This window comes from Callorhinus ursinus, unplaced genomic scaffold (assembly GCF_003265705.2).
Source record: "Callorhinus ursinus isolate GAN/ISIS: 27379988/994484 unplaced genomic scaffold, GSC_fseal_2.0 scaffold15, whole genome shotgun sequence".
NCBI lineage: Eukaryota > Metazoa > Chordata > Mammalia > Carnivora > Otariidae > Callorhinus > Callorhinus ursinus.
Genome location: NW_027397077.1, coordinates 9,625,779 through 9,697,867, shown reverse-complemented (window position 1 = coordinate 9,697,867; position 72,089 = coordinate 9,625,779). Strand labels below are relative to the sequence as shown.

Sequence of the window (72,089 nt, the reverse complement as noted above, 5' to 3'; positions counted from 1 at the left end):
TTTTAGATCTTCATTTCCTTATGAAGGAAGGAAGTCTTGTGTCACAGAAAACTTGTATTAAATAAATGTGTATTTGGGCGCCTGGGTGGCAAGATTGGTTAACTGCCCAACTCCTGGTTCAACTCAGGTCGTGATCTCGGGGTCCTGGGATCGAGCCCCATATCAGACTCCACACTCAGCATGGAGTCTGAGATTCTCTCCCTCTGCCCCTCCAGCTCATGCTGTCTCTCTCTCTCTCTCTCTAAAATAAATAAATAAAATCTTTTAAAAAAATGTGTATGATCCTCTCCTACTATCTTTGTCAGTTTAAATTTCAGACCCAGCTTATTAGAGACCCTAATATGGTTGAGGAAAACTTTTTCCTCCCCTATGGCAGGTAGCATATTAAAAGATCAAAGTGTTGGAAGAGTGGTGCTTTGTCATCATGGCGGAGTTCAGATGTAATTTATCAATGTTCTTATCCTGGAACTGTTGGGGTCAAGATTGTTTGGTCAATTAACTCTATGCAAAATTGAACTGCCTAATATTTATTGGAAGAAATGCTACTGAGCCCTCAAAGGTTTGTTGTTATGTTTTTGGTGTTAAGTTAAAAGTAGGGGCACCTGGGTGGCTCAGCCAATTAAGCGTCCAACTCGATTTCGGCTCAGGTCATGACCTCAGGTTTGTAGGATGGAGCCCCACATCAGACTCTGCACTCAGCAAGGAGTATGCTTGCGATTCCCTCTCTCCCTCTCCCGCTACCCCTCCCCCCACTCACACGCTCTAAATAAATAAAATCTCAAAAAAAAATAAAGTTAAAAGTAAAACACTTTAGTATACATACAACTGATGGTGATGGTTTTAAATACTAGATTCAAAAGCTGGGTAGAAGATCAAAGGAAACCATGTCTGTGTTTTTCCCTCAGCTTTTAAAACCCTCTTTTCTCCTCATCTGCATTTTTGGAGGGCAGGTGACCCTAAAGCAGAAGGCATGGCGACACCAAGAGACTGTGCCATCAGCAAATCACTTCGCTCGGCTCAGTCTATGAAAGGCGTGGGGCTGATAGATGCAGGCTTAACCCATATTTTCATAAAAGGTCAGTTCTCTTTTGTTTCACAATGTTAATACATTTACCCTCTGCCAGACTTAACAAGAATGACATAAACTCATTGGCTTTGCCTCTGAAACCTATTTTGCACTACCAAGTCTCCGATTTGAAGGACAAAATCCAAAGACTGCTGCTTTTTTATAGTCTGTGTTACCTTTTTAAAAGACCTTTCTAGGGCACCTGGGTGGCTCGGTCGTTAAGCATCTGCCTTTGGCTCAGGTCATGATCCCGGGGTCCTGGGATTGAGTCCCACATCGGGCTCCCTGCTCAGCGGGAAGTCTGCTTCTCCCTCTCCCACTCCCCCTGCTTGTGTTCCTGCTCTCGCTATCTCTGTCAAATAAATAAATAAAATCTTAAAAAAATAAAAGACCTGTCTAGCTCACATAAGGAAAGATCTATGCCATTATAACTTTAAAAATTAGTCAACTTTTTTGGCAGGGAAGAAAAAGACTCCCTGCTTATTCTGAGAAGATACACCAAAATATGACATTAAGATTACCTGTAAGTTTGGTTCAGCTGATGTATTTCTAGCAATTGCAAGCTACATGGTTCATTTCTTTGGTGTGATACGCCTTTCAACAGATCTCTTGGCTGCTTCCCTACAGATGATGTACTGCAATCCTCAGGGATTCACGGACTGAAGAGTGTGAGAATTTTATTCGAATATATGCCATTAGTATAAACTATGGGTGGGCATTTTTCCCTCCCACGTCTCAAGTTTCTAGATTACTTTAAATGCAGGCAGCTGTAGGGGCGTCTGGTGTCTCAGTCAATTAAGCGTCTGCCTTCAGCTCAGGTTGTGATCCCAGAGTCCTCGGATCGAGTCCCACATCGGGCTCCCTGTTCTGTGGGGAGCCTGCCTCTCTCTCTCTGTCTCTTATGAATAAATGAGTAAAATCTTTTAAAAAAAAAATAAAAATAAATGCAGGCATCTGTAAAAAAAAAAAAAAAAAAGGCAGAAAATGCCCGTATGGTAATGGTTCACCTGAGTAATCATATCTCCATTACCTTTACTTAACCTCAAGGCAATTTAGCTTAAAAACAAATAAAGGGAAAGTTTGAAACTCTGTATATTCTCCTGTGTTTCATTATTGAAGAATAAAAGGCCATCAATGGAAAAAAAAAAGATAGGAAAAGGGTCACTGAGAAAGAAAACAAAAACCCTTCTATATGAAAACATCCATCAATACTTAGGAAAAACATGACTTTTAGACATTTACAAACAAAAAGCTCCATATCCCCAAATCCCTTAAAACTAAGTTACATTTATATCCAAATAGTCCCACTCAGATTATTTTCCGGCATTAAATATTCAAATATGCACACTCTAAAATACTCTTAAAAAGCACAACAAAGATTTAGAAGAGTCTGAAAGGTTTTAGACACATTAACAAATAACTTTCCAGAACTAGATATAGCTCTTTTAAGAAGTAATTTTGCCAGCTTTTGGTTCTGGAAGATTTCACATAAAAATAACTATATCGTGTTTTTCACACAATTTTATCCAGAAGGACTATTAATCCTGTATAATATTTTAATACCATATCCTTTTACTTAACTTTTTTTTTCTTTTGCTTGTACTTATCAGTGACCTAAGTGAAACAAAATTACAAATATACCAAGTATACACAAGATGAGATTCTATTTGGTTCACATTTTAACATTACCTTTTTACACCAGCTGCCTCTGGGTTTTCAATAACAATTCCTTTGTTTTGAAAATCTTCATCTTTGCCAAGGACATTTTCTAGAGCTTTGGAAAGTTGTCACACTAATACGACCAGAAAATGAAATGGCACAGAGCAGCTTAGGAAGATACAACAGAGTGGGTGTTTTATTACATTTCTGTACCAGATCATTGTTTCTAGGAGGTAATCCATAAATTTTTAATCCTTCTAGTGTTCTTGAGCAATGTAAAAAGCACCGCTCCTGACCTAGTTCAACCTCTTTTATCACAGTAGTGGCAATAATTTTATTGTGCAAGAGAAATGGGTTTTTCTATTATCTTTTGAGTTAATGTTTATTGGATGGCTAAGTGTAATTTATGCTCTTTTCTTAGATAATGAATACTGAGATCTCCTTCAAGGTCCAGAACAGGTAATAGTCCTTAAATTCAAGGCTGCAGGCAACATACAGATAAGTGAATGGTTTTTCACACTGTGACAGTTAATCTCCATTAAATTATGGCATTTCAGTAATTCAGAGTGATTTTTAATGTATCCTGTTTAACGTTATTTTCTATGTTATGAGTGCAATTGAGAGGGGAAAGATAGAATTTCCTAATATGTGTGCCTTCAGAATAGATGAATTCAAGTTTACCAAGATAACATAAACTGTATCTGGACCATGTTTATTATTCCACAAATCATATAATAATTGGTTTACACAAGAAAGACTTGCAATGAATCCTGTGTCAGTTTTGCCTCAAGCTCACTTATTGGATCACATATTGGATACCCAAATCAAGACAATATGTAAGCAGAAAACAGAAAGCATTGAACCCTTTAAGTATGTAACACTGTGGTTTTACCTCAGAGTTGGAAGATGCAGTGAAGATACATATTCATTCTTAAGGGTATCTCTGTGCAAATTCAACCCGTAAGAGCTCAACAATTTATTAATATGCTCTAGCCACTGAACAATCAAATTTCAGATTGAAGGGAGCTAAAACTCATTAAATGAATTAACAGCATATGTAAAAGTGATTACGATGTTAATTTTGCCAGATAAATATTAGTAAATGAATAATGGTAATATAAGACTAGAAGCAACCCAGAACTAAAATGGGGAAGATACAGAAAAGAATCCATGAACAGAAATAGTCCCTAGGTTTTGTCACCAGTCACCAGTACTTGTTATATTTTCATGTAAATCTGAGAGTCAATGAGAAAGATCTCAGGTTACACAGTTGACACAGCAGATAGATGGCTTTACTTAAACTCCTCTTATTGGGTTGGCTTAAGAAATACAGTTGATCCTTTAGATGAATGGATAAAGAAGCTGTGATATATATATTACCCATTAAAAAAAAAGGAATAAGATCTTGCCATTTGTGACAACATGGAGGGACCTAGAGGGTATTTTGCTAAGTGAAATAAGTCAGAGAGAGACACATACTATATGATTTCATTTATATGTGAAATATAAAAGAAATAACGCAAATGAATAAACAAACAAAAAGCAGAAACAGGTCCATAAATACAGAGAACAAATTGATGGTTGTCGGGGGAGGGGTGGGAGAATGGGCAAAATGGGTGAAGGGGAGTGGGAAATACAGGACTCCAGTTATAGAATGAATAAATCACAGGAATAAAAGTCACAGCATGGAGAATATAGACAATGGTACGGTAATAGTGTTGTATGGGGACAAATGGTAGCTACACTTGTGAGCACAGGGTAGTGTATAACTTGTCAAATCACTATGTTGTAGGCTTCAACTAATGTAACATTGTGTGTCAACTATACTTCAATAAAGAAAAGAATATAATAACAAAATAAAATAAAGGTGCTTTTGTAGTAGGAACAAAGGAAATAGAGCTGATTCTTGGACAACACCTGGGTTGGGGCACTAAACCACAGCCAGGGATGCCTGGGTGGCTCAGTGGGTTAAGCCTCTGCCTTCAGCTCAGGTCATGATCCCTGGGTCCTGGGATCGAGTCCCACTTCAGGCTCCTTGCTCAGCAGGGAGCCTGCTTCTCCCTCTTCCCCTCTTTCTGCTCGTGATCTTTCTTTCTGACAAATAAATAAATAAAATCTCTAATAAATAAATAAACCCCAGCACAGTAGAAAATCCATGTATGATTTTTGACTCCCCAAAAACATAACTGCTTCTAATAGCCTACTGCTGACAAAGCTTTACCAATAATATAAACAGTTGATTAACACATATTTTGTATGTTATATGTATTATGTACTACATTCTTACAGTAAACTAGAGAAAAGAAAATGTTATTAAGAATATCATAAGGAAGAGAAAAATACATTTACAGTACTGTTACTGTATTTACCAAAAAAAAAAAAAAATTCCCACAAGGAGACCTGCACAGTTCACTCATGTTGTTCAAGAGTCAACTGTATTTGTATTTTAATATGCCCAAGGGGAAAAGAAAGGAAGAATTAAAAGAAGCCCAAGAGAATCTGTGGAAATTCTCATGGAGAAAGTGGAGTTTAAATAACCGCCTACCATTTTGGCTTCGTAGGGTTCTATCATGATGCAATTGCAAAATCAGTCGCCTAATGGTATAGGCAAAAATATTTGTGGTCTTTAGCCACTTTGTGACTCTGCAAATCTGTGCTTATAACTGATTGCAAATGCAGAGCTCTGGCTGGAGTTCTCTTAAAATCTTGACTTATTGTCAAAGCACTAAGCAGTGTAAAGCATATGTTTAATTTTAATTCTACTTTATTGCTGACTTTCTAAACAATCTAGAGTAATGTAATTAGTTGGGATAGGCTAGGCTGAGGTAACAAAAGACCCCGAAGTACATAATTTCTCAAACCCAACAGAGTCCACTCTTCCCGTAATAGTCTGAGAAGGATACCCTGGACAGCAAGCAACATTTCTCTCTGTGGTGATTCAAGGTCCCAACTCTTTCCAACTTGGGGGGGGGGGGTCTCTGTCATTCTCCACGGCCTCACAGTTGCCTGCCCCCAGACAACAGAAGGGGGGAAAGCAAGTCAAGGGGGAACATGCTCGTTAAGGCCGTGGCCTGGGGAAGGCACACATCACTTCTGCCAACATTCCATTGGCCAAAACTGGGTCAGAGAGCCATGCCTAAGCCAAAAGAGTTTGGGAAATGAAGCCTGGCTGTGTGGTGAAGGCAATAGAAAAGGATAAAAAGGTTGCTGGCAAACAGTGAACAATCTCTGTCACAAGCAAGTCAACTCATCTTGTGCCTCTGGGCACCTTTATTTACAAATAGGTGACAAATATATCCTCAGACCAATCTGGAGAGTTTGTGAGTCCTTATGCCTGTGAAGCACTTTGTGTTCCATGGACAAACACTGTGTATCAGTTGTGAATGTACCCCTGCTATGCTACTATTAATTTGAAATGTTACATTGGGTTAAGTAACTAAATGATGTAGAACTTTCTACCAAAGAACTCCATTAGATGCAATAAACAGATGAAACTAAATAGTGTGCTGATCCCATGTTCTTTTATTCTAGTTATGTTACTCCATATGGAGCAGCTTTCTTTCTTCCAGGTTGAAAGCATTAGTGTTTCTGTTCCACAATTGATGGACTAAACTAATTCACAAGTCAGAAATGCAGTTCTAGAAAGCATCTAGACCCTTTTAAAATACTTTCATAAAGTCACATTTTTAAAATACACAGGTGGGGGGGCGGAGCAAGACGGCGGAGGAGTAGGAGACCTGGATTTCGTCTGGTCTCAGGAATTCAGCTGAATAGGGATCAAACCATTCTGAACACCTACGAACTCGACAGGAGACCGAAGAAGAGAGTAGCAACAACTCTCTGAACAGAGAAGCGACCACTTTCTGGAAGGTAGGACGTGCGGAGAAGTGAATCCGAGGCGATATTCGGGAGGATAGATGGCGGGGGAGGGGGCCTCCGCCGGCCGCTTCTGGCAAGTGCTAGAGCCGCGGAGCACAAAATCGGAACTTTTAGAAGTCGGCTCCGCGGAGGGACGTCGCTCCAGTGGCTAAGCGGGGGGTGGAAACCACCCAGGACAGTGTGGTCTCAGGACCCTTGGGGTCACAGAAAGACCGGGGGTGCCTGAGTGCGCCAGAGCTCCCAGGTATCAGAGCGGGAAAGCCGGCTGCAGAGACGGAGCCGAGGCGCGGGCTCTCAGATCGGGGTGGCCATAAACTGTGATCCGCGGCCCAGTCGGGCCACTGCTCCTCCAGCAGGGACCCAACAAGCGGCAGAGCCGGGGAGACTCCCTTTCCTTCCCCGGGAGGAGCGGCGCGGGAGCGCACCGGAGGGATCTGCTGGATTTGGAGACTCCACACGGGGTCGGGTGCCAGAGATAGAAACGCTCGGTCACAGGCCGGGAGGCCACAGAGTGCGGCCGGAGACCGGGGAGACGGGAGTGACTGGCTGCTTTTCTCTGGGGGCGCACTGAGCAGCAGGGCCCCGAGTTCTCAGCTCCTCCGGGTGGAGATTGGGAGGCCACCATTTTCACCCTGGTCCTCCAAGGCTGTACCAAGAGCTTGCAGGGAACAAAAGCTCCTGAGAGCAAACCCGAGCAGCTTGCTTAGCCCGGACCGACAAGGGCGGGGCAATTCCGCCTCCAGCAAAGACATGTGGGAACCACGGCAACAGGCCCCTCCCCTAGATCAGCACGAACAGCCAGCAAGCCAAGACCAAGTTTACCGATCAAGGAGAACGGGAGAACTCCAGCGCTAGGGGAATACTGCACATAGAATTCATGGCTTTTTTTCACAATGATTCATTAGTTCATCAAAGTTAATTTTTTAACTTTTTTTTTAATTTTTCTTTTTCTCTTTTTCAACCAACATCTTATCACTCCCTTTTTTAAAAAAAACATTTTTTATTTTTCATTTTTACAGTCATATTTTATCCCTTCATAGTAGTTACCCTTATTTTTGGCATATATATATATAAGTTGTTCTCTCTTTAAAATTTTGAGATACAGTTTCTTCTAACAGATCAAAATATACCCTAAATCACTAGTGTATGGCTTTGTTCTAGTCTCCTGCCTGATCACATTTTCTCCCTTTTTTTCTTCTTTTTTTTTTTTAAATCTTCTTTCTTTTTGCAAATAACTTCTTATCTTATCAATTCCTTTTATAAAATCTTTTATAATTTTCATCTTTACAATCATCTTCCATCCCTTCATTGTATCAACTCTTATTTTGTACATATATGTCTTTCTTCCTTTAAAATCTTAGGAGGCACTTTCTTCTAACAGACCAAAATACACCCAAAATCTAGTGTGTGGCACTGATCTATGCATTAGCCTGATCATATTTGATCATATTCTGTTTTTTTATTGTTCTGTTTTTTTTTATCTTTTTCTTTTTATTCTCTCTCTCTTTTTTCTTTCTTTCCCTTTCTTTTCCACTGGTTTCAGGTCTTTTCTGATTTGTATACAGTATATTTGCTGGGGACGTTGTTAACCTGTTAGCATTTTGTTCTCTCATTCATCTATTCTCCTCTGGACAAAATGACAAGACGAAAAAATCACCTCAGCAAAAAGAACAAGAGGTAGTACCATCAGCCAGGGACCTACTCAATACGGACATTAGTACGATGTCGGACCTAGAGTTCAGAATCATGACTTTAAAGATACTAGCTGGGCTTGAAAAAAGCGTGGAAGTTATTAGAGAAACCCTTTCTGGAGAAATAAAAGAACTAAAATCTAACCAAGTCGAAATCAAAAGGGCGATTAATGAGGTGCAATCAAAAATGGGGGCACTAACTGCTAGGATAAATGAGGCAGAAGAGAGAATCAGCGATATAGAAGACCAAATGATGGAAAATAAAGAGGCTGAGAAAAAGAGAGAGAAACAACTACAGGATCACGAGGGCAGAATTCAAGAGATAAGTCATACGATAAGACAAAACAACATTAGAATAATTGGGATCCCAGAAGAAGAAGAAAGAGAGAGAGGGGCAGAAGGTATATTGGAGCAAATTATAGCAGAGAACTTCCCTAATGTGAGGAAGGAAAGCGGCATCAAAATCCAGGAGGCACAGAGACCCCCTCTCAAAATCAATAATCATAGGTAACACCCCGACATCTAATAGTAAAACTTACGAGTCTCAGAGACAAAGAGAAAACCTGAAAGCAGCTCGGGAGAAGAGATATGTAACCTACAATGGTAGAAATATTAGATTGGCAACAGACCTATCCACAGAGACCTGGCAGGCCAGAAAGGACAGGCAAGATATCTTCAGAGCACTAAACGAGAAAAATATGCAGCCAAGAATACTATATCCAGCTAGGCTGTCATTGAAAATAGAAGGAGAGATCAAAAGCTTCCAGGACAAACAAAAACTAAAGGAATTTGCAAACACGAAACCAGCCCTCCAAGAAATATTGAAAGGGGTCCTCTAAGCAAAGAGAGAGCCTAAAAGCAGCATAGATCAGAAAGGAACACAGACAAGATACAGTAACAGTCACCTCACAGGCAATACAATGGCACTAAATTCATACCTTTCAATAGTTACCCTGAATGTAAATGGGCTAAATACCCCAATCAAAAGACACAGGCTATCAGATTGGATTAAAAAACAAGACCCATCCATATGCTGTCTGCAAGAGACTCATTTTAGACCCAAACAAGACACCCCCAGATTGAAAGTGAGGGGGTGGAAAACCATTTACCATGCTAATGGACACCAAAAGAAAGCTGGGGTGGCAATCCTTATATCAGACAAATTAGATTTTAAAACAAAGACTGTAATAAGAGATGAAGAAGGACACTATATCCTACTTAAAGTGTCTATCCAACAGGAAGATCTAACAATTGCAAATATCTATTCCCCTAACATGGGAGCAGCCAATTATATAAGGCAATTAATAACAAAAGCGAAGAAACACATTGACAACAATACAATAATAGTGGGGGACTTTAACACCCCCCTGACTGAAATGGACAGATCATCTAAGCAAAAGATCAACAAGGAAATAAAGACTTTAAATGACACACTGGACCAAATGGACTTCACAGACATATTCAGAACATTCCATCCCAAAGCAACGGAATACACATTCTTCTCTAGTGCCCATGGAAATTTCTCCAGAATTGATCACATCCTAGGTCACAAATCAGGTCTCAACTGGTACCAAAAGATTGGGATCATTCCCTCCATACTTTCAGACCACAATGCTTTGAAACTAGAACTCAATCACAAGAGGAAAGTCGGAAAGAACTCAAATACATGGAGGCTAAAGAGCATCCTACTACAGAATGAATGGGTCAACCAGGAAATTAAAGAAGAATTTAAAAAATTCATGGAAACCAATGAAAATTAAAACACAACTGTTCAAAATCTTTGGGATACAGCAAAGGCAGTGCTGAGAGGAGAGTATATAGCAATACAAGCCTTTCTCAAGAAACAAGAAAGTTCTCAAATACACAACCTAACCCTACGCCTAAAGGAGCTGGAGAAAGAACAGCAAATAAAGCCTAAACCCAGCAGGAGAAGAGAAATAATAAAGATCAGAGCAGAAATCAATGAACTAGAAACCAAAAGAATAGTAGAACAGATCAACGAAACTAGGAGCTGGTTTTTTGAAAGAATTAACAAGATTGATAAACCCCTGGCCAGACTTATCCAAAAGAAAAGAGAAATGACCCAAATCAACGAAATCATGAATGAAAGAGGAGAGATCACAACCAACACCAAACAAATACAAACACTTATAAGAACATATTATGAGCAACTCTATGCCAGCAAATTAGATAACCTGGAAGAAATGGGTGCATTCCTAGAGATGTATCAACTACCAAAATTGAACCAGGAAGAAATAGAAAACCTGAACAGACCTATAACCACTAAGGAAATTGAAGCAGTCATCAAAAATCTCCCAACAAACAAAAGCCCAGGGCCAGATGGCTTCCCAGGGGAATTCTATCAGACATTCAAAGAAGAATTAATACCTATTCTCCTGAAACTGTTCCAAAAAATAGAAATGGAAGGAAAACTTCCAAACTCATCTTATGAGGCCAGCATTACCTTGATCCCAAAACCGGACAAAGACCCATCAAAAAGGAGAATTACAGACCAATATCCTTGATGAACATGGATGCAAAAATTCTCACCAAAATCCTAGCCAATAGGATCCAACAGTACATTAAAAGGATTATTCACCACGACCAAGTGGGATTTATCCCTGGGCTGCAAGGTTGGTTCAACATCTGCAAATCAATCAACGTGATACAATACATTAACAAAAGAAAGAACAAGAATCATATGATCCTCTCAATAGATGCAGAAAAAGCATTTGACAAAGTACAGCATCCTTTCTTGATCAAAACTCTTCAGAGTATAGGGATAGAGGGTACATACCTCAATATCCTAAAAGCCATCTATGAAAAACCTACAGTGAATATCATTCTCAATGGGGAAAAGCTGAGAGCTTTTCCCCTAAGGTCAGGAATGCGGCAGGGATGTCCACTCTCACCACTGCTATTCAACATAGTATTAGAAATCCTAACCACAGCAATCAGACAACAAAAAGAAATCAAAGGCATCCAAATCGGCAAAGAGGAAGTCAAACTCTCACTCTTTGCAGATGATATGATACTGTATGTGGAAAACCCAAAAGACTCCACCCCAAAACTGCTAGAACTCATACAGGAATTCAGTAAAGTAGCAGGCTATAAAATCAATGCACAGAGATCAGTGGCATTCCTATACACCAACAACAAGACAGAAGAGAGACAAATCAAGGAGTCGATCCCATTTACAATTGCACCCAAAACCATAAGATACTTAGGAATAAATTTAACCAAAGAGCCAAAGGATCTGTACTCAGAAAACGATCAAATACCCATGAAATAATTGAAGAAGACACAAAGAAATGGAAAAATGTTCCATGCTCATGGATTGGAAGAACAAACATGGTGAAGATGTCAATGCTACCTAGAGCAATCTACACATTCAATGCAATCCCCATCAAAATACCATCCACTTTATTCAAAGAAATGGAACAAATAATCCTAAAATTTGTATGGAACCAGAAGAGACCCCGAATAGCCAGAGGAATATTGAAAAAGAAAAGCAAAGCTGGCGGCATCACAATTCCGGACTTCCAACTCTATTACAAAGCTGTCATCATCAAGACAGTATGGTACTGGCACCAAAACAGACACATAGATCAATGGAACACAATTGAGAGCCCAGAAATGGACCCTCAACTTATGGTCAACTCATCTTTGACAAAGCAGGAAAGACTGTCAAATGGAAAAAAGACAGTCTCTTCAACAAATGGTGTTGGGAAAATTGGACAGCCACATGCAGAAGAATGAAACTGGACCATTTCCTTACACCACACACAAAAATAGACTCCAAATGGTTGAAAGACCTAAACGTGAGACAGGAGTCCATCAAAATCCTAAAGGAGAACAGAGGTAGCAGCCTCTTCGACCTCAGCCGCAGCAACTTCTTCCTAGAAACATCGCCAAAGGCAAGGGAAGCAAAGGCAAAAATGAACTATTGGGATTTCATCAAGATAAAAAGCTTTTGCACAGCAAAAGAAACAGTCCACAAAACCAAAAGACAACCGACAGAATGGGAGAAAATATTTGCAAATGACATATCAGATAAAGGGCTAGTATCCAAAATCTATAAGGAACTTATCAAACTCAACACCCAAAGAACAAATAATCCAATCAGGAAATGGGCAGAAGACATGAACAGACATTTTTCCAAAGAAGACATCCAGATGGCCAACAGACACATGAAAAAGTGCTCAACATTGCTCAGCATCAGGGGAAATCCAAATCAAAACCTCAATGAGATACCACCTCACACCAGTCAGAATGGGTAAAATTAACAATTCAGGAAACGACAGATGTTGGCGGGGATGCGGAGAAAGGGGAACCCTCCTACACTGTTGGTGGGAATGCAAGCTGGTGCAACCCCTCTGGAAAACAGTATGGAGGTTCCTCAAACAGTTGAAAATAGAGCTACCATCCGATCCAGCAATTGCACTACTGGGTATTTACCCCAAAGATCCAAATGTAGGGATCCGAAGGGGTACGTGCACCCCAGTGTGTATAGCAGCAATGTCCACAATAGCCAAACTGTGGAAAGAGCCAAGATGTCCATCGACAGATGAATGGATAAAGAAGAGGTGGTATATATACACAATGGAATATTATGCAGCCATCAAAAGGAATGAGATCTTACCATTTGCAACAACGTGGATGGAACTGGAGGGTGTTATGCTGAATGAAGTAAGTCAATCAGAGAAAGATATGTATCATATGACCTCACTGATATGAGGAATTCTTAATCTCAGGAAACAAACTGAGTGTTGCTGGAGTGGGGGGGGGGGTTGGGAGGGATGGAGTGGCTGGGTGATAGACATTAGGGAGGGTATGTGCTATGGTGAGCGCTGTGAATTGTGCAAGACTGTTGAATCACAGATCTGTACTTCTGAAACAAATAATGCAACATATGTTAAGAAAAAAGGAAAAGAAGGAGATAGCAGGAGGGGGAGACGAACCATGAGAGACGATGGACTCTGAAAAACAAACTGAGGGTTCTAGAGGGGAGGAGGGTAAGGGGATGGGTTAGCCTGGTGATGGGTATTAAGGAGGGCACATTCTGCATGGAGCATTGGGTGTTATGCACAAACAATGAATCATGGAACACTACATCAAAAACTAATGATGTAATATATGGTGATTAACATAATAATAAAAAAATTTTAAAATAAAATAAAGTAAAATACAGAGGTCTCCGACCTTTCTGGAGAAACTGAAGGAAAGAACTACCATCCTAAGCATCTGGTATACACCAGGTAATGGATTGTATAGTAAATCCACAACCTTTTGCCTATCAATCGTGTAAAATAAATATCGGTGGTGAAACAGCAGCATAAGGAGAACAAGTTTCACTCATGTGTAGGCAGTGTAATTTAAGAGTGTGCCAGACAGAATGGTAGCAAGATATGTGATCTACCTGGAAGCCAAAACTAGAAGATGATAATCCAACTCTGCAAATGAATCATCATGTGACCTTGGGAAAGTTAGTTCGCTTGGTTTCTCTGCTTTAAAAGGCAAACGGTAAGCAGATACTTCTAGAATACTCTCTAGAGAAAGGGAGAGGAAGGAGAAGAAAAGAGGGGAGATGGAGAGATGGAGAGAAAATGGACTTGGGAAAAGGTGCCAGACTGAAAATGTCCCCAGTGACTGTTCGGGGCTATACCAAACAGTATGTTTGCTTCAGGAAGCCTCGAGCCTAAGAATCAAAATATAGGAATACAAGAAAATCAGGCATCATTATTCGTTCAGCACTTAGGAGAAACAAATGTTTTCTTAGATGTGGAGTTGAAACAATTATCCCTTCTCTCAGGTTTATGTGATAAAGAGAATACCCTGACATTTCCATTAATCCAACAAACATGTATTAGGACTTGTCTACGTGTGATAAAGAAGACAGACACGGGTCCTGTTTCGTTGAGCTGATGATACAGACGAAACAGAAGTAAAAATAATTATCACTTGTAGATGAGCACTATGAACAACATGAAGAAATGAGCCATAAGGATATCCCAGGGATATCAGAGAGAAGAATGTTCCGGAAAGGGAGACTGACAAGTGGAAAGGCCTTGAGGCAAGACTCATTTGGCACATGTACAGGAATAGCAAGGAGGCCAGTGGGCTGGGGTGGAATCATTGAAAGGGCAATTCATAGAAAGTGGCTATAGGCAGAAAGCTAGCCAAGCCAAATACAAGGAAAAATTAGGCTTTGAAGTAAATGAGGAAGAGTTTCAATTCCAAAATATTCACATTCTCTTTAATAGATCTTGAGAGCCATACAGAGTATTACAGTCAACATTAACATGTTTTGGGCCACGCAAACATGCATTTTGAAGCAATTTTCTATTCTGAATATGAAAACTCCCTAAAATAGCTTGTTTTTCACGAGGCTAGCCCTGTTCAATCAAAAGTAATAAATAAAAAGGAAATGTCTTAGATTTTAGTAAATCTATGTAAGAAAAAAACTAATGAATAAGTCCTGGGGATGTATCATATAGCCTGATGACTATAGCTAAAAATAGTATTGCGTATTTGAAAGCAGCTGGGAGAGTGGATCTTGAAAATTCTTACCACAAGAAAAAAAATTTTTGTAACTATGTATGGTGATAGAGGTTAGCTGGACTATAGTTTGATCATTTTGCAATATATACAAATATCAAATCATTATACTGTACACCTGAAACTAAAACAATGTTATATTTCAACTATACCTTAATAAAATAATAATTTTTAAAAGAAGAAAAACCTACTTTTCTTAGTTTCAGGTGTGTCTTTGAATTTTATTCCAAGGGCTAGTATTATGTATTCAAAAAATACATAATTTTTTAAATTAGGGTATAGATTTTTAAATATTGGATTGAAAGTAGGTGGAGGGGAGTAAGACTCATTCTCAAGGATAAAGAAAGGTAGCCATGGTGTAGAGGAAAGGACTCTGGGGGAAGGAAGGAGTCTCTGGATTCTAATACCAGGTTCCCCCACCACCCAGGCTAGTATGGGACTCTGAACCAGTGATGTCTCCACCCAGCTTCAATTAAATCATCCATCAAATGAGGATGACCACACCTTCCCTACCTCACCATTAGATTGTAAAATGAAAGAGCGCCCTTGCCTTTCTTTTCTGATGAACTCCTACTCACCCCTAAAGGTTCAATAAATACTTGCTTAATGCGCAGCAAATGAATGGCACATTTCCTTATCTGCATTTATACACGCTTCTTAGGTGATACTGCAAAGAATCTAAGACATTATATTCTTTCCATTAACAAACGGTCCTGGGATGTAAAAATCATAAACAATACAAATAGGTCGGGTTTTTTTTTTTTTCCTTTTCAAAAATTCGATTCCATTGAGGTATCTTTTCTACATAAGAAAATGTTCTTTTAAGTCGAGTGGTGGTGAACAGAGTTCCCTGTAGTCTCCATGCCCTGTTTCACTCTTTAGCTAGTACCTGGCTCTTTAAAAATGTGTTAAAATGCTTAACACGTGTTTGCTAAAAGAACAAGCTATCTTTTTAATTTAAACGCTGCACCACAAACTCACGCCTTCGCGGGCTCCTGCCAAGACTGGATGGAAGGACTTATGCAAGATTCAGACAGGGCAAGTAAGGAGCAACTGTGGATGGCACAAGACAACCCTGTGCAGTTACAGGAGGGCTAGTTGGCTTTTTCCAAAACGTTCCTTCAGAAAAAACCACCCAATTGCTGACGGCGGTGATCTAGTGAGATCGGAGATCTGGGGTGACTTTCGGGGTGCTGCCTCTCTGCGCTTTCCCCCATGACGGTGGAGCCCCACACTGTTACAGCCGGCTTTTCGTTCTGCGGCCCGGCTTGCACTTGCGCAAGCCGAGGCGGCCCCGCGTCGAGCACGAGCCCGGAGAAAGCTCGCGGACAGCCTCCATCCCGCCGTCAGGACACTTCTACCCCGAGTACAGGAAGGGCCTGCGCCCCCGCCTGCCAACTCGGTCACCGACGCCAACACAGACCCTTGAACTTCAGGAACCTGACGCTCCCGGAACCCGGAGCCCGGGGGCGTGGACGCAGCGGAGCACAATAGCTGTTGTACCGTCCCGCCGCGAGGCCCAGCGGAGAGGCGGAAGTTGAAAGGGCTGACGCAGCTGGGGGAACTTTGCCTCGATGGCACCTTCCTGTCCGCGACTCCGCCCCCGCCGGAGGGGCTCGGCTCGGGAATTCAAGATGGAGTCGCTGAGTAGAGCTGGGCAGGAGATGAGCTTAGCGGCCCTGAAGCAGCACGACCCCTACATCACCAGCATCGCAGACCTCACGGGCCAGGTCGCTCTGTACACCTTCTGCCCCAAGGCCAACCAGTGGGTGAGTGCGGCCAGGCCGCTGAGGTCGTCCGCCCGGCCGCCGCCTCTTAAAGGGGCCGTGCGGACTGTCCTGGGTTGGGGGCGATTCGGGAGGCCAGGGCGGCACGGGGGAGGGCAGGGACTGGAGAAGAGACTGGCCGGTCCCTGAAGGGTGTCAGGGACACCGAGAATTGGGGAGAAGAGCGAGAGAAGTAGGCTCAGAACGTCTGGGGGGAAAGCCGATAGAGGAGAGGATTGGAGAAGGATCAGTCCCTTGGGGTCGGGTCCGGAGACCTGGGCGATCTGCCTTTTTTGCAGACGTGTTGGAGGATGAGAACGGTGGGGTCAGAAAGATACCTAGAAGATTGGGTTTGAAGCTGTTTGGGTTATTAGATAAACTACATGTACGTAATCTATAAAGTAAACACCCGTTCTCTCCCCTCAACAAGCACGTAAATAAGAGCCCCCTTCATAGAGGTCATTTGGATTTAAAGCTTGAAATCCAATTAGTTTCAATTCTTGGAAGAGAGGTGGTGGGGATAAGTTCGGCTTTTATCTCACTACACAGTATTTCCAGAGTTTTGGAAAAGATTTCAAGGCACTTAGGGAAAGGGCTTCCATGTTAATTGGGTTCCCTTGAAACCTTTGGAAAAGAGACCCTGTGACTGTGTTTCATACCAGCCGTGCTGCTGGTGATGTCACCTCTGAAGCGCCCTTCCGACTAAGTACTTTTTGGCTTTTTTTGCACGGGAGGGGGTCCGAAAAGTTACATTGGGTTTGTTCTCTGACTTGTTGGCCCCTGTTTAAGAGTAACATAATTTCCAGCTTTCTAGTAATTGACCCTCCATAATTTACTCATTCATCTTTAGGCTTTACTTTTGGCAAATAATCCGCAGATGTCTGTTGGATTAAGTTCATAAATGAGTAACGTTCACATTTCAATAAAAAATGAAATCCTTATACTAACAAAACCCTGAAAGATTATTGTAATATGTACTTTACGGTATAAAACAGATACGTATATTATATTTAATCAGTAATTTTGTGAAAATCATTTGACGTTTATAAACAATTCAGATGAAGAGACCTCTCAGAATCCTCTTGCTTTATCTTCTTTCTTTCAACTCCTGGAAGAGAAGGAGGTATGGAAAGCCACAAAGGACAAAATTTTAGATTTTTTTTTTTAGTGTAGCTGTTTTAGACATTGCCTTAGTTTGAATTGTTCTGAATAATTTTTATTTGGTCTGCATATAAATTTGTGAGATGTGAATTGCAGACAAATGGTGAAGACTTGGGAGCAGGAATTTAGGACTAACAGACTTTTATTTCTAGTTTTTCACAGACTTTGAATATTGTGGAATTTAAATTGTAGAGTCATGCTTTAAATATGAAATAGTTATAATGATCTGTGATCATATAACTATGAATAGTTATAATAATCTGAATTGAAAAACAAGCTGCCATTTTTTGTTCATTTGGATAATGGCACATAGAGCACATAGAGCATAACCAAAATCTTTTGTATCTTTATTTTACAGTGAGTTGTAACTTTGCACAGTGTTGTGTTTGAGCAAGTTTTCTTTCACTGTGACTGTTGATTACCAGTTTTTTATACTAATAATTTAACATTTGAAAGGCAAGGAAAAGCCTATGAATCTTTAGGAAGGAAAATTTTATGATGATATTTAAGGTAGAGCAATACTCTCAATGTGATAAATATTTTTTAAACGTTTATATACCGACAAACCCAATTTGGAATGACTAGCATTTAAAGTTTTACAACAGTTTGTTAATTGCATTAAAATATATAGGTTCTGGGCGCCTGGGTTGCTCAGTCGTTAAGCGACTGCCTTCGGCTCAGGTCATGATCCCAGGGTCCTGGGATCGAGCCCCACATCGGGCTCCCTGCTCAGCGGGAAGCCTGCTTCTCCCTCTCCCATTCCCTCTGCTTGTGTTCCCTCTCTCGCTGTGTCTCTCTCTGTCAAATAAATAAAATCTTTAAAAAAAAAAAGTAGGTTCTATCCAAGCTGTGAGCTGCTGTGGTTATTTGGGGTTTTTTAAAACATTGTATGTGTTTAAAACCTAAGTCCACTTGTCACAGCAAACAAAAGAATATGAGTTGTACTTTTAATCAAGACATTTCATTTTATGCTTAAAATTTTTAATTATTTATATGTCCTACAATAATTACCTTAAGGCAGAGTATAGCTTCAGTTTTCAAGATTCTTCAACAAATTTCTAAGAATAAAAAACTAATTGTGTTTGACAGTATTTCTTAACAAACCACAAAATTCACTATTCATAAAAATACACCAAAATCCCCAATGATGAAACAGACTATCCTAGAAGATAATGTTTTCTTTCTTTTTTTTCCCCCCTACTAACTGATAAACTTTACAAGTGAAGGAATTGCTGTACACAGAAGCTTGGCTTTAAAATTAAAAAATCTGGATAAGACATTTTAGCTTTATAAAGGGAAAGTGGGGCGCCTGGGTGGCTCAGTTGGTTAAGCGTCAAACTCTTGGTTTAGGCTCTGGTTATGATTTCAGGGTTGTGAGAATCTGCTTGAGAGTCTCTCCCTCTCCCTCCCCTTCTGCCCCTCCCTCAGGTGCGTGCACACACACTCTCTCTCTCAAATAAATAGTCTTTAGAAACTGGGGAGGAGCTAATTCTAAGATTTTCACCCTAAAATTTTAAAAAGAAAAATGCTGCAGATAACAGACATGTTGCTGGACTGAACATTGTATATACATTAGTGTGCAACGAGAGCACAGAAAGGACACAAAAGAAACTGGTAACAGTAGTTTGTTGAGTAAGACTTACTTGACCTGTTCTAAAGGGACTAATTTTAAAATAAGTAATTTTATCTTAAACATGAAGTATTATTTCTCCATTAGGACCATTTGGGGTTGGATTATAGGGAGGAAAAACTAATCAACTCATTGTCTATTATAGGAGAAGACTGATATAGAAGGGACCTTATTTGTATATCGAAGGTAAGCTTTAAAAAAAATGATACATATGTATTTTTAATCTAATGGTGAACAGTGTTATATAAAGTGGTTCAGCCCTGTTGTCGTTGGAACCTTTCTCCCTGACCTTCTTCATCCATTTCTAGCTGTGAGATCCAAACCAAGTTATGTCCCTTCTTTGAGCCTTCCTGTGATTCAGAATAAACAGAGCTAGAACTTACTTAGGAACCTAGCAAAACTGTCTCAAAATAGAAAACATTTTCTAGGAATGAATGAGTCTAAAACAGATGCCTTCTTCCCTCCCCCTGTATTAAACATATATAAAGAGAGAAAAATATGATACATAAACTATATAAAATAATGTAGTTGAAAGGTCAGTCCCTCTATTCTGTAGTTACTAAATGAGTCATCTTATGACTCTGGTTCTGTCCCTTTTCTGAACCCCTCCCCACAAAAAAAGTTCTGGATTGTATACAGTGTCTTTAGTAATGTGTCGTCTTAATTTGAGAGTCCTTTAGAAAGCCTGGATTATTCAGTTGCACATTTTTTATTTTCAACTTTTCTGTGAGTTAATTATCTAAAACGTGATTGGTTTGCGAATTGCAGCTTTTGTTTTGTTAGGCAACTTTTGTCTCCTAACTTGCAACTGACAGGAAAGGATAGTCATGGAGTTCCTTGGTCTTAGGATCTCCCTTAGGTCTTGCTCTGACTATGGCAGGCTCCTTCCCATGACTTCTAAGTGTAGAGATTCAGCAGGAATTATTACTGACATCTGGTTCTCCCCACTTTTTTTGTATTATGAGTTATCTTTTAAGGGTTGCCTTTCTCCATTGATGGTAATTAACAAAAATTTGTCAAATATTCCTCTAAATTTTGGCGTGCAACTTTGAGTTCTTGTCTAAAAACACTGATCTTTTTCTTCTTTTATATGTAAGTGCTTTGATATTACATAGTAACTCTAGCAGCTCATCATTCTTTGCCACTTTGTTCCCTATCCTTCATCTTTCTCCTCTAAAAAGGGGGGAGGGGGCGCCTTTACCCTCCACCTGCTTCATTGTTCTTTATTATCTCTATAACAAGCTGTAGAAACTCATCAGTTGTTGTCAGAATCTTGGTATCTATGATATTTGGAAAATATTTTCCTGGCCTCATTGTTACAGTATAGTACATATCCACTGGTTGTAGAAAATACAAAATTTAGTATAATAAATGATTTGGCTTAATTAAATTCATGGAGGCTTACATAGTATTGATCCTAATAAAAGGAAACCAAAGAAACTCTTTGGGAAATGTGAGAACATTTTATGTACCTTGGATAAAGGTGTGCCACAATGTCAGAATATTGTTTTGCAGAGACCTTAGTGTAGAAGAAGCCTGGATTTGGAATCTGAAAACCTAAAGCTGAATTCTGGTCATTATTTGTGTGATTTTGGGTAAAGGCCTTAATCATTCTGAGTTTATTTCCTAATCTATAGAGTAGGATTCTAAAATCTCCCCTGTGTACACAGAGAAATGATTGAGAAACTAGAAGTATTATATACATGTGAAGATCATGTACTAAATCACCCTGATATGAGAACCGAGAATCATGTACTGAATCACCCTGATATGAGAACCAAGGATGTTTGTTATCATAGGATTCAAAGCATTTTCTCTAACTCAGGAGAACTATAGAAAGACTTATTTGGTGTAAGAAAAAAAATCGTGACTATAATGGTGGACAGGCATTATTAAAACCAAGTCTGTACCGTGTTTAAAATAAGTGATATTTTTGTTGAGCAAATGTTTATTAAACATCTACTAGGTGTCTGTCTTGGGATATATCTGAAAAAAATGAGCCAAAACTCCCAGTTTGCATGGAGTTTACATTCTAGTGGAGAAAGACAAATACGAAAAATAAGTAAATGGTATGGAAAAAAAGAGAAGAGAGTTGGAAGTATTGAACTTGAGAGCAGGCTGGGAGCCTGAGAAAGGGTAGTTCTCCACTAAGTGTCATTGAGAAAGTGACATTTGAGGAAAAGCCTGTGAAGGGTAAGGTAACTAGATTCTGGGCAAGTGGTCCAGGCAGAGGTCTTTAGGTGGAAGCATACCTGTAGGGAGAGTAATGAGCTCAGTGTGGCTGGAGCAAAAGCAAGGGAAGAGGCACAGGAGGTAAAGGCAAGGAGGGCACCTATCATCAGCCAAGGCCTTGTTGGCCTTAGTAAGGGCATTGGCCTTTACTGTGGGGAACTAAGTCCTTAGAAACTTATGAGAAGAGGAGGGGTATGATCTGACTTGAATTTTTTGTTTACCATTTTAAGTGCCAACAATGTTGTATAATGCGGTAATGTAGTTATTCTTTGAAATGGAAATGAAGGCAATAACATGTCTGCAAATTAAACAGTGACTACAGGTGTTTTTCTTCTGTCAAATCTAAGGTCAGCCTCACCTTACCATGGTTTTACCATTGTGAATCGACTGAATATGCACAATCTGGTTGAACCAGTGAATAAAGATTTGGAATTTCAGCTCCACGAACCATTTCTTCTATATAGAAATGCAAGCTGTGAGTATATCTGTTTTATTACGGCTCATGTATTTACAATTTAAATTGAGTGACTTTAGTTTCTATCATCACATTATTTTTGGAGTTTCAAGTTACAGTAAAAAATATAGGAACGCCTGGGTGGCTCAGTCAGTTAAACATCTGCCTTCAGCTCAGGTCATGATCCCAGGGTTCTGGAATGAGTCCCACATCAGTCTCCTTGCTCAGCTGGGAGCCTGCTTCCCCCTCTGCCTGCCACTCCCCCTGCTTGTGTGCTCTCTCTGACAAATAAATAAAATCTTTAAAAATATATATATAATCTGTACTCTTAGGTTATAAATGAGTCTCTTAGTAAGATCGAACCTTTTAAATTGGGCTTCTAAAATTGAAACACTCTTATATGCAGTAGCTTTTTATATTGTTTTAGTTAAATATACCCTTCTATATAATAGCATTACATCATATTCCTGTTGTTTGTTTTACGAAAATAAGCTTCACCCTTTGTTTTGGTTGGACACTGAATTATTGGCTGCCCATGCCCCTGAGCAAAAGAACTTAGTTTGAGAGGTACAGGATGGGGACCGATATTTCTATCCACAAAGAAAGTACTATCTTTGCCCTGGTAGTGGTATATTTCAGTCTGTTTATTGAGTGTCTTCTGGGTTCAAGTTCTGGGCTAAGAGCTACTTTACCTTAATGTTAATGATACAGTAACCTATGTGGGGCAGGCAAGCAGTTAAGGGAGCTGAGACTCAGAGGTGAGTGGCAGCTCCCCAGTTGGAGAGCAAGAATCATAACCCTTTTCTTTGCTCCCTAGTTCCAGGGTCCTTTCAGGCATGTACAGACTCTTGAGAATGGTTGTATGCAGTCCACAAAGCTAGAGTGGCGCTTTGAAAAGGTTAAGATATTAATGGAAAAAAAAAAAAAAAAGAAGTTAAGATACTAAAAAGTATCCTCAATTCCTGTGTTTCAGTAGGGTGTTGAAGGTATGAGTGTTTGAGGACAGAAGAGAGACTGTTTGGCACTGACTGTGGGTAGATCAGAACTAGTTATAGTCATAAAGCAATTGTAACTATCATCCAAGGAGTTTACTGGAGAAATGTTACTTCTCGCTTAAAAAGGAAGTTACTACAAAAAATAAAAAAAAAAAGAAAAAGTTACTGTTTGGATTTCACTTGACTAGAAGGTAACTGGTACCAGAGGAATGTCTTTGGTGTAAATATAAAAAGCTTTGGAAATTATGCCTCTTTTAATTCCCAGAATGAGGAATGGCGAGGTCTGTTTCAGAGCCAAAAGCCCCAAATTCTCCACAGCTCACTTTTAAGTATCTAAGTGAAATAGTCTCTTGATTTTTTTTTTTTTTTTTTAGTGAACTATTCGTCCAGATAATTCCTTTCTGAGATTTTAATTTCTGGGGGCATATTAGAAATGCTTTTTAATACCTGTAAGTTCAGATGGATTTATTTAAACTAATGTTCACAGTAGAATTACTTCAGATGGCAGTTTTCTTTTTTTTCCCATCTTTTTATTTTTATAATTTTTATTGTTATGTTAATCACCATACATTACATCATTAGTTTTTGATGTAGTGTTCCATGATTCACTGTTTGTGCATAACACCCAGTGCTCCACGCAGAATGTGCCCTCTTTAATACCCGTCACCAGGCTAACCCATCCCCTCACCCCCCTCCCCTCTAGAACCCTCAGTTTGTTTTTCAGAGTCCATCATCTCTAATGGTTCGTCTCAGATGGCAGTTTTCTTTGTGCTGAAATTCTGTTGAAGGGAAATTCTGCAGAGGAACACAGTTCCAGGTTGTTTTTTTTTAAGGGAAATTGATATAATTCTGTTCTTTACTAGCTATTGCTTCTAAGAAAAGTTTGATTATTAAAGTAGTCAGGAAAATTATCAGAGACCCATGGATTCAGTTACTATTTAGCATAAATCTGATGTGAATCATAGTATTTCTTTTACAATCAAAGGTTCCTGTGGAGTTGAAAGTGGCAACATAACACAAATATAATTAAATCACAACTAACCAAAATTTAACTAATCAGAGCCTCAGTTATCTGGAAACATTTCTATAGTCCATGTGTGGAAGAAATGAAAGCAAATTATAAGAAAACAAGCTAATATTAGGTTTCATTTTGTGAGACTCTAGCAAATATCTCAAGTGTAACCTGGGGTCAGCATAAAAGTGTCAATTTTCTGTAACTTTAACCCCACTATAGTGTCATAGATTAATTTGTTGTCATGATAAGACCTGAAATTATCAGGAGTGTTTATTATGTTAATCGGAATATTCTTGAGCAGAACGGCACACTAATACATTTTATTTTAGGAAGATTTTCAGTAAGAAGTTAAAACAAAGGTTTCCTTAGAACCAAGGTTGTCCAGTTTCCTGGTTAATTGAGACACTGAATCATCTTCTAAGAGGCCATACAGTTTCTGATATTGCTAATTAGAAATTCAAGAGCACATCAGCTTGCTTTTACTGTGGGTGTATTAGAAACAGTCTACAAGAGAAGCTTGGGGAAGGTATTTAAAGGAACAGCTGTATCGGGGAGAAGTGACAAGGCAGCATAAAGTGATTCTGGGAGTGTGAAGGCCTCTCTCGAGTATGTGTTTTGTCTACCTAGTCTTAAATGTGGAAAATAGTCTTGTCAGGTCTGCAAGCTAGTGAGTTGTTAAGGGATTTGTTCTTTAAACAAAAAGTTAATTAGTGTCTGAGTGTGTGTACAGGTAATTATACCTGATTCTGTAGCTGCCCTTCTGTTGTTTTCTTGTGGGAAATACCACTAAGACACCTGACCTATTTTGCTCACTGCACCTTCAGATCCAGCTTCTTTCACTCAAATCACTTTTTAGAGTTAATGGAAAATTGAACTATAATTTTTTCTAGTTCTAATTGTTTCATTTGATTTCATTTTTTACTTTTTATTTATACACTATAAATATAGTACTTATTTATACACCTTTCCCCCCAAAGGGAAAGGTAAAATCTTACAGAGAAAATGCTTACGCTACCCAAGGGCTTAGGTTTGGTGATTCTATTTTTTGGAAGCAGTATATTTCTATACTGATCAAGGGCCTTTGGGCAGCCAGGAGACCCTTACAGGGCTGCAGTGAGGGTTGGGAAGACTGCAGATTCTGTAGTTAATTAAGCAAAAGTGTAGTTCCTAACAACTTATTTCTGACTTATATTGAGGAAACAAGAGTCTCAGAGCAGTTAAGAAACTTGCTGAGGAATCACAAAGGTTGTAAGTGACATAGGCAGAATTCAAATCTTCGAAGCCCGTGTTCTTTCTACTCGGCTGCCACAATAAAATTACTTACTTCATCAATCCACATTGTAGACTGAGGCTGACCCGTACTACTCTGCGATAATGGAAATGCTCTGTATCAGTCCCGTCCCAAAGAGCAGCTACATGTGACTGTTGAGCACTCAGTGTGGTTAGTGCAACCAAGAAATTTTCTTTTTTAGTTTATTTAATTTTAATCAGTTTGCATTTTAAGTAGCCGTATGTGGCTAGTGGCTACCATATTGGACAGCAGAAGTCTAAAGCATGAACCCCTTCTCACACACTCCCTTTTGTTGTGCCATACCTGAATTGAACAAGCACTAGGGTAGGGGAGCTTTGGATTCAATTTTTAGGCCTCTCATTTAGCCGTTCTTTTTTAAAATTTATAAATGATTTCTAGATACGAAAGCTGCAGAAGATATCCCTGAGGGGGGCTTTGCCATGGTAACACTCTTTTGGCATGCAATTTAATTTTCAGAATTCTATTCTAGGCTTTGCCATTTTCGGGCTGTAACCTTGGATAAATCACGTAAACCACTGATCTGACCTACTTATCTTAAAAGGGCACCATATACATGAAGGTATTTTGTCAGGCACTTACAAATATAAAATATTACAGACTGTGTCTCCATCTTGGACCCAAGCCAAATGATCTTTGTAGTGAGAGAGTTATGAGGATTTTAATATTATCCAGGTTCTCTTATAACCCAGGTTCATAGTGTCCTTCTTCCTGTCTCTTCTGACTAGCACCATGACAAGCTGGAGACTGTTTATCTTTATAGATATTATTTTCACATGTTATAGGGGCCATTACTGGGCAGCCTGAGGTATGATAAGTTGAAAATATATACAGGTTAAAAATGAGAAATCTTAGTGTACAGATTTTTTTAAAACCCTCAACAGCAACAGTTCTGATCAGTGAGTGGGTCATGGTGTTTATTTTGAGCATATACTGGCATACATAGCACCCTCCCAGCTAAAACTTTGTATTAATGTAATGTTTAATTTGTGGACACCTCTCCCTAAAAAACATTGATGATAGTTTTAATTTTATCTTTGATTAGTTGAAGAAACAGTTTTTTTGCTGTTTAAACATAGGCATTACTATCAATCTGCTGATCTTCTGTTTCCGTTTGCAAAGAAAATCCATTCTACTCACTGCCTTATAAAATCATTCTTGGGAGACTCTGAACTTCTAGGACTTCTATGGCATAGGCATGTCAAAGAAAATAATCCTTCAACTCCTATCCAACAATGTCACGACAGGAAATCTTTCTCCTACGAACATTTAGAAATGCTGTATAAAATACCAAACGCATAGCTTAGCCAGAAAGAGAATAGGGGACGTTTCAGTGGGCCAAGTTCAGAGTGAAGGCTGAAAGTGGAAGTGAGAAGCTTATAAACCAGGCTGGCTGCCAGCTGTCAAGGGTTCTTAGGTATGGAGCTCTCCTTCATATAAGGGTCCCATGACAATTACATGGAGTCAGGAGACAGGGCCTTGAGCTCTCATGGCTGGAGAGGTTGAGCTGAGACACCCATACGTAAATACAGCCAGGTCCCCTAATGAGCTCCATATTAATTAATTAGAAAAATATCAGCCCACCAACCGAGGAGAAGGACAAGGCAAGCTTATCTATCTCAGTGTGGGCTCTGGGTAATAGGGAAAGTGTCTCCCCTGAATAATTGTAACCATGAGCTTTCTCATACAGATTTGGAGTTCAGGTTATACCATTCACTTGGTATAATTTCTTACCCAGGCCAAAATATTAACATAAAGATTGCTCCTCAGCAGGTGAGTACTCTAGGACACCTAGCAAAAGCAAATGCAAAATCCTTCTGGCTAATCGACAAGCCTCATGGTCCAAAATTACTAAATATACAAGGAAATAATTCACACTCAGTGAAAGGTAAAATACAACAAACAGCAGGATTAGCCAGCCCTTCCCCAAAATTTTAGTTAATTGAAATGATCAGATAGAGACTTTAATGGATGTAAACGTCAGATGTAGATTGTTAAAAAAGTGACAGATTTGAAAAATAACAAAGTTGAATTTCTGGAAATTAAAATTTTAATTATTATTGAAATAAACTCTCTACTGGACTCAGCAGTTAATTTGTAACAACAGAAAGAATTGGGGGAACTGGAAGAGACCATCTGAGGGAATTACCCAGAATTCATCCAGGAAAGGAAAGGAAATGGAAAATATGGCGAGGAGAATAGAATTGGAAAGTCTAACACATAACAGAGAAGAATTTCAGAAAGATAAAATAGATTTGAGAGAGACTATTTGAAGAGATTATAACTAAGAATTTTCTAGAATATTCAAAAGTCATAAATCTCAGATATAGGCAGTAGAATAAGACACCAGGCATAATAAGTAGAAAGAAATAACACAGAAGCAACCAAAGGCTACTTGAGATTGATTATTTCCAAAGAGCACCAGTTAGACTGCCAGCATATTTAGTTGCAGCTACTGAGTTTGGAAGACAAGGGAATAAGAGTACTGAGGAAAAAACAACCCATACTTCAGTAATTCAGGAGAACAAAATAAAGACATTTTTCAACAAAAACAGAACTTGTGCCTTTAGCAGCCCCTTGCTATAGGCGCTTCTAAAGCAGCGCTATCCAGTGCAGTAGCCACTAGGCACATGTGGCTGTTGAGCTTTTGAAATGCTCCTAAAGCAACTGAATTCTTAATTGTATTTAATTTGGCTCAGAAATAAGAAAATTGTGGGGTGGGGCGCCTGGGTGGCTCAGTTGTTAAGCGTCTGCCTTCAGCTCAGGTCATGATCCCAGGGTCCTGGGATCAAGCCCCACATCGGGTTCCTGGCTCTGTGGGGAGCCTGCCTCTCCCTCTCCCTCTGCCTCTCCCCCTGCTCATACTCTCTATCTCTGTGTCTCAAATGAATAAATAAAATCTTTAAAAAAAAAATTGTGGGGTGCCTCGGTGGCTCAGTCGGTTAAGCAGCCGACTTGATCTCAGGTCGGGTCTTGATCTCAGGGTTCTGAGTTCAAGCTCCGCATTGGGCTCCACACTGGGCATGGAGGCTCCTTAAAGGAAAAAAAGAAGAAAATTGAGCACAGAAGAAAGAAATGAAGTTTACAAACTAATGAACAAAGTAAAGGAAGTAAATCAAAATAAGCATGGACTATATAAGACAGTGAAATGACTAGTTGAAAAGGTGAAGCAAAGATACTGGACACCCAACAGCATCAGGTAAAAGCTCTTCAGACCTAAAGCATCCCACAACTGGGGTGAGAAGAGTTAAATTGAGTAACCATAGATTTAAGTCAGTCTGTGTGTGTTCAAATGATTCAGGATAACTACTGCAAAACAAACATAGGAGTCTTTTAAACCAGTACAAACCAGGGTGGGGAAAAAAGTGAGTGAACACCACGGGAAATAGAAAGCCCAACATAAAATGGCAGGAATAAAGAAGTCAGTAACTAGAACAAAATGTTAAGTGTAAGTTGCCAGTTAAAAGAGATTCTGGGAGGGCACCTGGGTGGCTCAGTTGGTTAAGCGACTGCCTTCGGCTCAGGTCATGATCCTGGAGTCCCGGGATCGAGTCCCACATCGGGCTCCCTGCTCAGCAGGAAGTCTGCTTCTCCCTGTGACCCTCTTCCCTCTCGAGCTCTCTATCTCTCATTCTCTCTCTCTCAAATAAATAAATAAATAAAATCTTTAAAAAAAAAAAAGATTCTGGGACTGGATGAAGATACAAATTTGTGAATAATGTTTTCAAAAGACTTAAAACTCAAAAACCTGGAAAGATTGAAAGTAAAGGGATAGAATGCAGTGTGTCAGGCAACTGTTAACCGAACAAGGCTGCTGTAGCTATGTTAGTCATACGTGATAGATTTCAGGTGAAAAACATCGGGGTGAAAGTTGCCACATAATGATAAGAGGAATGAATTACTTAAAGATAGAATTATTCCAAACTAGTACATGCCTAGTATATGTCAGAAATACATATCAAAAGTTAAAAATTCTGATCATCATGGGAGATTTTAACAAGCCACCTCAGTGAGTGACAGATAAAGCAGATGATTATGAGATATTTAAACAGTATAGTTAAATTTGGTCTAATGAGCATATAAAGAGCCCTCTTCCAGCAATTTGAGAATTTGCATTTTTTTCAAATACATATTAGAATTTTATAAAAATTACCATATGTAGGCCTCCCAGCCCAAGAAGTTAAGAAAAAAGAGAAATCTGGGTTAAGTTGAAGGAAAATACAGATGAGTAGCAATTAACTGCAGAACATAGAAATTGCAGTAGAACAACAGAACACAATCAACAACAAAAACTCCCATATGACCTGATTGATCCAACAACAACAAAAGGGGAGGAGCATAATGGGCAATATTAGGAATAATGTATGTATTTTTTATGTATTGCAACTAAATATAGGGAATACACATTTTTTAAAAACAAATCACTATGAAGAACTTTTTGCCTGTACATTTAAAACTTAGATTGTATATACAGTTTCCGAGGAAAAAAAACATAGTATAACAAAACTTATTCAGGAATAAATATATCTGAATACACTCACAAACAATAAAATGTTGGGTCAGTAGTTTAAAATCTTTCCCATCACATCTAAAGAAAATGCTAAGAGGAATGTCCTATTCAGAAAATGGTATCAGGACAGTTATTCTCCATATAGAGACTGGCCTCTGAAAAAGCAGATGTAGGATCTCTTTCTGACTTTATCACAGGACACTTATCTCCACAGTCCACTTGTGCAGTGAGGAGATCATGCTTCTATTATCCACTATTCATTCTTTGGGCAAGCATTTGGCAAGCACCTGCTACAAGCAACGTACCTTCCTAAGTATGTTTCTCCTAGAAGGTGCTTTCCCTTTGATTTCTACTTCTGTAGGCACCTCCTTATGACTTAATTGTAAAATGCCCCAAGAATATTCTGTAAAGGGTTTTTTTTGGTTTTGGTTTTGGGTTTTTTTTGGGTGGGCAGCAAAGCAAAGTTGATTAAGCACCATGTAAAGTGTTAGTACAAAGCTCCCGAAGAGGGTGGGGACCTGAGAGGGTTGCCTCTGTAAAGGGTTCTGAGCAGGTTTTTTTAATCCAAAATTTGGTACATGAATCAAAAAAGTAAAAGCAAGCAAAACTGGTTTTTCTCTTTGTTACAGCTAGGCAGTCTACATTGTAACTTGGTTAATTGAAAATATTAAAGTAAAGGTTTGTGGTCCCATTAAGCTCTATAAAGTAAATTCTGGCATTTAATGATTTCCTTTTGCAAAAACTATTTCAGTATCGTCTTTTACATTGTTTTTAAACAAAGTCTGATTAACTCAGACGTACATCTTATTCAGTGATATTTATTAAACATCTGTCATTTACCAAGTACTCTACCAAGCACTATACCATTTTGATAAAACTGTTGTGTACTTTTAAAGAAATAGTCCTGAGGTTCTGTTGTATTTTCTTAGAGAATTATAAGCAGAAGTCATTAAATTATGTTAGAACTTTTAGTGTCAGAACTCTACCTTTCTGGCAAGGGTGAAGATTCTTAATGAAATATGTTACTATATTAATCCCAGTGCTATGAATATTTATTCCTAAAACAGCTCTATTAATTAATGATAAAATTAATTATTTAAGATTTATGATTAGAAAATTATCAGCTGTAAATTTGAATGATTAGGCCAGTACTAGTGAAAATCTGATCTACCAGAGAGACTGGGGGGGTATTTACATGGTTGTTTTTTTTTTCTTTTCCTGATCATTTTTAGCAGCAACACTGATCCATTAATTAGAAGGAGTATACAGTCTAGATTTTCTTTTCTCAGACCTAACTTTATTCCCTCCTTAGACCAGTGTGTGATTGTGGTTTTAGCCCAAAAAGTAACATTATTTTACTTTATATGCATGTTAGACCTGGCTTTCTTTTTTTTTTTTTTACTGAAAGAAACAAGGACAATTGTGTTTCCTCCATCCAGCACCTTAAGGCATAGATCTCCCAATGAATACCACTTTTCATATTTTCAAATGTTTTCTATAATCCTAAAGTACTTTTGACAAAATGAACAAAGTATATTGCCCTATAACCTGCTTAGCAACAACAAATCACTGTAACAAGCAATTGAAAATTAAAATGTAATTACTATTTAATATTTTTAAGAACTTACCTCCAAAAGCCTGTGAGAAGTACCCCTTTGTTTCTGCTTCACTTACAACTTTTCCTTTATATCGGGCATCAGTCTCTTGATAGAGAACATTTTTAATTAAAATTAGATCACTAGAAAAGGCAGGGTGATTCATTTCCATAGTGTTGAAAATGCAGCTGCCAAATGGAAAGTTTTAGTAGAAGAAATACTGTAGTTTTTTTTGTCTCTGCTTGCCCTTTCTCAGTTCAAGGGCAAGACTCAGAACAGTAGAGGATGGTAGGTGGCTATTGGCATTTGCACAGATCTTCAGACTTAAAGCACAGTGCAGGAAATGTCCTTGCAAGAGAAGTTTACAATTTGTCATGAAAAAAATGTGACTTCTACCTCCAAACTAAAAGAGGAATTTATAAACAATTTTAAAAGCTCCACAGTATTCTCTGTGATCTTTGAATTCAGCACGGTGCTTCTTGACCAGCCCGGAGAAAGACAGTCTTCCACCATCAGCAGCAGCACTGCTATGGTTGGTGTGATTCTGTTATCAGGGAAGGAGAAAGGATCTGTGGCAACTGCATTAATCTGGCCTTCTGGACAAAGATAAGGAAAGAGCCTTGCTGTTTGCCACGTTAGTAGACTGAAGAGGTAAAAACACCATGAAAACATAGAGTGACTTAGACTCCAGGACTGACCTGGTGGTGCTGTCAGGTCAGAAGTTTCAAATGTCTCTATGGCTTTCTATCTGTTGTAGGCCACTGTTGAGTGTTCTAGGAGAGCCTCTAGTGGAGCCTCTACCCAGGTACCTTCTGGTTAACTTTGTTCCTAAGTCCATGAACATTTCCACATTTCCAAAGGAGATTCTTTCCAGTGTGTCTCACTAAGTACTGGCTTTTTCCCCCCTAAAATAGTGTTGACAGGTAAAAAGCAGTTTTAACTTTTTTGTGTGTATGTGGTGTTATCCTAATTATAAATGTTTTAAAAGTTAACAGTGCATGCACCATTTATCTCTTTTAAATAATGTTTTCTCTTTTGAGAACTCACAAAGGAAAGCAACCAGTACTTTATAGCTAAGTGGCAGAAATGTGTTCTTAGTATGTATGTATATAGGTTTTCATCTTGTGTTTACTGTGGAGGTAAAAATTAAAACAGAGTAGCCACTAGTCCAAGAAGATTTGAAGCCACTCTGGAGTGGGCGGAAGAAACATTAAGACTGAGCCCTTGGGGTTCAATCCCCTGGAAGTTCCAGGCAGCTCTGAGCTACTTACAGAGTCACTACTTCAGGCATGCGCAGCATTTTTTTTTTTTTTTTAATTAAAAGGAAGGCATGGGATAAGCATTTGCTACCAACATTTAAAAATAAGGATATTTTACATACACACACACACACACACACACACACACACACACACACACCTGGATTTCTAGCTTTCCTTTTTGGGAAGGCCACACAGCACCTGCGTCCCTGCACGCACTGGGAGTCAGCAGGAGCTCTGGGTGGGACATGTGCACCACAGCCTCCCTGATCCCACCACACCCTGGTTTGGATGATCCTCGTGGACATTTGCCTTATAGCTCTGGTTTGGATGATCTCTTAGTAAAATGGTAGAAAAATATGTAGCAGAGAAGTTAATTAGGGAAAGGAGAGAAAAGAAGGTCCCCCTTTTCTACACCACTATCTGAACTATTTCCCAAAGCCCTACGTGTAGATTTTGGGGAGCCCACAAGATTCCGTGGAGGCCAGGGACCATGCTTGCCACACTTTACTGTCCCTTGTGATACATAAAAATGATCATTTCTGTGTGGGACGCTGGGATGGATAGACCACGGGGGATGGACAGGTCCAACATTTGGCATACCCCATAATCACTTCCAGCACACACCTAGGAGAGGCTCTGCCATAAGGAGAGGCTCTCACCATAAGTGGTGAGTACTGTATGACAGTCATGGCAATCAGCCCTAGCAGCACACGTAAAACCCTAGCGTGACTCTCTGTTTTATTTGGGGTTGCCCATTATTTAAGAATAGAAAGTTTGTAATTAGGAATGAACAGTTGTGATATTCTTGGGTTTATTTTCCTAATTTCCCTCCAAAAATTCAGTGATCATTTCATGTGTCTGAATCCTATACTGAAACTACAGTGTTGAAAGGGACTGTGGAAGCGGTATTGCTGGTAAATAGTTTCAGACTTGATTTAATTTAGAGAAGGGCACCAAATTTTGAAATAATAAACCAGCGAGCTTGCAGAATAGCAGTTTAAAATGTCCTGGCCTATGTCTTTTAATCAGTGTTCAATAAATAGACATTGCAATTTAAATTTTAGAAAGTGTACTCTTTCTCTACCATGTTAGTGTTCATTGGTGTTTTAAGCTGTGTGTTTTGGCCAGAACAGATGTGCTACTGAGGTAACTGAATCACGTTTACCAGCCATATGTACAGATTCATAGAGTTTCCTTGCCTGCCTGTTTGCCACCTACCATAATCTCCTATCAGAATCCTAGGTCGGGCAGGCTTTGGCTCCATACCCTTTTTCCTGTATGTGTGTGTTCTACTTTCCACTCCAGAGCCTTTTTCTACTTTCTCTTTCCAAACCTTCCAATGTTAATTTGGAGCCATGAGGCTTATTTTTGTCTTAAAGGAAATGATCTGTCCAGGCAGGGGCATTTGCTTTTTCACTAGCCAGGGCAGGTGTTTATATAATCTATTCCATTTTTACATTACTTTTATAATCAGAAGGATTTTCCCTATGTCTAGGTAAATGTTTTTGGCTGTATTCAAAGCACATTTTCTTGTTTTTCTTTCCCAGTATAGGGCATCTTTGTCAGTCTTTATAACTCTTAACATCATTGCCAAAAAGCTTATATCGAAGCCCCTTTTCTGCTTGGCACCAACTGAGAAAATCAACCTCCTCAAATCCTTTTAGAAAGTAGGTCAGATCTAAATAATAAATGAATCAAAAAGGCAACATGTGCATGAGAATGATTCCCAGCTCTGTTTTTGTGACATTTCACAGCATCTCAAGAAGTCTCAAGGGATTTTACAAAGGCTCCAAATTAATTAGGGTTTTCTTGATCTTCTGCGTGCCATACACCATTCCCGATGAGAAGCAGCGTGAGGTATAACATCAAATCATAATAGGCTGCTAGATCTTCAAACAGGGCTCTCTGGGGAGATGGAAAACTCTTGCCCCTCAGCTTTTTAAAAATTCTCAATATTAAATGATCTAATACCTTTAATCTTTGTCAGTCTCGTTTTTCACACTTTCAAAAGATGCCATCATTTAAAAAGCAAAGGAAACATTTAATTTTGGGTATTTTCTGAATTTTTGTATTTTTCATGGAAGTACAACCTTAAGGTAATCAAATGCCCTGCCACACCACCTAACTCTACAGTGACTTGCCTGTACAGCACAACTTACTTGGGACAGCTGATAACAGCCACACTGTGTGGTGGGGGTCCAATAACTAAACAGTTTGCTTTCATCTTGAAAAAAGCTATTTACAAATCAGGATGCCATCATTATTTGCACAATAATACTGTATTGTCAAATCCTTAAATCCTCTGTGCTATAGTTAAAGGAAAATTATTTCAGGATGTTTCAGCAGATGAATGTGTTGGGCCATAGAGTGGAAGTTCTCTTGAGGGAAGAATCCTTGGCTTTGGCTTGAAGACAGATCCTCCGTGATCTTAGCCATCTGGGAACTTGTCTGTCTTTCCTCACTGGTGACAGTGACAGGCTTAGGGGCAGCTCCCAGGGCCTTCTTGCCAGTTGCATGCACTGAGCATTTGATATGTTGGCAGACAGAGCTGATTCTTGGATGCGTGTCTGAACCTCTACAGGTCTGCTTTTGGCAGAATCGAGTGTGACTCTTATCCTTTACCCATTAAGCTATCGTTATGGCTTCCTTATCTTTATTTCTTCTGCAAACATGCCTTTGTAAGTGTTTGGCTCTTTTTTGGCAGTTTATTTGATAATGTACAAGAGTGGAAGGCATGTGTCTTATTTCTAAATTATAGTGTATTTCTTCAAAGGAAAAGGGGAGGATGTAAGTAAAGTATTGTCAACATAAGTTGACAGGTCTGTTGGGCTTAGTTTGATTATCAATATGAAATTCTTTCTTAAGAGCTGGGTTTGCAACCCCCTATGAAAACATTACTAAATGCCCCTGTTTAGCCCAGAAAATGTTGTGTGTTCTTCTCTGAGCCTGATGTACTTAGTGCGTATCATAAACTTTCTCATCACTGTAAGTTGTAGAGGTGTGTCCATTAGAGGAAAACTGGAATCTTGTATTCAGACTCTTGTGTTTTGTGTGTTCTTTAGCCAGAGTTGAAAGAGGCATATTTAAAGGAAGATAGTTGTGTTTAATTGCCATATATGGAGTCTTTTCAGAGCCCAATCTGATTTACTCTATGTAGGAGCAATCCTTAGCTGCAAGGAATAGGAACATAACTAAGACCCTGCAGAAGATAATGTTTAATAAATATCTCCTCTGTAACAAAGCCTCCTCTGTGTTTCTTGTCAAAGGGCTGTCAAAGCTAAATTCAATCTATTTACTTATACCGTGTAAGATATTCCAAAATTACTTGTTATTCATTAGACATTGATTCTGTTTGAAACATTGGTGGTGTTTTGAAGTTCTGTGAACGGAAGAGGGGCTGTGAACCTGGGTCCAAACATGGAAAACTCTTCACAGCAGGCTGAATGACCGCTCAGAAAGCAGAAGCCAGCCTGGGTGCCTGGTGGTGTGCACAGTCACCTGCAGGACACATGACCAGACGTGGAGCCCAACAGTCAAGGACGGTTTTAGTGAAACTGGAGGGTTTCTCCACCCTTATGGTGGAGTCCCCTTATGAACAGGGTAGGAAAAAAATTCATGTTCATCATCTTCATTCATAAAATGAAGCTGTTCACTCACTCTGTATATCAGTGCTTTCACTCCCTCTACAATGACAATTGAAAAAATCCAGTTAAGCTTTTATTTCCATCAAAAAGGGAACTTTAAAGTTGTGATTGGCCAAGTTTTTGTAGAATAAAATGACCTTAATTCAGAGTGAAACAAAATTTTTGCCATTAAAATAGCTTTTATTGTACACTGAAAACTTTAAGACATAATGAAAGAAACTGAAGAAAACACAAATACATGAAAAAATATTCCATGCTCCTGGATTGGAAGAATTAATACTGGTAAAATGTCCGTACCACCTAAAGCAATCTACAGATTGAGTACAGTTCGTATCAAAATTGCCATGACATTTTTCACAGAAATAGAACAAACAGTCCTAAAATTTGTGTGGAACCACAGAAGAGCCCCTCAAAGCATACTTGAGAAGGAAGAAAAAAGCTAGAGGTATCACAATCTCAGATTTCAAGATATACTACAGAGCTTTAGTAGCCAAAACAGTGTGGTTACTGGCACAAAAATAGACACACAGGTCAATGGAACAGAATAGAGTGCCTTGTAATAAACTCACACATATACAGTCAAATTAATTTACAACAAGGGAGCCAAGAATATACTGTAGGGAAGAGACAGTCTCTTCAATAAATGATATTGGGGAAACTGGACAGCTACATGCAAAAGAATGAAAATGGGCTACTATCTTACATCATACACAAAAATAAATTCAAAATAGATTAAAGACTTTAACATAAGACCTGATACCATGGAACTCCTAGAAGAAAACATAGATAATGAGCTCCTGGACATTGGTTTTGGCAGTGATTTTTTGGATTTGACAGCAAAAGCAAAAGTAGCAAAAGCAAAAATAAACAAGTGAGACTAAATCAAACTAAAAAGCTTCTGCACAACAGAGGAAGCCATCAACAAAATGGTAAGGCCCTACCAAATGGGAGATAATGTTTGCAAGTCATATATCTAATATGGGACTAAGATCCAAATTATATAAAGAACTCTTACAATTAATAACAAAAGAACAAATAATCTGATTTAAAGTGGGCAGAGGATCTCATTTTTTTAATTTTTTTTTAAAGATTTTATTCATTTATTTGAGAGAGAGAGAATGAGAGACAGAGAGCACGAGAGGGAAGAGGGTCAGAGGGAGAAGCAGACTCCCCACTGAGCAGGGAGCCCGATGCAGGACTCGATCCCGGGACTCCAGGATCATGACCCGAGCCGAAGGCAATCGCCTAACCAACTGAGCCACCCATGCGCCCCTAAAGTGGGCAGAGGATCTCAATAGACATTTTTCCAAAGAAGACATACAGATGGCCAACAGGTACATGAAAAGATGCTCAACATCACTAATATCAGGGAAATACAAATTAAAACCACAATGAGATATCACCTCATATATGTTAGAATGGCTGTTATCGAAAAGATAAGAAAGAACAAGTGTCGGTGACAATGTGGGGAAAAGTAAACCCTCATGCACTGTTGCTGGGACTGTAAATTGTTGCATCAACTATGGAAAATAGTATGGCGGTTTCTCAAAAAATTAAAAATGAAACCACCATGTGATCTGGCAATTCTACTTCGGGGTATTTATCTGAAAAAAAATGAAAACACTAATTTGAAAAGATATATGCACCCCCATGTTTATTGTAGCATTATTTACAATAGCCAGAATATGTATACACAAGAGTCCATCAATGGATGAATTGATAAAGAAAATGTATATATACAGAATGGAATATTATGCAGCCATAAAAAAGAATGAATTCTTAACCTTTTGCAATAACATGGATGCACCTTGAGGCATTATGCTAAATAAAATAGAAAAAGATAAATGGGGGCGCTTGGGTGGCTCAGTCAGTTAAGCATCTGCCTTCGGCTCGGGTCGTGAGCTCAGGGTCCTGGGATCGAGCTCCACATCGGGCTCCTTGCTCTGCGGGGAGCCTGCTTCTCCCTCTCCTACTTGCTTGTACTCTCTCACTGTCTCCCCTTCTCTCTCTCTCAAATAAATAAAATCTTTAAAAAGAAAAAGATAAATGCTTTATGATCTTATTTATATGTGGAATCTTTTTTTTTAAGATTTATTTATTTTGAGAGTGAGGGAGAGGGAGAGAGAATCTTTAGCAGACTCGGTACTGAGCATGGAGCCCAACACGGGCCTCCATCCCACAACCCTGAGGTGACAACCTGAGCCAAAACCAAGAGTTGGACACTTAACCAGCTGTGCTACTCAGGTGCCCCAATATATGTGGAATCTTTAAGCAAAAAAAACCCCAAAACAAGCAAAAAAACAAGCTCATGGATATGGAGAACAGATTTATGGTTGCCTGAGTCAGGGGAGGGAAGGTAGAATGGGTGAAGGGGAGTCAAAAGGTACAAATTTACAGTTACAGAATGAGTAAGTCATGGGGTGTGATGTACAGCATGGTCACTGTAGTTAATAACACTGTATTGCATATTTGAAAGTAGCTAAGAGTGGATCTTGAAAGTTCTCATTACAAGAAAAAATAATTTTGTGACTGTGTATGGTGATGGGTGTTAACTGGACTTACTGTGGTGATCATTTTACAATAAATACAAATAATAAATCATTACATCATACACTTGAAACTAATAATGTTATGTCAATTATACCTCAGTTTTAAAAAAGCTAACTGGCTTTTTCAATTAATGTATATTAATATATCAATACATGTTAGTGTATGTTGATAGAGTTCAAATAATAGCTATGAAAAGGATCTTTAAGGTTTCTTGTTTTGTTTGTTTGTTTATTTGAGAGAGCGTGAGTGGGGGGAAGGGGCATAGGGAGAGGGACAAGCAGGCTCCCCACCGAGCAGGGAGCATGATGCAGGGCTTGATCACATGACCCGAGTCAAATGCAGACGCTTAACCAGCTGAGCCACACAGATGCTCCTATTTAAAGTTTCTTGTTCTAGCATTATATTTCCTATATTCTGTCATCCTTTTATTGTATGTTTTATTATTTATACTCTTATGTGTTACTTTAGTCTTCAAGCATAATTGAAGCTCATTAACTTTTTGTTTCTATAAAAAATTTTATGTTATTTCATGTAATGAGGCAGTGGCTGTGTGATGTCAAGACTCCTGGCCTAGGAATGGGAATACCTGAGTTCTAGCTACAGTTCTAAGACTTTTTTTCTCTGATTTTTAATAAGCCACTTAGACTTCCCATGAAAATGCATAATGAGGCATCTCATCCAAACAAGATGGCACAGACTTCTCTCTCCTTGCTCTCCCTGTTAAAATATAACCATAAAAACCCAGAAATAACACAAGAGACAATTAGGCGAACTCTGAAAGATAGAAAGAGGAAGACCCAGAACTGGCAAAACAACCCAGCAGGAGGGTCTTAAAACCCTCTCACCCAACAGAAGAAGGGGACCCAGGTCTGGTATTTGTTGACTTCCAGTCTAGCAACACAAGGCAGATCAGGTAGGCTCATTCCCCTCCTGGATCGAGTGGGAGTCCTTCCAGCAATATCAGGTGAGCCCAGAAAAACTGACAGGAAGGATTAGAAGCCCTACTGACAATAAGTGGCCACCCAGGGAGTGCTTTCTCTCCCTTCCATGAAGGGGAGGTGGAGGGGTAGAGGAGGAGTCATATCACCAACCTAGCCTGGGAAGCAGTCTTCATCTGTGAAGGTTAAAGGTTCCCTTCTCCAGGAGAGGCACACCAGGTGGCCTGCTAGGGGGAATTCCTCCCATCCTTTCAAGTGACTGGCTGAGAGCCTACTAAATTCTCACTTCAAGAAATTTTAAAAAGAAGAGCAAAGTAAGCTCAAAGCCTACAGAAGAAAGAATAAAAATGAGAGCAGAAGAAATCAATGATCTTGAAAATATGAAAACAGAAAAATTAATGAAGCAAAAAGCTAGGTTTTTTAAATTTTAAAAAAGGTCAATAAAATTGATAAACCTTTAGCAATACTAACAAAAATAAGAAGACTCAAAGTACCAGTATCAGGAATAGAATAGTGCATATCACTGTAGATTTTCCAGACATTAAAAGGGTAATAATAATAAGCTAATGCTATGAACAACTTTACACTCAAACTTGATAACTTAGAAGAAATGGACCTTGAAAGCCCAAACTACAAAACTCAACCAAGATAAAATAGATGACATGAATAATCCTTTAGCCTTTGAAGAAATTAAATAAATAATTTAAAAGAAAAATCTCCAGGCCCAGATGGTTTTACTAGAAAATTTAAAGAATTAACAGTAATTTTACAGTTTCTTCCAGAAGACAGACAAGGAGGGAACAGTTGTCAACTGATTTTACAGAGCCAGCATTACTCTGATACCTAAACAAGATGAAGACCGTACAAAAAAAAAGAAAACCACAAAGCAGTCTCTCTCATGAGCTAGGTAAAAAAAAGTCCTCAACCAAATAGCAAACCCAACAATATAGAGAAAAGAAATATAAATGATGCCCAAATGGGCTTTATTCCAGATCTGCAAAGCTGGTTCAGTATTGAAAATCAATCAATTTAATCCATCATATCAACAGACTAACTATGAAATAGAAATATCACTAATCATATTTTATGGTTTTTGATGCAGGAAAAAAATCATATGTCCATTCTCAAGTTGGGAATAGAAGTGAACGATGTCATCTTAATAAAGAGCATCTACAGCAGACTTACAGCCAACATTATATTTATAGTGAAAGAGTGAATGTTTTCCCTCTAAGATTGAGAACAAGGCAAGGATGTCCACAGTGTTGACTGTGACACAGCACTGAAAGTTCTAACCAATGCAGTAAGGCAAGAAAGAAAAATAGGCCTACATACTGGAATAGAAAGGGGAGAGAAAGAAATAATAAAAATGTTATTCACAGATAAGAGGACTGTCTAGGTACAAATTTCTAGAACTAATAAAGAGTTTGGTATAAGGTATGAGGATACAAGATCAACACTCAAAATTATCAGTCACAATTAAAAACTACCATTTAGGGGTGCCTAGCTGGCTCAGTCAGAAGAGCATGTGACTCTTGATTTCGGAGTTGTGAGTTTGAGCTGCACATTGAGTGTAGAGATTAATTAAAAAAAAAAAAACTTTATTTTTAAAAACCCTACCACTTATAATCCTTACAAAGAAAATTAAGTACTTAGGCATAAAGTTAACAAAACATGTACAAGGATCTGTGTGCTGAAGATTGCAAAATACTAATGAAAGAAATAAAAAAACTAAATGAAAAGCTAGACTGTACTTGTGTATTGAAGGACTCCACATGGTACCAATTCACCTATTTCCAAATTGGCCTGTAGGTTTAAAGCACTTTCTATCAAAATACCAGCAAAGATTTTTGTAGGCATAAATAAACTTATTCTAAAATTTATATGCAAAGGCATAGGCCCTAGAAGCTAAAACAATTTGGAAAAGATGCATAAAGTGGGGAAATTATTCTACCCAATATTAAGGCCTATTATATAGCAGCAGTAGTCAAGACAGTGCGGCATTGGTGGAAGGATAAATGCATAAATAAATAGGATACAATAAATCTGGAAGTAGACCCACCAAATATGCCCAACTGCTATTTGACAAAGGTGCAAAAGATGAGAGGAGACCAGCGGCCCCTGGGTGGCACAGTTGGTTGAGCGGCCGACTCCTGGCTTCAGCTCAGGTCCTGATCTCAGGGTCGTGAGATTGAGCCCCCAGTCGGGCTCCAGGCTCAGCAAGGAGTCTGCTAAAGTTTCTCTTTCTCTAAAATAAATAAATCTTTAAAAAAAGAGAAGAGAGCATTTTCAACAATAATGCTAGAACAATTAGACCAAAAAAAAAAAGGACCTTAAACTAAATGTTTTTATACAAAAATTAACTCAAAATGGATCACTGATTGAAATGTAAATCTATAAACCCTTAGGAAAAATCATAGGAGAAAATTTTGGAACTAGGGGTCCATCAGCAAAAAATTCTTCAACTTGACACCAAAAGCATGATCCATAAAAGGAAAAACTGATAAATTGGACCTGTCAAAATTAAAAACTTCTGCTCTGGAAGGACCTTACTAAGAGGATGAAAAACAAACTACAGACAGGGAGAAAATATCTTCAGACCACATATCCAACAAAGGACTAGTATCTTGAATATATAAAGAACTGGTAAAATTCAATAGTAAAAAAATTAAGGGGCTCCTGGGTGGCACAGTCAGTTGGGTGTCAGACTCGTGGTTTCAACTCAAGTAGTGGTCTCAGCGTCATGGAATTGAGCCTCACATCAGGCTCCGTGCGCAGCGCAGGGTCTACTTCAGATTCTCTCTCTCTCCTTCTGCCCCTCCCACTCGTGCTCTCTCGCTCCCTCTCTCAAGTAAATAAATATTTTTTTAAAAATCAATTAGAAGGGACAAAAGACATGAGCAGCCATTTGACTAAATAGGATATATGGATGACAAAGAAGCACATGAAAAGATGTTCAGCATTTTTAGCTGTTAGGGAGATATAAACTAAAACCACCATGAGATGCCACTATACACCTATCAGAATGGAGGAAGTTAAAAATAGAACAACAAATGCTGGCAAGGTTGCAGAGAAACTGGATTGCTCATACATTGCTGGTAGGAATATAAACTAGCACAAACACTCTGAGGAACAGGTTAAGAGTTTCTTATTAAACTGAACATGCAACTACTATGATGCAGTAATTGTACTTTGGGGCATTTAGCCCAGAGAGGAAAATTTCTGTTCACACAAAAACCTTCGAATGAACATTTATAGCTGCTTTATTCATAATAGCAAAAAACTGGAAACACACCACATATCCTCAAATGGATAAATGGTTGAACAGGTACATCCATACCATGAAATACACTACTCAGCAAAAAAAAAAAGGGGGGGGGTGAGAGTAGGGGGAATGAACTATTGATGCGAGCAACAACTTGGATCAATATCCAGAGAATTATGTTGAGTCAGAAAAGTCAGTCTCAGAAAGTTGCATACTGTATAATTCCATTTATATTATATAACATTCTTGAAATACAATGTTAAAGAAATGGAGAACAGATTAGTGTGTTTGCTAGGGGGTCAGAGACAGGGGAGAGGGACCAAGGAAGGGGGGTGTGACAATAGAAGGGCACCAGGAATCTGTACGGTATCAATGTCAGAAGCCTGGCTATGATATTTTAACTTTACAGAATGTTACCATTGGAAGAAACAAATTAAAGGGCACACATTCTCTATGTTTTACAATTGTGTGTGAAGCTACAATTACTTCAAAAGTGAAAGTTTAGCTCTTTTCCTTTGGGGTGCCACCGAAGATCCTGATGTCACCGTGGGCCACCATGCGACCCAGTGTTACTCGTATTGTAAGAGCATGCCGTATCCAAAGTCTCACTTCTGCAGAGAAGTCCCTGCATCTTTGACCTGAGGCAGAAGAAGGCAAAAATGGATGAGTACCTACTATGTGGCCACATAGTATCAGATGAATATGTGCAGCTCTCCTCTGAAGCCCTGGAGGCTACCCATATTTGTGCCAACAAGTACATGGTGAAAAGCTGTAGCAAAGATGGTTTCACATCCGGGTGTGGCTCTATCCCTTCCACGTCATCCATGTCAATAAGACTGTCAACTGTATCAGCTGTCCTGTGCTGGGGTTGACGGGCTCCAGACAGATAGGCAGAGTTCCTTTGGAAAGGCCCAGGGCACAGTGGCCAGGGTCCACAGTGGCCAAATCATGTCCATCCTTACCAAATTGCAGAGCAAAGAGCGTGTGATAAAGGCCATACAAAGGGCCAAGTTCAAGTTCCCTGGCCATCGGAAGATCCACATTTTCAAGAAGTAGGGCTTTACTAAGTTTAATGCAGACGAATTTGAAGACATGCTGGCTGAAAAGCAGCTCATCCCAGACTGCTGTGGGTCAGATACATCCCTGATAGTGGCCCCTTGGACAAATGGCAGGCTCTGCACTCATGAGAACCGGCACTGCCCCCTCCTTATTCATGCCCACCAACAAATCCTACTTCCTGTGTTTAAAAAAAAAAAAAAGTTTAATTAAAAAAAAAAGGCCTTATGATACCTGTACTTCCTGTACCAGTCATCGTAAGTGTGAAGGGAGGTACAACCTGGGCCAGGCTGTGAGTGTCGTGGGTGCACATGGTAACAGTGAGCCCTAACTAGCCTTATGTTTTATTTTGACTTATGTATTCAGTATTTCTACTCCACCTTATTCAAAAAGTATTTACAGTCATTTTTATGTATTTTTATCTTTAATAATAAGGTTCATATACCTATTTACCAAATATCTTGTGAGGGTTTTCTTAGTGTTGATCACACCATCCATGCTAGGAATGAAAAAGGAAAAGTAAGAAGCATGACAGACTGAGCCCAGCCCCAGCACCTCCGGTTCCTGTGCGCATAGTATTGGTCATGCACTAGGTCTGGAGCTGGAGCTACTAATTCCATTCAGGCTTCAAGAGACTTGTAGAGGTTCTGTGCTGTGCTTGGTTAGCTGATGGGTGAACTTGGTTTTCAATGAGACACTTTTTTTTCACATTTTGCTATCCATTTGGAATGCATCTTACAATCAATGTTGATTCTTAATTTAACTGGCAGTGTTTTTCTTTTTAAGAAAAAGTTCTTTTTCTTTCTAATACATAAAATAATGGTGCTGCTTACACTTAGTGGCTCCTTAGGCTCAGTGAGATCTAGTAATCCTGTCTAAAAACAGACTTTTCAGTTTTCATCTGGGATATTTTACTGATCCTAATTTTAATAATTTTATTAAACAGTTTAGGGGAGAGGCTTTTTTTTTCTTTAGAGGAACTCCTAACAATTTGAAGGTTTCATGGTAAATTCTGTGATATTCCATGGTAATGTAGTACTTACATATACACAAATATTGAAACCTCATTTCCCCTCTTTTTTCTCCTTTGTTTTTCAAGTGTCAATATACAGCATCTGGTTTTACGACAAGAATGACTGTCACCGCATAGCCAAACTCATGGCTGAGTAAGTATTTATATCATGACATAGATTCAATTACTGATACATGAGAGATGAAAAAATGACTTTCCCTCTTACTTCTCTGTTACTGAGTCTACTAACTCATTTATTTCTCCCCTGATTTCCTGCTTATTGTCAAAAATTTATAAGAGGCAGAAAAGCTAGAATCGTCTGTAATCCTACTATTCCCATTGTTAGTGTTTTAGTCTGTTTCCTTCTAGTCTTTTTCTTTATTTGTACATTAGGTTGGGGTGATATGCTTAGGGCTGTCAAACTGCCTAACTCCAGAGGATACCATCGACACCCAGGGCACAGCCTTCCCACCACCTGCAGGGGCTTTACTAAGGGGCTTTTACTTCAGGCTCCCTACAGGTTTCTGCTCTTGACGAGTGATGCCGCGTTCAGTAGCTGATAGAGAACTCCTGCACATGCTTCCCTGAAGTGAACTTCGTTTTGACACCGATTCTAGGTTTAGTAGTCCGCAGTTTACCACTGGGTTGTGTTCCAGTAAATGTTTTGTATGTCAGAATCTTAGAATTGGGAGAGTAATTTTATTGAATTAATGTTCTGAAGGGGGGTTCACTGTGCTTTCTTAGGTTAGCCTGTGGGAGCCACCTGGCTTACCTGTGCTGCTGGTCCAGATTTTAGGAGCCCAGGACACTGTGGTGCTGAGGGGGCCTGCGGTGCCACACAGCTCTGGGCAGAGCGTTACAGCGGGCGGTGTGTTCTGGCTCGCCTGTGTTTCCCTTGCACAGTTTTTGCCTGAATCTCCTCAGAGATGTGGAGCCCCTTCTGTCAAATCAAAATTCCCTTTGCTCTCCTGCAAGGTTCTTATCTGCATCTTTGGAAGAAAACAGTCCTCATTTTTTAAGAAACAGGCCAATTTTACACTAATTTCTGTAAATGTGTAGTAAATAATTAACCCCCAAACCTCAGTTCCAAGTATATTTGCATTTTAAAAGAAGCACACATGGCTAAGGCAACGTTTTAATCCAGGACCGCTCACATGTCCTGATGCGATGTTTGTCAGCCTCCTGCTTTATTTGCTTTGGCTGTGAGCTCACAGGGGAGGCCATGTTTATTACTGTGGGCACACACCCCTGCAGACAGTGTTCCAGATGAACTTGGATCACTCAGGCTTGAAGAATCACACTTTTGTTTTTATAACACCTTTTCTCTGGAAATTAATTAATTAAAACTGCTTTTTTATAAAGCCATTTGCTATGTGATGACTACTTTTTTGTAGTTTTGAAAGTTACAGCAAAGGCACTTCCCTAATTACTTAGAAGACACAGATTTGCTGATTCTTGGTTATCCTGAAATCCAGAATATTTTCCTTAAATATCCAAACTTTGGGATATATTAATATATAGACTTTCTCCTGCAGGTTGCAAGCTTTTGGGCCCCAAGTGAGAAATTTGTTTCTTTTAGCTTTAATAGCTACTTACAGGAAACCATTTTGAGCTTTTTTCTAAACTGTCAGGGCCAGCGGTACCCCTCATATAAGACTTCAGATGGTAAATGAGGCCAAAGACTGAAGGCCTATCTGAAGATAGTGTATGGAACCCAAAAATAGGGTGAGGAAGTAGAAACAGAAAGCAGAAGGGAAGAGAAGAGTTTTCAGGTTCTTTCATGAGAAATGCCCAAAAGAAGCACATTTGCTTACACTTCCAGCTGGTTTTACTAGAAGCAGAGGAGGTACTGAAAGTGATTAGAGAGTGCCCTCATGAAACTGTTGATAATGAGTTTTAAGTGTCTGGACTATTTGTGGCCGAAGAGAATACCTTATATGTTAACATTAACTTTGTGATAAATGGTGTTCTGGTCACCAAAGATAAAAAAAGACTACTTTATCTTTCCTTACTCTGACTTTGCCTGTGTACAGCTTCTGTTTGCCACATATTTCAGAATATCATCTCTGCTAGCCAGAAATACAGGTAAAATTCTTTCTGGCATATTGTGTGTCTCAATAACTGTGCCTGTCAGTGCCCATCCTGTTAAATCACTGTTTCAACAGCTGCAATATAATAAAAATTCTCCAAGTAAAGAACTTGATTTATTCCAAAAGATGTTTATAAAAACTGAGAAGCTGTGTGGGAGAGCAAGCAGATTTCTAGACCTGTACATACCCGAATTTGGAAATCCTCTTTGGCCAGTGGCAAAGTTGAAAATCCACTAAACTTGGGAAATGCTGACTCTCCTAAAGAGAAAATCCACTCTGCCGGAAACTTTTCTTAACAATAAACACTTGTTTAAATGGTTGCCTATATAGACTAGGAACTTTGGAGAACTCATGGAAGTGAGCTTTATTCTGACTTTACAGATAGGCTTGGGGCATATTTGAGAGGAGGGTGAGAGGCAAGGGCATTCCTCACAGAGTTTGGGTTGGAAGAGGCCTTACAGAGTCCAAGCATCATTCCTGTCCCTTCCATGCCACCTGGACAGCTTCTGCTTGCAGCAGTGGTGAGCTTTGTAAGGTGGCCTGTTCCACCGGTGAGCAGTGGTAACTACTAGAAATGTGCTTCTCTTTGGGGGTGCCTGGCTGGCTCAGTCAGTAAAGCATGTGGCTCTCGATCTCAGGGTCAGGAGTTCAGGCCCCATTCGGGCATAAAGCTTACTTTAAAAAAAAAAAAAGAACAAAAGAAAGAAAAGAAATGTTCTTCTTTTAAATCAAAATTACAGATCCAGTCTGGGTCGGGGAGAGCGGAATACCAGCCTGGGCAAGCCAGGCAGCATGGCAGGAGGTAGAAGAAGTAGGCTGCGTGACCAGAGTCCTCAGTAAAGGTGGATTCAGGCTGGTGCAGCCTGTAACTTGAGTGTAAATACAAGTCACTTGAAAGAGCATTCTTTTTTTCTCATTATTAAAGGAGCACCTGTTAATTATGGAAAATGAAGGAAAATGAAATCGCTTGTGACCCACTGTCAAGAAATAACCAGTATGTCTCTCCAGTCTTTTTCCTTTGCAACAGGCGTCACAGCTGTGACAGTACAATCTTTCTTTCCCAGTATGGATATAAGAGAAGCAATATTGATTCTAATTGGTCTCATCCTCATATCACACATCAGTCTTCTTTCACTCTCCTGTAAAGTCCATGATTGTACATTCATTTTAGAAATAATCATCCCAGGGGCGCCCGGGTGGCTCAGTCGGTTAAGCGTCTGACTCTTGGTTTCAGCTCAGGTCATGATCTCAGGCTCCTGGGATCAAGCCCTGTGCTGGGCTCCACGCTCAGCAGGGTGTCTGCCTGAGATTCTCTCTCTCCCTCTGCCCCTCCCCCTGCTCACTTTCTCTCTAGAATAAATAAATCTTAAAAAAAAAAAAAAACTAGATGCATTTAAGCATCTGCCTTCAGCTCACATCATGATCCCAGGGTCATAGGATTGAACCCCGCATCAGGCTCCTGCTCAGCAGGGAGCCTGCTCCTCCCCCTCCTTCTGTAGCTCCCCCTGCTTGTGCTCTCTTGCTCTCTCTGTCAAATAAATAAAATCTTAAAAAAAAACCAAACAAACAAACAAACTCGAGGCACCTGGGTGGCTCAGTCGTTAAGCGTCTGCCTTCGGCTCGGGTCATGATCCCAGGGTCCTGGGATCGAGCCCCTCATTGGGCTCCCTGCTCTACGGGAAGCCTGCTTCTCCCTCCCCCGCTCCCCCTGCTGGTGTTCCCTCTCTCGCTGTGTCTCCCTGTCAAATAAATAAATAAAATCTTTAAAAAAGAGCCTTGCCACAATGACCCTGACCTCAGCCACCCACTCAGTGATTTCTAAGGAGAGAATAAGGGAAACCTTGGAAGATTCCCTGAGACCTCTCTTCCCAAGAAGGTTCTCTCCCCCCGCACTAGTCTGGTGTTGGTACAAACTGCACAGTAGGTTGCTCAGCTATGCAGCCTGCCTTTGTCTTGCTGGCCACGTCCATTTGAAAATGTACTTTACCTGGTAGTTTGACTGAGTCTGAGATACTTCAAAAAAGAGAAAGAAATAATTTAGTCATTTTAACTTATCTGCTCCCACCAACTCTAGAAAAGAATTCTGTACTTCTGTCCTAACAGCCACCATCAGTCGGCATTGCTGTGCATGAGCTGGTGAAGTGGTTAGTCATGTATTCCCGGGATGAGGTAACCGAGGCCCCGTGTTCATATTGGGAGGCCAGTGTACCCTATGACATTCTTCCCGTATCTGCAGAAGACGAGCACCAGGAGGGTTCATGCATCAGGTTATGTCTAAAGAAGTCTTTCTGAAACCTGGTTCTCTTCCACTAGTGTTGTAGAAGAGGAGACACGGCGGTCCCAGCAAGCAGCTCGGGACAAGCAGAGTCCCAGCCAGGCCAACGGCTGCAGTGACCACAGGCCCATTGACATCCTGGAGATGCTAAGCAGAGCCAAGGATGAATATGAGAGGGTGAGATGCTGACTGGGAGGACGGAGAGGGGAGGAGGAGGCCTGCAGGGGGTTCATGTGCTGGGGAAGTTACCTCAAGGCCAGTAGAGGTAATTAGTCCAAAAAGAAAGTATGTCTTACTGTTTTTAGCCTAAAAGACAGGGAAAGAAATTTGCTTATCTCAGAGTCCTTGACTTGGCATGAAAATTTAGAATGCTATTTTTCTGTTCTTGTAAAATTACTATGGGAGAAAGTGGTTTCAGGGTACAGAAGGTAGCCTGCAGCAGGTAGTTCCAAAAAAGCTTCTTGCCTGTTGTTCACCCCTGCAGTCTCTGCTAGGGCTTAGGAATTTATGTAGTCCGATCATTTTTACCCGCTAATACTAAAGGGCATATTTATGGTCTGTAATTGATGGTAGGTTCACAGCCTTTAATTTGGATTTTACCCACATGTGAAGCTTTTCTAGAATTCTTTTCTTTTTCTTTTTTGTGTGTTAGTTTAAAAGTTAAATGATAATATTTTCTCCCCAAGGTTGAATAAAATGGAAGTTGTAGGGCATTTGTTAATTTATTTAATACACACTTATGAACTGTCCACTGTGTGTCAAGCAGTGGACATTTCCTCAGTGATCATCAAACCGTGTGGCTTTGAAACTGTCCTGGCTTTTCACCTGACATGGGCACTTCAGAGCCCTACACTTCTAGGAGCAAGACCAAAGGTTCCCACTGCTGCACTTTGTTTTAGTGGAATTGTAATTGTCACCTTACTCTTTACTCATATTTGATTAAGTACTTTCTTTCATTTTCTGTGTAATCCTCACCTCACCAAAAATTTAAGGAACAAAGTATGAAAAGCACTCTCTGATGTGTTTCCCAAACAGTTCTACTCTGTCACTAGCCTCTGCATGGTTAGCAAGTGATCCTTAAGGAAAAGTTCCAGTTGGTCAAGTGAGTTAAGGAAACATTGTTTATGGGGCTCCTCCTCCCCCATCCTCCTAGGGCTTTGCAATGCTCAAGACTCTGAGAGGCCCTATAATAAATTCCCAAATTGATTTAACCACAGGACCATTTTTCACATATTCCCCTTTAGCATCTCAAGAGTCTAGAGTTAAGGAAACAAACTTTGTAAACAGTGCTCTGGAAGGTAGTTTCCTCTAACAAAGGAAGTCATATTTAGACACCAAGGAGGTCCCACCCAGGGTAGAGAAGTATACATTAGAGTCCAGGAGAAGTTTCAAATTATACCAAATTCCTCAGTGTCTCATTGCGAATTAGGAGGAATTTCTGGATCTGTGAAAATTAATATAGGAAAAGCAGTCATCTCTATAGTAGATTCGTTGATTTTTAGGAAACTGGATGAGAATAAATTTTAAGAATCATTTTTTGTACTTTTAGACATTCCCCCAGACCCCCTCATATCTTAATGAGATCTGGATTATCTACATAGGTGCCTTGTTCAGTTTTTATAGAGGCCTTTCTGTGTTCTGATAACAGGTAACTAATAAACCCAGGGCTCTGCCACATATGCCCAGTGATGACTAGATCATGGTGGTGCCACACGGGACAGAAAGTGCAGGGGCAGTACACCAGAGCTGGCGCTCTAGGAGGTGGCCCGCTTACTCCTCAGGCTAAGTAGCGAGTGGCTGCAAAATGAAAGCAGGAACTGAAACTTAGTTTTTGTACACAAAGCTATAAAGGAGCTTTAGGTCAAGCAGCAGTCTGAAAATCTGACCTGATTTCTATTTAATGCATTGTGAAAGTAAGAATATGGAGAGCACAGTAAATAACTGTTGTAAAGAAAATGTTCCCAGTGGTGTGGAACAAAGAAAATCATGTCTAGAACTAAAACATTAGGGAACTTAGTAAAATCTTTGGTACTTACTTTATAATGTGTTCTTTCTGTTTTTGAAAACTATCTGTAAACAGGCGGAGCTTCCTGAAAGAACAGTTTTGTTTCTTGTCTGCACTTGCCTGTCATCTAACCAAATGGAGTTGGTATTAGCAGTGACCCATGAATTCATATCAGTGTTTGCGTGGGTGCTCTCAGCTGCCACATGGTTCCAGTTGGCTCCTTTGTTTATCTTTAGGTAGATACTTAGATTGACAGTCAAGGGCAGGGGTACAAACCACACCTCAGCAGTGGGATGTACTCCCAACCCTAAATCTCCCCCGTCCACTGTGTGTCATATAATGAATGAAATTCCAGACTTTGGGGTGCAGGATTTACAATGGAGACTGCTTGGAAATAAGAACTGCCTATATAAACATTTTCTCCCTGAGTCCTATAGTTTGTTTTAACCAGTGTACCTTTTTTAATGTAAAGAAAGATAGCTAAACCCGCAGTCCTTTACAGTTGCTCCTTGCTGAGTTACTTCTAGTCACAGGATATAATCCTGGATTTTTGTAGGGGTTGATTGTATTTTATATTTAAAGATTAGAGTAGAAGAAAAAGACACATAATCCCACCACCTAGAAATGGTCACTGTTAATACTTCACTATGTATCCTTCCAAAAATATGTATAAATATGTCCCAGTGTGTGTGGTACATTTCTCTACACTAGTTTTATCAACTAGTTTTAAAAGTCACTTTTATTAACTCTTTTATAACCAGTTTTTTCCAAAGAGCAATATCTTTATGACAGTGGGCTGTTCATCTCATAGGGAGTCCCTGTGAGATTTCTTTTGGTAGAATGAAAAGTCTTTGAAAAAGAGAACAGTGATATTAATAGCTGCATATTTTTCCTTCCGTGCCTTACATAAACAATATGCTGTTTTTTTCTGATTCTCTTAAGAATTCAGAAATATATCCTGTAGCTAAGTTTTCACATTCAGTATTTTCTCTTAAGATAAATTACTTGAAATAGAATTGGTAGATCAAAGGATTTTGATATTTCTAAGGTTTTTACCAACTATTGTAAAATTACCCTTAGGAAAGTTTGTGATTGTTCACTTCCCCCAGTCCATACAAATAAATACTAGAGTGTCATCAACAAACAAACTCAAATGAAACCTTCCAAGAACAGACCTACACATGTATAAAAAAATGTCTGAAATTCTAGAGACCTTTTAAAGCATAACCCATCTTGTAGCTCACGTTGAGTTAAGTATAGGAGACTCAACTACCCCCAAAACCACATGGGCCACGGGAGTGCATGCAGTGGGTCAGGGTGGACCCGATGAGGACAGAGCCTGGCCCTGCATCAGAGGGTCACTTGCAGCTCAGCTCCAGTTGTTGTTGCCAAGGTATCCAGCTTCTCTCTGAAAATAACAAGCTGGGATTTTTATGTGCAAACTCTCAATTTTTAAAATGTTTCTGAACATTTTATACCTTCTGTTATAGGAACTTGTGAACAGTGTTTTGAGCTTTTCTCTAATACAGTTTAATTCCAGGCACTCTCCATAATGTGTTAATATAGGTTGATGGGGGTATTGCATAAAGAGGTGGAAAGTAAGATATTTCATAAGCAGGTAAAATAGTTGAGGGGGGTTAAGAGGTACAGACTGCCAGTTAGAAAGCGAGTGAGTCACAGGGATGAACAGTACCGCACAGGGAATATAGTCAGTAATGTTGTAGTGACTGTCTGCTGGCCACACTTACCCTCATAGGCACCATGTGATGTGGAGAATTGTCTAATGCTTCAGGAGTTTTCAGATGTTTTCAAAAAGATATTTCATAGACTTCCCCAGGCTCTTTCACCTCTATGTAAATGGGTAACACTGAGTAAAAGGTGTTTTGAAATAAGGATTAAGTCATTTGCATAGAAAAAATGCCTCTTTGCCATTCTTTTAACATTGGAGTGCCTAACACTGTGCTAAAAAAAAAAAAAAACCCTAAAAAAAGATCACTAGATGGACATGGGATTATAAATTTTAGAAATCTAAAGTTATATTTGGGCTATCTGATCCAGCATCTAGTGAGCATTATCCATGTCAAAACAGAACACTCAGGAGACCAGATTTAAAAAAAAAAAAAAAAAGCCCCAACTTCAGTCCAGGGACGTGTTAATTTTGATAGCATAGTACATATGATGTTTTGCTAACCAAATAATAGTCAGCAAACTTTTCACATGATGTACTTTTCCTTTTAATTTCAGAATCAGATGGGCGACTCCAATATCTCCAGCCCTGGGTTACAGCCAAGTACTCAGCTCTCCAATCTGGGAAGCACCGAGACTCTAGAAGAGATGCCATCGGGGTCACAAGATAAGGTCTGTACAGCTAAAGCTCTAGCTTTGTCCAGGGTAACAAAACACAGAGTAGTATTTTGTAAAGATATTAATGCAGTACAGATATGATGTTATTTATCTGTCAGGGTGCATACAGGCAGCAACATGCTAACATCCACTCTTGTCATTTGCCCTGTCTTTCCATCTAGATTTTGCAGGAGCCTCCACTTTGGTTTTAGAGCTTTTGCCCTTGCCACCCCCTTACCTCTTCACCCAGTAGCCGGAGTAATCCTGATTCAACATAAGTTAGATCATGGCATTCCTCTGCTTAAAATGTTCCAGTGGTGCCCCCTCTCACTCGAATCAAAGCCAAGGAGGCCATGCCAGTGGCCCACCAGGCCTGACCTGCTCTGGTTCGCTGCCCCTGCCTCATCTTTTCTCTCCCTGCCTTGCTCACTTGGCCCCAGCCTCGTTGGCTCTTCTGCCTTTCCACAAATGTGCCAGACTTACCTCTGCCTCAGGACAGGCCTTTACACTTGCTGTTCCCTTTGTGTGGAATACTTTCCTCCCAGATAGGGTTTTCTTTATTACTTCTTTCAAGTCTCGAGGGTCCTCCATACAGATGAGGCCTTGTCTGGTCACCCTGTTTTAAGTAACAATCCTTCCTTACCCCTGTCCTGCTCTGTCTTATTTTCTCCCTACGGCTTCACCAGCCAACATGGTTTATGACTTTTTCCTAGGCTCACTGTGTCTCCTCTCCCTAAGTGTAAGCTCCATAGGGACAGGCAGTTTTATCTGCCTTGTTCATTGCCGTATTCTCAGCACCTAGCATCTGTAAATATTTGTTGACTGAATTAGATTTCTTTGTAGCCGATGGCTTAATAAATGAACAGATACCAAGTATAAAACCCATAGTTTTTTAACTAATCTTTTTACTTTGAGATAATTATAGATAAACATGCAATTACAAAAAAATAATACAGAAAGATCCCACGTACCCTTTGTCCATTTCTCCACTGATTACAACTTGCAAAATAAAGTACAATATCACAACCAGGATATTGACAAAATCTACCCATGTGGTCCACATTTCCTCAGTTGTATTCACATTCATTTCTGTGTGTATGTGCAGGTATGTATCTCTGTGCGATTTTATGTCCTGTATAGCTCTGTGTATCCACCCCCACGGTCAAGATAACGAAGACTTATATCAACACAAGGGTTCTTCATGTTGCCTTTGTATTGTCACACCGACTCCCCTGTCACACCTTCCTGTCTTTCCCCTCCTCCCATCCCTAACCCTGGCAGCCGCTAATCTGTCCCCCATTCTATAATGTCATTTCAAGAAAGTTATGTAAATGGAATTATATAATATATAACCTTTTGGGAGTGTCTTTCTTCACTCAGCATGATTCCTGGAGATGTCATTGAAATTATTGGGTTTATCAGTAGTGTGTTCTCTTTGGTCTCTTTTATTCTGCCGCCCAGTCAAGTAGGAGTACCAAGATTTGTTTAACCATTTCTAACCATTTGCCTGTTGACAGAACACCTGGGTTGTTTTCAGTTTTTAGCTATTACAAGTAAAGCTTTTGTGAACATTTGTGCATAGGTTTTTGTACACAGATTTCCATTTCTCTGGGATAAATGCTAAGTCATGCAAATGTTGGGTCACTTGGTAATTCCATGTTTTAGTTTATTAAGAAACTGCCATAGAGTTTTCCAAAGAGGCTATACCATTAACATTCCCATCAGCAATGTATCCATAATGTTTTTAAGTATTTAGGTGATAGCCAGATTTTGTATACTGCGTTCCCATGCTCCATTTTTACCATATTTGCATTTAGAGGCCTGGAGGTCAAGCGTATATTAAGAGTGGTGCTATGTAAAATGTAATTTTTACAAAATAAATGTTGAGGGAGAGAAGGAACAGCATCCCTGTGTTCCTTCTTATCTGGTGTATCAGCCCCAAGTGTTCAGTGGGCCAATCACATCCCCTTTCTGATTCATGAGTCACTTCCCCTTTCCTTTCTGAATCCTGGAGTTAAGGATTCTTGTACTGCCTAACTCCTGGGGCGATTGTGAGAACCAAATGAAGGAACAGACCCAAGACCCAGAGAACCATTTAGAACACAGACCTTGGGATAGAAGAGGTTTCCTATTACAAACCCATATTGCAATCAAAACTAGGCTCAGGGCATCAGTGCCTGCTTTCTGTAAAGACCAACAAGAAAGTCCCCAGCACCATGCCCATTATTCCGAGTCTGGCCTCCCCAGCACCGCCGCAGAGCAGCCTCACCTCTCGAGAGCACGATAGGTGGCAGGCCGCGTACTGCTTGGGTAAATGGGTACTGGAGTGGGTTGAGCAATGCCTGTTGCCACGGCCAGGGAAAAGGAAGAACAGCAAGGAAGAAATGATAACTGGGCAGAGATTTCCAGGTAATTGAAAACAGGCAAAATACTCTTAATGCTTTGTTTCTTAAGTTCCATGACATCTGGTGTTAGCATCATTTTTATTGTACAGAAAATAGCTCTTCACACAATAACAGATTATATAAGCATGAGATGAAGGTAGCATCAATATCATTCTCGTATGTGTGTGAAAACAGAGACCCAGGGTAATTCTGTAAAAATCCGAGCATTTTCTTACTGGGGTGTAATTAACACTGTAACTTTCTGTAGCTGTAACTTTTAAACATTGTAACTACCACCCAGATCAAGAGATACAAAATTTCCACCATCTTAAACTCAATAAAAACTGAGTTCATTTGTCACAAATAGGGCAACTGCAACAAAAAGGAAAAGAAATCTTAATCATTAAGTTTAAAGACAATTATTTTTATGTACAGATTCCATCGTATTATACATTAAAGACTTTGTATAATAAGCTTTCAAGCCAAGTTAATAACAGATGGTGGGGGCAGGGGTGGAGAAATTGACCCGGAAGAATGCCTTACGAGCCATAAAACAGTGTCCATTGAAACATGAAGGGTGTGATGAGCTGTGCATGCTTGGCCTTTCAGCAGAAGTGCCAGTGATGGATCTGTGCACGCACAGTATTGAAGTGGGCACAGGGAGAATTAGACCCTCTAACGAGCAGAGTGTTGATGTTTGTTACTCCTTCATTCGCACATCCTTCTGAAAGTCCATTTTATAGGCCACGGTGACAGAATTTTGTAGAATATTGGGATCTGGATATTGTCAGAAGCCCTGTGATTGACTAAAATTAGCTTAAATCCATAATCAGCCCCTATGCACAGATAGTACACTTCTTTGGCAACACTGCCATCTGGTGCTGAGGAGCGAGTAATGCTGTCAGGTCTTCATAGTATTAAATCCCATTTCAGTGTCATAATTCACTTGCTAAAATTCCCTTGGGACTATTTCCCTAGTATGTGGTTTGTTGTGGGGTTTTTTTGTTTTTGTTCCTGAGGTTAAGAATAATACATAGGGGCGCCTGGGTGGCTCAGTGGTTAAGTGTCTGACTTTGGCTCAGGTCATGATCTCGGGGTCCTGGGATTGAGCCCCATGTTGGGCTCCCTGTTCAGCAGGGAGTCTTCTCCCTCTCCCCTTCCCCTGCTCATATTCTCTCTCTGCCTCTCAAATAAATAAATAAATTCTTAAAGAAAAGAAAAGAAGAATACATAGCTCCTGGTGTGCCCGGTACACTGACCAGGTAGGAAATCTGACATGGACACCATAGATCCAGACCGAAAGAGGAAATTCCCTAAGTGGCAAGAGCTGTGGGGTGAAGAAGGAGCAGTGTGAAGCCTGATAGAGTGTACTAGCATTTTGTTGTGCACCATACATACTGTTGCTCCCTGAATTCCATTCCACAAGGGGAATGGTGAGACTAACACTTGATGTAAATGGGGCATTGCAAAACATAGAATTCAGACATGAAGGAAGAATAAATTCACCTTTTCTTTGGATGAGAGGAGATGAATCCATGAATAAATAAGGCCAACTACTAGAGCAGTGTGGCATTTTTTCTTGTGGGGAGAGAGGGGAGAGAGAGTCCTCTCAAATGCAGAGACTAAAGCTTTTATGTAGAGAAGCACACTCTGCTCACTTCCCTCTTGTGACTGATTTAGCCAGTTATACATATTTCCAAAAGTGGGTACATTTTGATCTATAGCTGCCTCTTGATTATTCAAGCCATAGATGTACCTGTTTTCCAGAAGCCATTATCACCATCCAGTTGATTAGGTAACCTAGAATATATTTACTTGACACGTCAGTACAGGGGCATAATGGTTAAGAATGTGGACTTACCATTAGGACTAGGTTGAGTCTGGTTCTGTTATACTTGAGTGTCATCTACAAGATGGCAGTGATAATAATATGGCCCCCACTGATTAATAAAGTAATGCGTATGAGGTGCTTAGCACAGGGCCTCCCATATGGTGAGTGTTCTGTCTCTGGTCACTCTGCTTGCCATCGTAACTTCATTTATCCCTTCTTATGTGAGATTCCCCTGAAACCCTAATGCCTTACCACGCATCCTATTCCAGAGAAAGTCTGAGAATATTTCTGGTTTGGTAGAAGTTGTAGGGAGGCCCTATGGAGAAATCTGGAAACTTTCTGCTGCTTTTGCAGTCAGGGTTCAAGGCTCTACCATATGGATTCATTTTTTAATGTGAAGTCAATTTTAAACCATTAGAAATAGCCTTTTTTTAAGTGTAAAAACATTTCAAGCGTACACGTAGGTAATTTTAATTGTTCAAAAGTCGATTTATGTTCCACTGGGCAGGTAAAAATCGCTACTTGAATCATTGCCGTTTTCTGAAGCCTAAGGTATATTTCATATTGAATTTTCTCCATGTCCCGTTGTTTACTTTTTTTTTTTTTTTTTGAGGGAGCGAGAGCACGCATGTGTGCTTAAGCAGAGAATGGGGGGAATTGAAGGGCAGAGGGGGAGGGAGAATCCCAAGCAGGCTCCACACTCAGCACAGAGCCCAGTTCGGGGCTCTGGATCCCACTACCCCAAGTTCACAACCTGAGCCAAAATCAAAAGTCGGACATTTAACCGACTGAGCCACTCAGGTGCCCCCATCCTTTTCTTAAAACATAAAAATATTTGTATTCTTACCTGGGAAAGACTCAAGTTTCTGCAAGATAGACTCAATATGGTCCATATTTTTCAAAGTATGTCTATCCAAACGTTTTTTGTGTGTATATACATCTATATGAATAGAATGTGGTGGTAAAGATCTACATAATTTATATTAATGAATAACAGCATAGTTTTCAGACAATCTTGACCATTTTTTCTAAACATAATGTGAAAAGAGTTAACCCAACTCAAAAATGGGCAAAGGACTTGAATAGTCATCTTCTCAAATAAGATCTAGAAATGGCAGAATGTGGAGAAACGAGAACCCTCTTGCATCACTGGTGGGAATGTAAAGTGGTGCAGCAGCAGCTTTGGAAAACAGTCTGGCAGTTCCTCAAAAAGTTAAACATGGGATTACCATATGACCCAGCTTCCTGGGTGTCTACCCAAAAGAATTGAAAACAAGGATGAAGACAAATACTTTTACACTAATATTCACAGCAGCATTATTCACAATAGCCAAAAGGTGGGAACAACCCAAGTGTCAATCCTCAGATGAATGGATAAACAAGATGTGGGGTGTGCACATGATGGAGTACTAGTCAGCGTTTGTAAAAGGAGGGAGACTCTGACACCTGCTATAGCATTGATGAACCTCAAGGACATGATGCTGGGCAAAGGAAGCCAGTCACAAAAGGACAAATATGATATGATTGCACTTGCATGGGGTGACTAGAATAGGCAGATTCATTGGAACGGAAAGTCGAATGGAGATTACCAAGGTTGTGGGTAAGGGAAAGAACATGGTGGTTAACACAGCATTGTGAGTGTCCTGAATGCCGCTGAGTTCTACACTTCCATGTGGTTACAGTGCTAAATTTTGGTACATATGTTTTACCATAACCTTTTTTTTTTTAAGATGTATTTATTTGAGAGAATGGGGGGAGGGGCAGAGGGCGAGAAAGAATCTTAAGCAGATTCTCTGCTGAGTGCAGAGCCTGACAGGGAGCTCTGTCTCACAACCCTGAAATCCTAACCCAAGCCAAAATCAAGAGTTGGACTCTTAACTGACTGAGCCACCTAGGCACCCCTACCATAACTTCTAGAACTTTGTGCTCATCAGTAGACCTTCATGATGGCCAGAGATCCAGAAGTGAATAAATCATAGTGTTCTACTGGGGAGATGAAACCCATGCATATTACTCTAGTTATGTGGCCTGGATAGAGAAGAAGTTTGTCCCAAATAAGAATTCATTGTCTATTTTGAGTTACACTGAATGGATTTGAAATGTTAAACAACTGTGTCTTCAAAGACTCTTTGCATCAGGGAATGACAGGGTGATTTATAATACCTCAGCCTTGATAGCCCATCAGGTGATACTGTGTTATTATTTTACATTATGGGGCTATGATATTCCGGAAGGATTTGATGAAATTTTTTTTAAAGACTTTATTTGACATAGAGAGAGAGCACAAGTAGGGGGAGGGGCAGGCAAGCAGAGGGAGAGGGAGAAGCAGGCTCCCGCTGAGCAAGGAGCCCGATGTGGCACTCGATCCCAGGACCCTGGGATCATGACCTGAGCCGAAGGCAGCCGCTTAACCGACTGAGCCACCCAGGTGTCCCGGATTTGATGAATTTTTAATATCCCAACATATTATTTGATGTTTCCTAGAACATATGCAAACAGCTTTATCATGATTGCTGTTAAGACTATATGGTGTTCATATAATGATGGTAACAGCCAACTTACACTTATTGAATGCTTATTGGGCACCAGACATCATGTTGAGAATTTCATTTTCACAGCAGCTCTGTGAGGTAATTGCCACAATTGTCCCCATTTTTCAGATAAGGGCGCTCAATAGAGAGACTGTCATTTCCCCAGTTAACAGCTGGGAATTGAACCTAGTTATCTTTGACTTCAGATCCAAAACTCTACAACTTTTTCAGAGGTAAAAACATAAAGAAATTAAACCATATACATTCTTTGGCACTTTTTTACCATCACAGTTTATAATAGAGTTTAGTGCCGCCTTGTATTTGAAGCAAGATCCTGAATCCGGAAAACCCCTTCAGGTGCTGGGAGGTGCTGTGACAAGGTAGTCTTACCAGTCTCCCTAAGCATTGTTAATGGGGGGTCTGAATCTGCCATTTAAGAATTCCTTCACTTAGATAAAGCCTCTTGTCACATTAACTTGCCAAGATATATTACATTAATTCTCTACTGAATATTTTCTAAGAAGAAATGGTTTGGTATGAAACGATTTTTTACTAGAGGAGGCTTCCGCCTCTTCCCCACTGTTAACTTTGCCCCACCCAAGTTCCCCTCAGCCCCACCGGCCACTTACCCAGCAGGGGATGCGAGAGAGACTACACAGGGGCACTCCCTTACCTCCCATCGCTCACAAGTAAGCTCCTCTGCGTCCTCAGTCCTGGGTGCTGGCCTTCTTTCTCCAGCCCGCTCATCCCAGCACAGTACCTAGGGAACCTGCTAAACCCCATACAGGTGTCCCCCCCCCCCCACCCTTTTCAAAAGTTCGCATGTAGCCCCTTTTGTTTTTAGGGAAGACCTGTATCAGTACCTATCTTGCTGACCGAAAGAAATCCAAAGAGGATTTTTGCTTTTATGAAAAAAGGTAAAAAGCAAAAATAGCATTTGGCGTTTGTGTGGCAGCAGCACCCTGCACAGAATGAGTGGCCCGCTGAGCCCCTGTTCCGGGAACCACACTCAGCGTCCCTGGGTCTGTGAGCACCTACGCTTTGTCTCTCTTTATTCTGTGCGTCTGTTAGGAGGATGTGTGCTAAGGTATCAGAAAAGCCGAAGAGAGGGGCACCTGGGTGCTCAGTCAGCTGATTGTCCAACTCTTGGTTTCAGCTCAGGTCATGATCTCAGGGTCATGGGATCAAGCCATGTCAGGCTCCATGCTCAGCGAGGAGGAGTCTGTTTGAGATTCTTTCCCTCTTCCTCTGCCCCTCCCCCCGGAAACCTGTAATTGTTGATCACACGAGTGAAACAGAACATTTGCCTGAGAAAAACTGTGCTCTTTTCCCATAGAAATGTCATACTATACTGCTCTCGTGCTTGTGCTTCAGATGCAGTGTAGTTTCAGGCCTTCATAGGCCTTTTGAGGTACTGAAAGCCATGCGTTTCAGTGAATTGTCTTTTTCCACATAAACATATATCCGAGCAACTAAGTAGTCCACACACTTTAGGAAATAAAACCATATATCAAGGGGCACCTGGGTGGCTCAGTTGGTTAAACATCTGACTCTTGATCTCAGTGCAGGTCTTGCTCTCAGGGTTGCAAGTTCAAGCCCTGCGTTGGGCTCCACACTGGGCGTGGAGCTTACTGCAACACGAAAACAAAACCCATATTTTGAGGTTGCTTGTGTTTTCAAAGTACTTAGGTTAGTCTCCCACTAGAATATAAGTCCTTTTGGGGGTTAGACTATTTTTGTTACTCCTACGGTATCCTTTGGGCCCAGGTCAGAGCAGGCCCTGGCACCCTGTAGGTACTCAGAAAATAAAGGGTAACTGAATATGGCCATACTGCTTCAAGTAAAGGTACGGGAAAGCTCAGGAGTGAAAAGCATAAATATTTCTCCTTCAGATCATTGCAGTGGTATCAATAAGCCAGATCACTATCGTAGATAGAACTTTAACATTTTCAGACTTAAGTGCTTTGCTTTTTCTTAAGGATTCTGTGATTTGGTAATAGGAAGGAATGGCCTGCAATTTACAAAATGGTTAATTTTGTTTTCTGGAACTTAGTCCCTAAGGTGCAATGCCTAGCTTTTTATCAAGAACTATGAAGTATGAAAACGAAGGTAGGATTGCTTACTCAGCATTTGGTCCCTCTGTCCTCTTGAGTATTATTTCCTTACATGCGTTACTGACATAGGGCAATTAAGCACTATTAACTTTGTAATAAGATACTTGACCCTTTACCTTATATCCATTTGCCAAGGAAAAAGGTGAATTCTAACACTATACTGGGATTCCCTAAAATTTGAATTTTATTACGAATACAGATTTCTGCCCACCAGCTTAGGGAGGCGATTTGGCCTTAGTCCCTAGCACATCTGCAGTTTGTTGGTTCCTTATTTTCAGACTCCATCCATCCCTGCTTCTGCAAGCTGTTTCGGTTGATGGGAAAGAAGTTTGGTTACTCTGGCTTGCAAGAGATTTCTTTCATTGGGTGGTTTGATTTGTTTTTTCAGTCTACTCCATCTGGACACAAACATCTGACAGTGGAAGAATTATTTGGAACCTCTTTGCCAAAAGAACAGCCAGCTGTTGTGGGTCTGGATTCAGAAGAAGTGGAGAAGCTGCCAGGAGATGCCTCCCAGAAAGAGTCCAGCTCATTCCTACCATTTTCCTTCGAGCAGTCAGGCGGAGCCCCTCAGTCGGAAAACCTGGGTGTCCATCCTGCTGCCCACCACTCAGTCCCACCTGAAGTCCCCACCCCGGTGCTGATCACTCCTGCCTCCATCACACAGTCCAGTGACAAACAGGCCCCAGGCTATGCCATCCCATTGCGCCCTGTGCTCAGTCCCACTCTACCAGCAGAAGCTCCTACGGCACAGGTTCCCCCCAGCTTACCCCGAAACACCACCATGATGCAGGCGGTGAAGACCACGCCGAGACAGAGGTCTCCACTCCTGAGCCAGCCAGTCCCTGAGCTGAGCCACGCCAATCTGACTGCCACCCAGAGCCCCTTCAGGGCCCCCCTGAGCGTGACAAACACAGCTGGTACATCCCTCCCAAGCGTGGATCTTCTCCAGAAACTCAGGTTGACCCCACAGCATGACCAAATACAGACGCAGTCACTTGGGAAAGGGGCCGTGGCACCCAGCTTTTCCCCAGCAGCCGGCCAGCTGGCCACACCCGAGAGCTTCATAGAGCCTCCCTCCAAGACCGCAGCAGCTCGAGCCTCAGCATCCCTGAGCAACATGGTGCTTGCTCCCCTTCAGGTACTGGCAGGAGGCTGGGTGGCTCTAACTGGGTGGGGTGAAGCTTCAGAGGCCTTGATGGTGACTGCCAGGAGGCAGTCCCTTCAAAGGGACAGCTGTTAGATACATCCGGGGCCAGAAGACAGGAGGTAAGAAGCCCTGTAGTGAACAGCCAGATCATTGGTACGTGGTGGTGGTACTCAGTTCCACTGCCCCTGGATACAAGCCAAGAAACAATACCAGTATTTTCCTATCAGGGCATGCATTGAAGGGGTTTTTGTTTCTTTCTGCCTGACAAGTCCAGGAGTCCTCATTTGACTCAGGACCATAGATCCAGATTATCCCCAGCTTTGTCCCATCCCCAACTCCCGTGGGGCCCACCTTGGGCCAGGCACACTTGGGGTACTGTAACAGCATCCCAGATTTGGAGATACGGGTCAAGTAAAGCTTCCTGGTGTATCTCATGTTCAGCTGAGATCTGAAGACTTGGCAGAAGTTAGCCAGACCTTTCTTAGAGGTAGAGAAAAGTGTTTGAGACAAGGAAAGTAGTGTGTGCAGAGGCCTGGAGATGAGTGGCATTTGCTAAACGTAAAGACCTGTAGTGTGGCTAGATCTCCTGTGGAAGGGGCTTGGAGGCAAAGGTACTGGCCAATGAGCAGGGCTTTGAAAACTATGTGAAGGAGTCTGAGGCTTGTTCTCAGAGTCCTGGGGGCAGCGGGCGGGGGGGAGGCTGTCTTTCAAGGGCTTTGAGCTGAGGTGGTGAGCAGGGCAAGGAGAAAATGGAAGCAGGACCACCCACAGGAAGGAGGCCAGGCAGTTACCCATTCTTGAGCTGGTGGGGGCCTGACTTTGGGAGTATGGACAAGTGGGTTTGTTAACAAGTGCAAGCGGTGGGACCTGCTGGTCGTTTGGGGGTGAGGCATGAAGAAAAGGCTTGTCCCTCAGTGATGGATGAGGCTGGCGAGTTTACAGATGAGTCAGCTCAGATTGCAGTGGTGTGTGCAAGATCACACAGCTGATCACAACAACAGTGTTGTTTGCCTTCCAGGATTTCAGCCGCATGCCCTTTAATAATAATCTGCAACCTTAACATTTCATCAAATAATATCGTACAGAAGAGTTCATCGTAATAATTGTATGTGATTTCATAATTAATGGACAGTTTTGTTGTGTTCCTTTAAAATTCTGTACAGAAAGACAGGAAACTTAGTATTTTGGTTATATCATGAAGTTGTCATTTGGGGCCATTTCTGTTGAGGTTTTCTGCAGTATAAGGAGAGAAAATGTTCTAACAGATGAGTATCACACCCCAGCCAGCAGTCTGAACTTCCCCAGCGCCGCCCTCTGCTCTCCACTATGCCTCCTTGCAGGGGACACTTATGTACGTGTGCATTTTTACTTACATTCCATTTCCTTTAGGATCTGGGGCTTCACTGAATTTTAAATGAAATATATTTGCTCTACAACAAGAAGTTCTTTGTCTCCCAACGAATAAGGACAAAATTTAGCATGTGGAGGTGTGAGCCTAGATGAAGACAGTTTAGCGCTACGTGTCCAGAGTTCACACCACCTTATCGAGGCCTCGTGCTGCCAGGATACGGTGTCTCTACAGATTCAACAGCAGAACTGTGCGTGGGCTGTCCCTGCTCTATCCTTAGAGATGCCTTGAAGGTTCTGCACACAGCCCTGTTCTTGGCAGACTGAGGGGGTCAGAGGCTGTCCCAGGGCCCTCGCCCTGCAGTTGAGGCAGAACTAGTTAGTGTCTGAATTATTCCTTACTGCTAAAGTGGATTTACCCCGGTAGCTAGGAAATCTTCATTGAAACTCACTAGGTCTGTTCATCTTTTCTTTTTAAACATTGCAGTCTATGCAGCAAAACCAGGATCCTGAAGTCTTTGCCCAGCCTAAGGTGTTATCCAGTGCCATCCCGGTAAGGACTCCCTTTTCCTGAAGAACACATTCTCTTCACACCGCTGGATGTGAAGTAAAACATTGTCGTTTGAGTGGATAGTTGGAGCTTCCAAGCCCAGAGCCCTCTCAGATGCCCCTCCTAGGCCAGGCTGCCTGCTCCCCCGGCAGAGTTCGTTGCTGCAGCCCCTGTGGGCTTCCGGTCATCCTCTCTGGAACAACGCCTTCCCTGACCTTACCGAGGGCTGGGTGCTCGCTCAGTGTTTATCAGCTGAGAGCGTCGGCCTGGTTTCTGTGAGGAGGAAATACTCTTCGCCCTGCAAGAGCTGTGATGCCTGGTGAAGAATCGCTGCGGTGCTCGGGCTCCCGGCCTGCACTCTGGCCCTTGCTTGTTCTCCCCAGCCTCAACTTTTTTAAAAGTTGTCCCCACCCTCCATTACCTACCAGCCTTGAAATGCACACTTATTTTTTTCAGTTCCTGAGCTTTTACCTGCCCTTTTACCTTTGAGCCTTTATGCCTCTCCTCAAGTCTCAGAACTGAGCCCGCAGCCATCTCCCGCCTGGTGGTGGTAACTGGTCTCCCCTGTAGCTCAGCCTGGTGTGGCGCCAGCCCAAAGGCAGACTGGAAGGCTCAGACCCCAGAAGCCACACCCTTAACGGCGTGGCTGTTTGTAAATGAAGAGGGTGCCAGGAGAAGGAAATCGAGATGTCTGTTGATTGTATCAAATGCGGGAATTATTAAAAATGCTGATATTTCTGGTTTTGTGTACTCTGATGGTTAACGGTTGTTAGCGTAGAAGCACAGCTAAATGGGGGAGGGAGGTAGAGGTTAGTTCTGTTTGTAAGAAGTTGTGCCTTTGATACCTGTAGTGGCATAATAAATATACTGACCACTACAGAAGAAACTAATGCTTCATGTAACTGGATTTTTTAATTCTTCTTTTCTTTAAGATTTTATTTATTTGAGAGAGAGTGGGGGTAGGGTGGAAGCAGAGGGAGAAGGGGAGAGAATCTCAGGCAGACTCTGTGCTGAGCGTGGAGCCTGAGGCAGGGTTCGATCTCACGACCCCCAAAATCATGACCTGAGCCAAAACCAAGAGTTGGACGCGTAAAAGACTGAGCCACTCAGGCACCCCTTCTCTTTTTTTTTTTTTATGTAAAATTTTATTGAAGTGAAATACATATATAAAATGCAGGTGTTTCATGAGTTTTAACATACATAACATCCCTTGGGTAGCAGTCAAGATATGTAACCTTTCTGTCACCCCAGAAAGTTCCCTCATGCCCTCTTCCAGTCATGCCCCTGCTCTCCATCTAAAACTTTACATTTTAATTCATCATAGGATTGTTCTTATTGTGTATACCCTGCCGTGATACTTCCTTTCTGTGATGACCCGACTTGGCTTCCCAGTAAATGGGCCCTCTACCCTTTAGCTGACAAGCTTCATTCATGACCGTTGTCCCCTGCAGGTCACAGGCCCCACACTGGTTGCTGCAACAACCATGGCAGTGTCTTCAGTCCTGTTATCCCCAAGTGTTTTCCAGCAGACAGTTACAAGGTCCGCAGACCTCGAGAGGAAAGCCAGCGCCCCTTCTCCACTGACTGTTGGAACATCAGAAAATCAGAGAAAGCCTTCCATTATTCTCAGCAAGTCTCAGCTCCAGGATACATTAATACATCTAATAAAGGTATGCAGGCCACCCCAGCAGTTGAGTCTATAAACTTTTGTTCTTTAATTTTAAGGAATGTATGAGTTCTTAGAAAATCAGTTCATAAAGTGAATTCAAGACTAGCCGGGACCAATGTTTCTCTTTTTCTGAGCATACACTCCCAGTGGAAAAGTATCCAAGTGAATTCCAAAATATTGATTGCAGTTGTCTCTGGGTGGTGGGACTCTTTGGCTAATTAGTGACACAGATCACTTATACAGCTTTTTTCCTAAGCTTTTGTCAAGGAAGTAAGTTCTACTGAGGTAAATGAAACATTACCATCTCTTCCAGAATGATTCCAGCTTCCTCAGTACACTTCACGAAGTCTACTTGCAGGTTCTGACCAAGAACAAAGACAACCACAACTTATGACTGGAGCAGAATAAATTCGAAGGCAGAATGTCGACCTCAGAAACAAATAGGCCTCATCATGGAAACTTCTAAACAGAACATTGGGTTTTGAGAATCCTGAAATTGAGCCTATGAGAAAGAGACTCATTCCTTAAGAATGTTTTCCAAGTGACGTTCTCAGTGATAATGGAGGTTTCACTGTGAAGCATCACCAGCAGACCTTTGTTTTGACATGAAAAAAAAAAAAAAAAAACAAAACCATTGTGTTAAGTTGTGTGGGTGTTTTCATCAGCTCTAAGAAAGGATGTGAAATAAGGAGTCTGGTTTTCAGCCTGCTTTCCCCCTCAAGGTCTTAGGGAGGAGGGGTCACCAGCCTTGCAGCAGAGTTCAGCCCAGCCCGCACCCCTTCCCCTGCTCCTCCCTCCTAGAAATTTGAGCCTTAGGCTGATAGTCAAGTTCTGAACAGAGCAGAAGTCAGCTCTGCGCAAAGTAGCTTTGAGTTTTAAGGATCAGAGTTTAAGTTGGCAAATTAGGACTGATTCGTTCAAGTGAGGTATATTTTTATGAACGCCCCATTTGGGCCTTAAGAGTTCTGAAATTTCTCAGTTGTGTGTCTTGTTCTTAAGTGTTCCCAGTGCTGCCATGCAGCAGGCTCCCAGGGCAGTGATACCACGTGACTAGGGCCCCACCAGGCTCTGTGATGGTATGGGAGTAGCATCTTTGAAGCAAAGGCTGGGGCTGGTAAAGACTGAATTCCATCAGAAACCTTCACTTTAAGTTAAACTCTTGAGTGGTTTTGAAAATGTTTTGTGTGAAGTATAGCCTTACTTTCCTTTTCTGTCTAAACACAGAAGTCCTTGTTGATTGTTTTCCTTAACACTTTGACAAAAGGACCGGTGGACCAATCTAACAAAGCCATTCTGGTTCCATTCCTCGAGTCTACTGAGAGTAGTTTTAAAGCTATGCAGAAAAGGGAGCTGTTATTCACACTGCCCTTACTTTATTATAGACTATGGAGTTAAAAACAAAGTGTGAAAATCAGAACTTTACCAATGTATTCCTAGGCTGTGAGTACTTTTGCAGCCCAAAGTGTGAAAATATGTAAAGATGCTTTGTTATGCTGCTATTGACCTGCCATGATTTATATTTATTCTTTTATGGCATGTAATGGTGATTAGTAATATTTTAATGTAGATTTTGATTTATTTCAGCAATAGTAATTTTAAGATACTCTTTGAATGAAAGTGTCTTCGTTTCTATGATACAGATCATTTTGTAGTATTTAACCAATTAAGATGCACTGCTTACTTTTCTGAGCACTATTTAATGATGGGGTAAAAACCCAGTTGGCTCAACCAGCTAGCATAAGGATTAGCTGTGAATAATGCTGATGGATGTGGTGGTTCCTCGGGAACAATCATTTAAGCTTTAATGGTAACTCAATCATAAATCCATAGATTTTTTTTTTTCTAGCTGAGATTTTAGGAAATTACTTGTGAATTACATGCTTGTTTTAGTTTGGCCTTAGTTTTTTTTAGCATAAAGAATACTTTGATTGGCTTTCGTTAATCTAAACATGCTTCCTGGGCAGTTTTCTCTTGCTGTCTACATAATTGTGAATCGTTCAGAAGTCAGGGAAGCTTATAAGTTCTCATACTTGATGGGGAAGAGTTTGTTTTCAAAGGTAGTGTGTAAATCCAGCAACCAAAAATGAATTGCTCGTACATCACCCAGGAAGGAGAATGTTGAAGTAAGATCCAGAGTGTTGCTTACACCAGGAGATGGTGTTGGGGGAGCCACGTGACTGTTCTCAGAAAACAGGTTTGATCGCACCCCCAGTGTGGTTTCGGTGGGCTTTGGTACATGGAAGAATCAAGGGATTCTTGTTGTAATAGACATTGGACTTGAAATGATTTGAGTATGTGTAATATTATGAGAGAGTTAAGAGAGAATATCCTAAAGAGGGTCTGTAATCAAATCTGTTAATTTTTGCCCTTTCATCCAAGGAATGAATATGATAGACAGGAAGGAGAATCTATGATAAGTTTTCCTTAGTGGGAAAATAAACTTTGAAGTGCCCAAGTCATGGAGACTTGAAAAGGGTCAACCTGTTTCAACTCCCAAATTTATGTATTCAAGGGATTTACTTAAAATTCAGAAGCCAGAAGTTCACCATCATGATTTCCAGGAGGTTTGGGCCAGAATGAGTCCCTGAAAAGTCAGGCCAAGCCTGACTCGTCGCAGCCGGATGACCCTGGCCCGAAAGTCACAGTTAAGTTGCCTTATTCCTCGGTCAGACTTCCTATTCAGAACCTCACGCTAGCTTAGGTTGCATGTGTCCATAGCTGCCATGATTTTTACTGGAACCTTTGTTTCAAATCTTAGTTGAATCAAAGTGGACACCAAGACGCAGATGGTTCTTGCCAGGTTTTGCAGTTAGACAACCGTGTGTGTCCGTGGGCCCACCCCCAGCCGCAGTGGGTGGCGCTGCTCTTTTGTTGTAGTTAACGTGATGTCTTTGGATAGACTCCCACACCTCCCAGACGGCCTTGTTCCTGCAGGAACAAGGGCATTCTTCCAGGGATTTGTAAGGTGGGACTTTGAATCCTTAGGTTTTCAAGCGACTGTCAGTGTTAGAAGAAGCATTTCATACTGTGTGCATGGGAGTGTCCTCAGCTCACCGTGCAAGCCTCTGGGGTGGCCATCACAGAGTGGGATTTTGCGAAGAGCCCAAATTGATGGATCCTTCTCTGCTGAAGGCCACACAGGCCTCATTTAGAATGTGTCTGGCCCAATTTTGCATGTCAAGCATCTGTTCTTTTTCTGCCTAGCTTTCCTTGTAAAAATCGGAAACCCTATCGAATCCTGTACTAGGTAATATGTTTAAACCATGCAGCTTTATTTCCCTCCCCACCCCTCCTCCAAGAATGTAGTTCGAAGTTTTCTCCTTCGGGTAGTAGAGGCCATGACTGCCATTGTGTTACCTAACAATGCAACATGAATTTGAAGGTGCCTAACTGCTTAAAAAACAAAATCAGCCATCGCACAGGAACTGGGCAAAACGTAGAAACAGGAAGAAGAGGGCAGCAGGCACAAGGAGGCCCAGTCCACGGGTGTGAAGACAAGGAGTCACGAGACATGGGTCCTGCCTTCTTGCTGCGTATTTGCTGCTGAGCACATGTTTCATTATTACCTATCCTGGGTTTTCTTCGGTTGTGTTCAAAGTACCTTCTGGAACCAGTAGTGCCCTGCATTTTCAGGTGTGTGAAATGTTAAGATCTAAATCAAGGAAGGCATTTTCAGGTGTGTGAAATGTTAAAATCTAAATCAAGGAAGGCAATGTACACTGGGCTTTTTAAAAGCTGTGTTTGAGAACATTTCCCTGAGTGGGCCGGGGCCTCAAGGAATCTGTTTTCCAGCAAATTCAGCAGGAGAGAGGTGTGCAATGTTTCACTCGGTTTTCTATTTGACATCTTCATTTGAAATGCTAAGATGCAATATCGTTCACTTTGGGGAAAATGCAAAATTGTGTTTCCCTTTTATCTGTGTGATTCCTTAAGAAACGTGTTTTTACAATATGTGTTCTCAGTGGTTTTTTATTCTGTATTACTGCTTTGGCCATGCGGCTCTCATGACTTTCAGTGTACTGGATTCTCAGCTCCCTGAAGTGTGGGGCTGAGAAGCTCTGGAATTACAGCAAGATTTTTGTTCCATGAGCGCAATACTGCATCATTAACATTTTTAATGGTATGGATTTTATACCATCTGTGTATGTTTGCAAATATTAAGTTATTACATGTTTTCAAATGAGCATTTTTCATCCTAAATTTTATATGTTTGCAAATATATTTTTTTAATAAAAGTTCAAAACCAAGTTTTAGCACCTACTAAATTTTAATTGTGTTTTTATTTAATTTAGAGAAGCGGAACTTCTAAATGCATAGCTACGCTTTGCCAGAACCTCACGCTTGTGAGATGGGGTGAGGTGAGAGAACCAAGCTGCTGGAGAAGGCCCTTGTCTGCCTGTTTCCAGCCTGGGCCCGGGCCACAGGCCACACGATTCCTGGGTCTGAAGCCCCTGAGGCCTGGCGTCTGTGAACGACTGAGCACTTCCTTCCCCAATAGCTAAACATCGAGTGTGTAACTGCTGTGAGTGGACAGCTAAAGAGCTTCATTGACTCTT

At 40.6% G+C, this 72,089-nt stretch overlaps 1 protein-coding gene and 1 pseudogene across 1 annotated transcript; both read left to right on the top strand.

The window, feature by feature from the left end:
* Positions 1-16,421: 16,421 nt before the first annotated feature.
* On the top strand, positions 16,422-71,798 carry DCP1A (decapping mRNA 1A). The gene is made up of 10 exons (XM_025885421.2): positions 16,422-16,622; positions 19,556-19,596; positions 21,990-22,117; positions 45,332-45,398; positions 49,648-49,786; positions 53,859-53,972; positions 63,206-63,958; positions 65,802-65,867; positions 67,316-67,534; positions 67,847-71,798. Exons 1-10 carry the CDS (start codon positions 16,428-16,430, stop codon positions 67,925-67,927), a joined length of 1,803 nt encoding a protein of 600 aa, XP_025741206.2. The 5' UTR covers positions 16,422-16,427; the 3' UTR covers positions 67,928-71,798.
* On the top strand, positions 43,544-44,363 carry LOC112833731 (large ribosomal subunit protein uL16-like; annotated as a pseudogene).
* Positions 71,799-72,089: the final 291 nt, after the last annotated feature.

What these genes read in the sequence shown, in the direction of transcription:
- DCP1A (XM_025885421.2), top strand. Translation starts at nt 16,428, where the DNA reads ATGGCACCTTCCTGTCCGCGACTCCGCCCCCGCCGGAGGGGCTCGGCT. An exon ending in GCCCCAAGGCCAACCAGTGG is followed by an intron (nt 16,623 to 19,555) that starts GTGAGTGCGGCC and finishes TGTCTATTATAG; the next exon opens with GAGAAGACTGATATAGAAGG. An exon ending in ACCTTATTTGTATATCGAAG is followed by an intron (nt 19,597 to 21,989) that starts GTAAGCTTTAAA and finishes GTCAAATCTAAG; the next exon opens with GTCAGCCTCACCTTACCATG.